At 37.2% G+C, this 72,089-nt stretch overlaps 2 protein-coding genes and 1 pseudogene across 5 annotated transcripts; 2 read left to right on the forward strand and 1 right to left on the reverse strand.

Annotated features, from left to right (window-relative positions):
- Positions 1-10,200: 10,200 nt before the first annotated feature.
- Positions 10,201-40,828, reverse strand: LOC131156582 (alanine--tRNA ligase, chloroplastic/mitochondrial). 4 transcript variants are annotated; one of them, XM_058110389.1, is made up of 13 exons: positions 40,434-40,828; positions 40,237-40,344; positions 39,329-39,537; positions 38,283-38,461; positions 15,589-15,667; positions 14,954-15,088; positions 14,677-14,826; positions 14,369-14,479; positions 13,347-14,264; positions 12,882-13,154; positions 12,549-12,758; positions 11,317-11,474; positions 10,201-10,962 (listed from the first exon to the last, which is right to left on the reverse strand). In XM_058110389.1, exons 1-13 carry the CDS (start codon positions 40,555-40,557, stop codon positions 10,626-10,628), a joined length of 2,991 nt encoding a protein of 996 aa, XP_057966372.1. In that variant the 5' UTR covers positions 40,558-40,828; the 3' UTR covers positions 10,201-10,625. The 4 variants fall into 4 exon arrangements, with proteins under 4 accessions (XP_057966372.1, XP_057966374.1, XP_057966375.1 ...); XM_058110391.1 differs by lacking the exon at positions 15,589-15,667 and having other exon boundaries at positions 38,279-38,461; positions 40,434-40,730; XM_058110392.1 differs by lacking the exon at positions 40,434-40,828 and having other exon boundaries at positions 39,329-39,526; positions 40,237-40,335.
- A 2,683-nt stretch (positions 40,829-43,511) lies between these two features.
- On the forward strand, positions 43,512-44,153 carry LOC131156583 (auxin-responsive protein SAUR64-like). Its single transcript, XM_058110394.1, has one exon. It carries the CDS (start codon positions 43,578-43,580, stop codon positions 44,022-44,024), a length of 447 nt encoding a protein of 148 aa, XP_057966377.1. The 5' UTR covers positions 43,512-43,577; the 3' UTR covers positions 44,025-44,153.
- A 7,346-nt stretch (positions 44,154-51,499) lies between these two features.
- Positions 51,500-51,862, forward strand: LOC131156584 (auxin-responsive protein SAUR64-like; annotated as a pseudogene).
- The last annotated feature ends 20,227 nt before the right edge of the window (positions 51,863-72,089 follow it).

Here is a 72,089-nt window from a genome sequence, read left to right on the forward strand (position 1 = left end):
TACCCCAAAAATCATCCATAAAAATTATAATGAATTGATCCAAGAATGGTTGAATAACTTGATTTATTATATCTATGGAAATGTAAGGTGCATTAATAACCCTCAATTGGTAACACCAAAAACTTATAATGATCTTACTGTGTACTCAATTCTGTCTTTGGGATATATAATTTCCAATTCTTAATTAGTGATAATTTAATTGCAAATAAATCTTCAAAAATTTTAGAATTTATCAATTATTCCATTAATCCCCCAATCCCTGGATGTCGATATCAATTCCTACTATAACGTGATTCAACTTCCAATGATTAATACATAACCTCAACGCCCCATTATGTCTCTTAGCGAATAACACAGGTGCAACCTATAATGATATACTAGGTTAAACAGATTCCTTGTTAAGGAAATCTTCTAGTTGCACCTTAAATTACCTTATTTCAGTTGATGTCATTCTGTAGGAAGCAATTGACATAGGCTCCGCTCCTAGCACCAAATCAATATTAAATTCAATCTCCTTTTGAAGGTTGCCCTAATAAGTCATCTGGAAAGAATATCTAAAAATTTATCATCTATGGGTAAAGAAGTTTGGGATTCGTTAACTCATATATTTCTTTCATTACTATTTCAAACCCCAAACATGTGCCCAAATTCTATCCTTCCCTATGCACTCGAGACGTCAAGTATGAAAGCTTATAAGTTAGAAAGAAAACCCTCACTCCATTTGGATTTCTGAATACTATTTCCTCTAAAAAAAAAAAAAAACAACTAGGTGTATGATCAATAGATGACCACCAATGGTTAGCCTCATCTTTAACCAGAGAACTTGTAATAATGACTCATACTCATCAAGGATCATACTTGTTAGGACATCTCAGACCAGGATGCATAATTATTTGTCTATCAGATCAAATGTATAAAAGCACTTCAATAATCTCATCATAACTTTGTAATTCATTTGAGTAAAAATTATATGAACTCCCAAACATTCCCTAGGATTCTAATCATCCAATTTCTTTTCAATGTCAAACTAATGCACGGACTTACACTTTTAATCAAGGTAAGGTATCATTTTCCTACCAAATTGGTTTCTAGAGCTTTAAATAGTTTAAGGCTCAAATTTTAACCTATGGTGGCACACATTGAATATCAAAACATAGTTGGAAAATATCTTCAATGAAGAACACAGATTGCAATTATGGCAAGTCTAAGTCCTAGTATACTGACTCAAGCCAACCCTGATCTTACTCCAATGGCTGGACAAATATGCAATACACATGTGTCTTGACTTTTCGGTATAAAAATACAATACAAATGAATTTGTTTAGTCAGCTATGATCAGTGATTGGACATTTTCTGGTAGCATAAATCTTGTGTGAAATGGCCCAGGAAGGAAAAGAGTGACATTCATTTGTACTATAGAGTTGCTAATGGTAGAAGGATTAGATTTTGAAGATGGCTTCAAAAGCCATAATCAACTGCAGTTAACTATAGAAGATTTCACATGAAACTGTATACAAGCTAAATCCCAACCAAACCGATGTCTAAGCAGTTAAATTGGTGTCCCATTGCCGAGTAGGGTTCGCACGGATAGAACGAAAAAATAAAATTCCACGTCCTAGCATACATGGTTCTCCTTCTGGATAGAAAATTGTTAAAGATCAGAGTATCATTATGAATTTTCTTCTAGGTAAGTTGATAAAGATGATTCTGTTAGGTGTTATTTGATTCGCAGAATCCTTCAAAAGACTTGGCAATGTGATGCCCATGACATCTTATTCTCAGGTTTGTTTTCAGCCTATGGTGACAGCATCACTTCCCAAGGAATAAAGAATTTCCACAGAATATAGAAGTCAAATTGTTGCCCACTTAGTATCTTATATTTTTATGGGCATCTTAATTTTAGGATTACACTGTCTCCACTATTTTGGCCGGCTTATGGAAATATGAAATTATGTAGCCGACGCACATTCTTATCGACCCATCTTTCTTTTTTACAACTAATACCAAAGCTCCCCACGGTGACACACTGGACCTGATAAACCCCTTATCCAACAGTTCCTGCAACTATTCTTTTAACTCTTTTAATTATGTCGGTGACATTCTGTACAACGGCTTTGAAATCGGCGTTGTCCCCGAAATTAGATAAATAGTAAATTCTACCTCACGTTCAGGAGGTAGTCCAAAAAAATCCTTGGGAAATACATCAGAAAAATCTCTCACTATCAGGATATCCTCTAATCTCAACTCCCCTTTTGGTACCTCCTTCACACAATCCAAAAATCCCTAACAACCCTCCAACAACAACCTCCTCACCTGAATGGCGGATAACAATTGTGGTGGGGCGCGCACACATGGCCCCACAAGTCTATACTTATGTCCTCTTGGAGGTATGAATACTACCTCTTTCTAATAATAGTTAATACTGGCCTAACTGATAGCTAGCCAATCCATTGCCAATATCAAAATAAACCAGTGCCTATAAAGCACTACAAGACCAACAGACAATATCCTTCCCTGAATATCCGTTGGACCATCCTTAAACACCCTTCTACATTTTATCATTATTCCTATTAGTGTGGTTACAAATAATTTGATGTCTAACAACTAAGCTTCCATCTTACACAGTTTGATATATTCCCAAGAAATAAATGAACATATTGCTTCTAAATCACATAAAACAATAACTTTAACTGAAATTATAACTTTACTACCTATCACCATGTCTCCTGCCGTCTCAGTATCTATTGACGTCAGTGCATGAACTTGTCCCATTTCTCTGCGCAGCCTTAATCCTTTCTTGTAGAGTAGGTTGCACCACCAGGTTAGCAATGAATGTCTGGTGATCGCTCTCTACTAATTCCACGTCGAGCTTCTCCAAATCCATCAAGATTGAATGCTGAACAACTACTGCTAGCTGTTATGCATAACCTGATTTATGGCTAAGTGTATCAGCCACCACATTAACTTTTCTTGGGTGATAGCTGATGGTACAGTCGTAATCCTTGATGAGCTTCAACCATTTTCTTTGTCGCATATTCAATTCCTTCTGAGTGAAGAAGTACTTTAAACTTTTATGGTCAGAGAATATCTCACACTTCTCACCCTACAAATAATGCCTCCAAATCTTTAGTGCGTATACCACTACAGCCAATTCAAGATCGTGAGTAGGGTGGTTCTTTTTATATTCTTTCAGCTGCCTGAAAGCATAAACTACGATCCTACCATGTTGCATCAATACACATCCAAGTCCTTTTAAAGACATGTCACTGTAAATTACGTAACCATCACCTTCTGATGGAATCATCAGTATTGGAGTAGTGATGAGCCGCTGCTTTAATTCCTGAAAGCTCTGTTCGCATTTATCATCCCACAAAAAACAGACATTCTTCCTGGTCAATCGCATTAGAGGCCCTGATAAAACTGAAAACTCCTTAACAAATCGACGGTAATAACCTGTCAACCCTAATAAACTCCTGATCTCTTGAACGTTTTTCGGCCTGACCCAATTCACCACAGCATCAATCTTGTTGAGATCCACTGAAATACCATCTCTTAAGATTACATGGCCCAAAAACGCAACCTTCTCAAGCCAAAACTCACACTTACTAAACTTGGCATAGAGCTTCTTCTCCCTAAGTGCCTGCAGTACCTGTCTCAAGTGCGCCTCATGCTCCTCAAAGTTCCTCGGGTAGACCAGTATATCATCAACGAAAATTACAACAAACTGGTCTAAATATTGATGAAAGATTCTATTCATCAAATCCATGAACACAGCTGGAGCATTCGTCGGACCAAAAGACATAACAAGGAATTCAGAATGCCCATACTTGGTCTTGACCCATACCTTGTCTTGAAGGTTGTCTTCGAGACGTCTTTTGCTTTTACCTTTACCTGATGATAGTCCTACCTGAGATCAATTTTGGAATACACCCGCGTACCTTAGAGCTGGTCAAATAAATCATCTATACGGGGTAGAAGATATCTGTTCTTTATCGTCACCTTATTTATTTCTCTATAATCTATACATATCTTTATTATTTTAAAGGCGAAGGTTTTCGGGGATCGAGATGCAATCCTGGCAATTCTTCTGGGAAAACATCTAGAAACTCCTTGACCACTGATGTATTGTCAAGTTTCATTTCATTTTATCATCCTTAATACCAATTTAGAATTCAATCATTCCACTCAAAAACAAGAACTGGTGATAGTATCCATGGTTTTCCTGAAATCATCATCCCAGGAAAAACATAAAAACAACCATAGAACTCTTGCCTCTAAGCCGCAAGATAGAACCCCAAATTCTCAATCTCATCCTCTAAAAATAACTTACTTATATTTCAATCAACCCATCTCCTATTCTCATAAAAAATCCATTCCCAAAACTCTAGTATTGTTTCTATTGCACTATAAAATCTACAAAATCTAACAACCTAGGCTCTAATACCAAACTGTAATGACTTGTCTAATTTTCACTTATATATTTTTTTTTCCACATATTAGCCAACCAATAATCATAGCTACCACATACATAATCCACTCAGACCCGTGGGTGCTGAGAAATAAACCTATCATATAAACTTGACACCCTACCAGCAGAAGGCTACAACATATACATATCAAATAGTTCAACAAACACAATACCAGAGTTATATAAAATTCTATCATATTCAAATACACACATCCCAACATGAACATAAAGTTCCCTAGGATCATTATCCCAAAATCCATTTGACCCTAGTGGAACAATTTACCCTTCTGGCAGGGTAGATCAGAGGACCATTATCGCTGCAGAGCTCTATTCACTCCCCTATTTGGATTTCTTGAAATATTTTTAAATTGAGGTGAGACACCTCTTAGTAAGGGAAATAAACTAATATCAGTGTATAGAAACATAGGTATTTCACGTGTCATAAGCATATACTGTACATAAATCATATATGAGAAATTTTTCTGATAAATACTGAATAAACATATTTGAAAGTAGCATACATGTCATGTTATATATCTATACATGTAAAACATACTATATCACTATATAATACGTGAAAGAAATCCCAAGATGGATAGCTATCTGATGCCATGTATTACCCCTACATGATTGGATTATGTGGCCCGAAGGCGGGACCTAGCATTGGTTGGCCGACCATGTTAGATCAATATAAATCTATAAGTACAATATGCCCGCCCCACCCTGGTCCGAACTGCCAGGGGGATGTCTACAACTCTGCACTGAAGCCACTTCAACTGTAAATCTCCTACAGCCCCTTGTGGCATGTGGTATAACTAATATAATCTGAATACATATATAACTACGGTACCGTGCTGCTGAATTGAACTAAACTAAGCCATTCGGGTACTAATATAATATATTGTATTTTATATGCTGAATATATAGCTACGGTACCGTGCTGCTGAACTGAACTAAACTAAGCCATTCGGGTACTGATATCATATATTGTATTTTATATGCTGAATAATCGTTTCACCATAATATCTAACATAATAATATTTTCATAAAAATAACATTTCTTTCATTACGGCCCTTGCACCGACATTTCATATCATATCATATAAATTAATCGCCCTTACGCCATTTAATATAAAATATGGTCCTTGCACCATTTCACATAAATTACGGCCCTTGCGTAGTTTCATAAATTACAGTCCTTGCGCCGTTTCACATAAATTACAAAAAATATAATTCTTGTACTGTTTTAACCATTTCCCAAAAATAATAATAGCATGAAACTTTTGAAAACATAACATTTTGTCATCACATAAATCATAAGATTTTATACCCATGCTGCACATATTAAACCATTTTTCCTAATAATATATATATATATATATATATATATATATATATATATATATATAAACATTCTTTTTCCAAACATAATTTTATATCATACATAATTTCTGAAATAAAATACTGCAAAATAATAAGTATTTCCATGAAAATTTTGACTTAATTTATTCCCTTACCTGATTTCTTGAATTACGCCAACAAGAATCCCCAACTAATGCCTACGGCGCTCACCCGGACCCTGAATCAAAAATCCTAATTCCATTAAATCAATCCTAAATAAAATACTATTTTAATATTTCCTAAACTCATAAATTCCAAATAAATAATTATACCCTCAAATATAATTAATTTACCTAATTCCCCAAATCTCACTCTCGCTTTAGAGTGGGGTTTAGGAAACCCAAGTTGGAAATTTACTCCTGTCAAAATAACGATGACCACGACTAGGACCCCGTGGTGGTGCCTGATCGTCGATTTAGTGTCAAATTTAAGGAAAAATTAAGAAAATAGGAAAAAGTTACCTTACCCTAGGAATGGTGCTTACGCCGCTCCCACGACAGATCCGCTCCACTAGAAATGTCGATGACGGAGTTAGGAATCCAATGACACCTTCCGTTCTCCGATCAGCCGAATATTCGTTGAGAAATTGAAGAGTGAGAGAGAGAAAGCAACTCTCTCTGTGGATTTGAGAGGAGACATCTCCTTCTGGAAGTATGGAGTTTAAAGTATTTATGTAATATTAAATATATATATATATATATAAGTAATCAATTTATTTATTTAATTGTTATTATCATTAATTAATCAATTTTATTAATTTATTTAATTAATCAATTAACAAATTAATTTTTTTTTTATTTTTAATTATTAATATATTTATTTATGTATTTATTTTTATTTTTTACATTCCCAAGCATAATATTTTTTGGGGCGTTACAGATTATCTACCTAAAGTTTGTTACAAATGAGAGCGGTCAGGGGCCCACAAGATGCAATGCAATTGCATTTTAATATAAAGATTTTAATATGGCCCATTAGACATATATATATATATATATATATATATATATATATGTATATGTATATGTATATATACACACACAGACACATTGTAATCCAAGATTGAAACCTTAAAGTGGTTTTTATTTGATGATAGTAAAAATTGCACAGAGGTTTCATGGATGTAGACATATTATCGAACCACATAAATTTATTGTTTTTCTTTTCTTTTAACTTTTACTATTTTTCGTGTTTGTTTTGTGTATGTGCATAACTTAGCATAATTTCACAATAATAAGAATGTAAAAGAGGCATGAAATAGGACTCGCACTGTATAGTCGAGGCTCAATGTAAGTCTCCAATAATCCAAGCCCAACATGAGCAATTTAAAATTTTCTAAAACCTCTCATTATCTTTTAGAAATAATAAATTAGCTTAAAAATTTGAGACACACACTTACCTACAACAAATAATTTTCTCATCCCAATGGAGCAATGAATGTGGCTCCACCCACTAGCAACAATTTCCAATTACCAAATAGTTTTAATTCTATAAGATTGATGTTAATATATACCCTTTGATATAGAATTATGTAATAATATTCTTAGAGATTTTCTAATATAATTTTTCCCCAATTGCAAATGGTGTGCGGTACTCCTTGTGTGTGTTTGGTGTGGGAGATGCTGTCTTATGTGCATGTTTCCAAGAACAGAAGGAAAAGGAAAGAAAGAAAAGAACATATTTTGGCTTGTCAGTTCGGCGAATTTGATGATTGCTTGCTTCTTGGTGAGTAGAAGGATAAGAACAAGGCCCTCTTGTCAAGTAAGAACAAAGGCCAAAAACAGAACAGCTAGCTTGTGGGGTATGGAATGAATGATTGAGAGAGAGAGAGAGAGACTCATGACTCAACAATGGCTCACCATTGTTGGTTCATTTTAGCAAGGTTATTATTTTTTATAGTCTTTTAGGAGACATTCTAGTGATCAAAGTTTGAGACATTCTTGTTAGAGGTCCCGTGTTCAAATCTTGAGAGAGGTGGGAAGAGATATAGGATAGGAAATGGGTTACCTATCATGTGTAGCCCAAATCCAATATGGACTTCTAATTAATCAAAAAAATCATTTTTGATTGAGATGTGTTTGAAGAATGAATTTCAAATCTCAAATTTAAATTTAAGTAAATTTATACAAATATTACTGTAATTTAATACTATATTTTATTCAAATTCAATACAATTTCAAATCAATGATCTCTATAAACATAGGATGAGGGTAAGTATACTCCATTATTTTTTGGTTTATTTGAATTTCTCAGGATCTCTAAACTGCTTTGGTACTAAATTGAATATAAGTAACACTGTGATACCTAGCTGTCTTAAAATTTTCACACTAAACCTCATCTTGTTTTGCCTTCCAACTGCACCTGGCCCCTATACTACACATATAATAAAAGAAATGTGCATCCAAGGGCAAAGGATATTTAATTCTATTCCAAGTTGTGGGATCTTTTGGGATCCACAGCCCACCTTTCAGGTCAAAACTACACAGCTGCACATTTTTTTATTCTTTTTTCAGTAAAAGGAAACAGACCCATTTCACAGCAAGACCTAGACCCATTTCACATCATGACATTTAGACCCATTTGACATTATGACTTGGAACAATGGGCTCTAGGTGGAAGGCAATACTGGATCCAGCTGCTGCCTGCCTGCCTCATGATGATGATGATGTTACCAATACCAGAGTGTTTTCCAGATTAATATGAAAGTGGGTCATATCATATCTCCAAGTTCAGTGGGAAGGCTCAGAGCTTGGTCTAAATCTATACCTATACATGACTTTGTTGAATTGTTTTGTGTGATTTACATACATATGGGGTGTGGCTAGTGACTAGTCTATGCTAGGATTACCCAAAATGGCAAAAGGAACTATTTTTACAGTACACAACATTGCAGCCTTATTAGAAAATAAAACAAACCTGCTTTGCTAGAGTCATTGTACTATATATATATATATATATAAAATTAATTTTCAATAATGGATGTATCAAACGGGTGTTTGTTTTAGATGGAAAGTAAAAGTAGTTTAAGGGTTAACAAACTAATGTACTTACCAATTTATCAAAAGGTTCAGCCTTATAGATTAAATGAGTTGAATTGAATTTTGTCATGGTCAAATTTATGAGTTGAATTTTTCTGTGGAATAGACTTTAGTATATTAAAAATATTATAGTTACCTTCTAAATATTACCCTTTTATTTATTTACTATTTTGTGCATTGTAGTGTGTGTATGATGCAATTCTATAAAATTAGTGTGATTTTTGACCGGTAAGTATAACACTACTCTTTCCTCGTATTTGAGAACATAGAATTGGAACATTGGATTTGGATTTAAATTTGGGTAATTTGGATAAAAATATGGTACAAAATGGTATTGACTCTTTTCCAAATTTATACAAATCCAAATTTAAGTTCTGAATCTCATGCTCCTAAACGCTACCTTAATATATTTGGTCAAACTTGTTTATCATACAAATACATGAGCTTACAAGCTCTTATTGAACTTACCTACCAAATTTGAACGCAATCTGAACAAGAAGAATAAAATTTGGGGTTTGTTTTAGAGAGCCACGAATGCTTGTTGACAAAGCGACGGCGAATTAGTGTGCACTTTGATGTGCTGGTGTTTTGACACGATGGGATCCCATGGAATGCTTGTGTTTTAAGTCAGATGGTAGCTTCATGATTCCCTATGGATGGACCTGCAGCTCCACCCATAACAGAGGAGGAAAATAGCTAACTAGAGGTGCACTTTGACAAATGATGAGACTTAATTTTCATGAGAGTGCACCTAGATTGCAATCTCAAAAAGTAAAAGAAGAAAGATGATGTGATGAATATGTGTAGCAAAGAGTGCAAGCGTTGGTGGGTTTGATAGGGGAGTACGCAAGTCATGAGAAATTATAATGGCTCGGGGACTACTCATCTCGATTAGTTCAACTCACTAGCTCAACTAGGGTTCATTTGAGTTCCAGTCGAGCTCAAACTGTTTCAAATGTGTTTTTGGTTTGAATCCAACCAGAAAGTACGCAACCAGTTGAGCACAAGTCAAGTTTTGGTGTTGAAAATTTTTAGTCCAATCAAGTTTGGACATTCATCAGAATTGACTTGGCTTAGCTCAAAAAGATCCTCCTAGGCTTTCACACTTTCACCACAAGCTAATCCCTACATGACCCGATAAACAACCCAACCCCAGAATGATGTCAAGAGTTTCAGCCATCTTCGAGCTGCTGTCTAGGATCTCTGTTTTTCAGGGTATTGGAGTCAAGTTCCCTGTTTTTCCTTCCTGTAGTAGTCCCACTTTCCAAACAGGTAAATACGACAAAAGCCAACTGCAAGTGGTAAGCACCCAATGCATCCATGATATCTTGAAATTGTTCATTCTACACAACTTTCTCCTGAATAAATATACATGGATGCCCTGATTCAGAGGGCCAAAAGTTCTTACAAAATGGAGTTCATCTTTTACAAATTTCACCAAAACAAACCTTGTACAAATGAATACAAACTGTAATCTGAAATTTACACAGTTTCACCCCCTCAATGGTCGCAACAGAAGCGGTATTGTCAAGAGTTGTTTGTTCATTGTTTTTTAACAAGAGTTCCTGCCAGGTTTCTAGTCATGAAAAATGGAAGTATGCTATTCCTGAGGACTTTAGAATTAAGAATGCCTCTGTATGAAGCAGAAACTGTCCTGCGTACGCAACCATGCCTAGTTGACATTTCATATTGACAAAGCAGAGAAAAATTTTCAATTTTCATCCTGCCTTCTCAGATAGAACAGAAACAAGTTCTGCTCGAGCTTTTTCAAGGGCACACAATAGATTCTCAGGCTTCCTTCCCCCAGCCTGAGCGAAGTTGGGCCTTCCACCTCCTCCTCCGCCACACAACTTCGCTATAGGCCCTATGACCTTGCCAGCCTGAATTCCCAGACCAACCACCCCTGGAGTAAATGCAGCAACCAAACTTACCTTTCCATCAGCTGGGCAGGAACCCAATATCACAGCTGATGGATCTTCCAGCATATCCATCAGGTATTCAGCTGCACTTTTTAGCGAATCCACATCAGTATCGTCCATGCACTCAACTAGTACCCTGAAACAATTTTTCCCAAAAGAAAAAAAATAACAATCTTCTATTTCTTCCATAACGATGTAAATTTCTTATATTTTTTAGAGTATAAAATTGCCTTCCCCAATTTTTGAAGCGGGACGGTAAGAAATACAAATAAAAAGAAAGATATGTCCAGTGAATGGAGTTCAGTCTCTACATTAAAGATTTCCCAGCTTTATTTAATTAGAACAAGAGTCCTGGAATTTAAATTAAACTGAATAAATCGTCATAGAGAAAATTTTAAAGCTTTATCTTATTTTATTTTTGGGGGGTGGGGAGGAACCACCAAATTAGAATTGTAGGCTGTGAATGCATTCAACAAAAGCAGACAATTACCTGATCTTTTTTGAAGTTCCTACTTGAAATGCTTTGCTTGCAATAACCGATGCTTTGTACACTGCTGCTTTTGCACGCACAGCGGAAACTTCATTTCTTGCAGCTCGTAACTCCTCTAAGAGAGTTTCGACCCTAGCTGTTACTTCTTCAGCTTTCACCTTCACAGAATAGCATGATGACACTTCAAACTCTTGCAAATACAAGAGAATGGGCAGTAAGCACCAACAGCATTTGAAATTGGATTATTGGAAATGAGAGAACAACTAAGCCATCAGTACAACAATGAAAAACAGAGTGGTGCTAAAGAGATGTATGATTACTGTGCTTCTATTAAGAGATGCCATCGGCATTACCAGTTACTGGGGTGGGGGGGGGGGGGGGTGTTCAGTGATAAGCAGAAATACAAATCATAAAACTAGTTTTTAGGGGTGTGTAAAAATTTAGTTTGATTCTTCCAAATCAAACTCATCCTACACCCAGTTCATGAAGCACAAAAATTACATCATCTATTCAGTAAAAATACAAATCATAAAACTAGGTTTTAGGGGTGTGTAAAAATTTAGTTTGATTCTTCTAAATCAAACTCATCCTACACCCAGTTCATGAAGCGCAAAAATTACATCTATTCAGTAAAGTTCACCATGCTCCAAAACAAATTAGAACAATTTTTAGCGAGAAAAGAAGCAAGACAAATTAAAATGGAGCTCAGGTCACATAGTCCAGTATAAGGTTAGGCTGTTCACAAGAATAATACAACTACAATAAGGGGGAAAATGGCAAATAATGCCATGTGCACTTGAGAAAATAGCATCTGTTTCAGCATGCTTGGTAGCTTAATTCCTTTATGGTTCTTTTGAGATGCAGTGGCATAAAAGGAGTACTAGATAACCACTTCATCTAAAAGCTTAAGTTATTAGGTTGTGGGCCGACAATGTATATCAAGCTTTAACACTCCCCCGCATGTGCAGTCCAACAGCATGTGGAGAGATGAGCACACCACAAATAACACCCATGATAGGGAATACAATAATTTTTTAAACATCATGCAATAAATGTGGGCAACAAGACTAGAACCCAAGACTTGGTAACCAGCTCTGATACCATGTTACGTGCCATTTTACCTAAAAGCTTAAGGTATTAGGTTATGGGCCAACAATGTATATCAAGATTTAACAAGGAGAATGACTCAAAACAAGATATCTTTTACGCAACAAGACTCAAAGCAAACATACCTTGAGAGTAGAGCATAGATGTTTCATATAATTATCCCTGCTGGTAACATAGTCGATGAATGTTTCACCAGCAACAGCTTCAATACGTCTAATTCCAGACGCAATCCCCTGCTCTGAAATTGTCTTGAAGCCACGTATTTCAGAAGTATTACTGACATGTGTCCCACCACATAGTTCCATGGATACACCTGGAACCTCAACAACACGAACCTGAAACATGAGAAGAGAAACAAAAAACTCAAACTGCTAAATTGCATGCAGAGATGAGCTTAAATATTTGTATCATTTAACTGTGATGGGCATGGAAGAATTAGTTTTTATTGACATTTGAACCTGTTCTCCATATTTCTCTCCGAACATTGCAATAGCTCCTGCTTGTTTTGCATCAGCGAGAGGCATAACTTTAGTTTGAAGAATTGCCGCATCCCCAATCCATCTATTAATTAATTCTTCAATTTCCATGAGTTCACTGTCCAGTAGTGGTCGGTGGAAGTTGAAATCAAACCTGAGACGATCAAAAGCCACCAGTGAACCAGCTTGGGATGTTTCTTGGCCTATAACCTTTTTTAACGCAGCTTGCAGCAAATGAGTAGCTGTATGATGAACCTGAAAATGACCAATTTACAATTACAAACAGGTCAGGTGAGTTTCAAGAAAGAAAAGTAATTATACATCAGAGAATGCCCACCGACTCTTCCTGAACATAAGCATTTATACAGAGACTTAAGACTCAGCTCATGCATTTGTTATAGTTTCACCAATATGACAAAGAAAGCTGCAAGTTATGCTAGTTTGTACCTTTGCCCGCTGCCTAAGTTTTTCATCTACTGCAGCTACGACTTCTTTGCCGACCTCTATAATTCCCTCCCTGATGGTACCCTTATGAACAAATATGTTACCAAGAGATTTTTGGACATCTTTAATTTCCACAACAGTCTTCTGTTGGTTTGCAGCTTCACTAACATATAGAAAACCATGATCTCCAATTTGACCACCTGATTCTGCATAAAATGGTGTTCTATTTAGCAAAACTTCTACATTACTTCCTTCAGAAACCCGTGCAACTGGATTACCGTTCACTAAGAGGCCTTCCACTATTGCTCTGGCAAAAAGAGTGTCATATCCTAGAAATTCAGTGTCAGGAATGCTCTCTGTAAGATCTGTACTATTTTCAACACTAAGTTTAATAGCATTGTGTGCAGCCTGAGATTGACGTCTTTGGTTGTCCATTTCAATATCAAAACCATTCATATCTATTCTGACACCACGTTCTTCAGCCACCTCTGTTGTTATCTCCACAGGAAACCCATATGTGTCATACAAAAGAAAGGCGTCTTTGCCAGACAAACAAGGAACAGTTCCATTTTCGTGAACATTTAATAATGCATCAGTCAGCATTTGGTCCAGTAGCTTTTCTCCTCTCTCCAGTGTCTGCACAAAACGTAGCTCTTCTCGCTTCAACTCCTCAAGGATGTGTGATGTTCTAGCCTTCACATCGGAATCTATATGAGTACTTAGTTCTATCACTTTTTCTGCAATGCTTGGCAAAAACGCTCCTTCAAGATTTCCTCTACCATCCCCTTTTATACCAAGTAACCTGCCAGTACGAACTGCTCGCCTGATGAGCCGCCGAACTACATAACCCCTTCCAACATTTGATGGCACAACCCCATCTGATATGAGATAAACAATTGCACGCAAATGGTCTCCAATAATCTGGAAAAAATCATTGAAGTGATGCATACTTTCTGAAGAAACAAAAATCAATATTGGTCAAAAGAAGAAATTTAAAGATATGACAGGTGCTTCAGATTACATACTTTAAGTTTTGTTTTGGTAAGATCATCAGATCTTGCGTATAATACATTTGCCAATTCTGAGGCCTTCTCCATTATGGGATATATTAAGTCAGTCTCGTAATTGTTGGCGACCTGTGGGATAAATGTAACTTACGTGGATGGAATTTTCTAAATCAAACTAGATATTGGATACCAAAGTGATACTTTGTTGCATAAAAAGTATCCATAGCTTGCACGAATTCCATTATGATTAAATGTAAAGCATTTTCTTTTGACAGGACTGAAAGGGTATTCCATAATCAACCTGGAAAGCAGGAAAACTATGATACCTTTTGAAGGATGCAAGCCATCCGCTCTAAGCCAAGCCCAGTATCTATATTCTTCTGCTTTAAAGGTTCCAGGGATCCATCATCCCGTTTGTTGTATTGCATGAAAACAAGATTGTAAAACTCTATAAACCTAGAATCATCTCCCAAGTCCTGCATATAACATTCATTCGAATTAAACATTGACGAAAAAGAACAAAAGTGTGAAATAGTTCATGGATTCAATGACAAAAAGAAAAAGTGAACGAGCCCGAGTCCATAGAATTCTTTCAACACGTACAGCATCTGAATAACCCTTCTCAGGAAAGAAATCATAATATATCTCAGAGCATGGACCGCAAGGACCAGTAACTCCACTGGTCCAGAAGTTGTCATCTTCACCCATCCTCTTTATACGCTCCACAGGAACCCCCACCTGGTACAGGAACCAATCCTATAAATTTCAGAGAGTGCTAGTACTGATTTAAGCTTCTTTTTTTCTATTTCATTTCACACTGAAAAATCATCTATAGAATCATTGACGTAGAATTAACACAGTTGACTAAATTGTGCAAGAAATATGAGCCTTAAATGCATACTCTGGACTAGAATTAATGATCATCAAAGGATATGCAAACTGACTATATTCAAGTGGTGGAAAATGAGGCATGATTCAGAGAAGACAGCCTAGCAAATACTTAAATATTAATTTAGATTCAAAGGATTGAGAAGTGTTCTGTTATCTTTTTACCTGCAGAAAATGTACAGCAAACACATTGCAAATTTTTTTTCCAGGAAAAATATTCATAGAAAAATCAAAATCATACATGGAAAAGCATAGTTCTGATAAAAGGAACAGCACAAATGTAGCTAACCAAGAGGAAAATGCAAATATGGCAGGCCATGTAACTAATGACGAAATCTTCTCTCACTTACCTCATCTTGCCATATTGCAAAAGCTTCATTATCTTCTTCATATATGCTGACCCATAATCTGTTGGCAGGCAACCCAAATCTGCTAGTACCATGTAAGTAATAGTCATTTATTTTTTTCTTTTTCAGAGGAACAATGAAGTCATAACTTTGATGCTATTAAATGCGTACACAAATAGAGATCCTCCCTCTTCACATTCTTCCAATATCAAATTGAATGTTAGCAAGAAATCACCTAGATACTTAAAAAGGTAAGTTGTATGGTTTAAGTTTTCTAGGCAAATGAGGATTTATTTTGCAGTTAAAGACCTTGTAATCAAAATTAAGGAGCCCAGATTCTTTACCTTCACTTAATGGAACAAGGTTAGCCATGTTTATAGAAGTTGTAGATGAAATGAGGAGGAGAAGAAGTCAGTTTAAAAGTTTAAACTGTTAATCCTGTGGCGGCATGCCATTCTAGATTTTATTTTTGAAAAAAAAGAAATTCCCTCATGCATTATAATTATGGAATTTATTGTTTATGAATATGGTAAACAAACATAATCTATAGCTTACATTTTAGCCCCTGCTGAGGATGGTGCCATCCCTAGACACATTCTCCTAGGGTATACAATTTTTTCATGACAATCTTGTGCTGCTATATGGCATGATGCTGGGAAATTTTATTTTTGTCACCAACTTAGCATGTTGAAAGGATGTAAATATACACATCCTCATAAAAAAGGTTCTTTAAATTATCATTTGCCACAATATTATTGTGCTACCAATTCCAATCCTAAAGAAAATTGCGCAGCATACTGGTGGTCAAAAAGCATATAATAAAAAATCTACATCAAGTGAGGATCTTGGTCTGGAAAAGTAGCAACAGGACAAAAGACAGAATTAGAATGAATACAACTATGAACATATAAAGGTAAAACTGCCGAAGGCAGCATGGAAGAAAGCTAGTTAAAATGTTTTGAAAAATAAAACATATATGAGGAGACTATATGGTCCTGGGTTAAGGGCGCTGCAACAATGTAAGAAATACTAAAATTATTGTGCGAGAAAGCTGGTTAAAATTTTTTTTTGGATAAACAAAGAATTTGTATTGAAGAAAGAAAAAATATACAAAAAAGGAGGGAAAAAAAATAAAAAGAGAACAAGATGTCCTCCACTTCTCCCTATACAACAAGAAAATGGTAGAGGAACAACAAAAAACAGAAACAACGAACCCAAGGACCAACCCACTCTAAGTCTTCCAAAGAAACATTACAAAAGAAACCATTTTCCAAAACCCACAGTGACGGAAGAAAACACCACTTTACTCCAAAGCAAGTTATTAGAAGCAGCTACACCCTGTGAAATTCTAGCATTCCTCTCAAACCAAATACACCAAATAATAGCCATTACAGTGCATCGTGTCACGGTCTGACTATATTCACACCGTTGTGATGGGTCGTGCGAGGCTAGCTAAAGCACTCTTGTTTAACTAGCCAGCCTATCGTTTACTAACATTCATCCACAAAACACTTTCATTAGCATTCAATCAAATGGTAGCGAAAATAGTAATCAATTCATGAAAGTCGTGGCAAGCAAGCAGTAAACATTGAAGCAAACGTAATTCATTAACAACACCTCCGTTGACATTGTGTGTTTAGCGAGGGAGGCAAGTAAGCTAATTACGTTGACAATAGCTAGTGAGTTTTACAATGACTGATGAACACTCACCCTCCCCTAAAGAAGTTTTTATGTAATTATCATCCTAACACTAGGAAACATCCAAGTGACCGAGGAGTCATACTGCCATATTTGGCATACAAATAAACTACCAGCAGAAGATAACCCTACACTAATATTTACATGATGGAAACTCATCCCAAGCACACGAGATAAGCGGTCACAGGCAAGCATAATGCCCTGAACAAGCTTAACTTATGACATTTGAAACCTAAGGTATAGTTCCAAAAGGGGGGGGGTGAATTGGGTTTAATAAAAATTTATTTGATCCTCTTTATGAGCTCTTGTCTCTTTTTACAATCTCTTAAGGTTTTCTCGTATTTTCGTTAATTAGGCAATACACACTAACTCCTATTTCCTTTTAATCAATTCACAATCAATAAACACAATCAATTAGTTTACCATTCACACACAACAACAACAAAACAAGAAATCAATTTGGAATATTTAAAGGTCCTGCAAATGAATGTTCAATTCTTGCTATTGATTTATGAATTTGAATATTGCAATGACAACCAAACACCTTTTCAATATCAGAACTTAATTAAACCTTCAGCTAACAAGTTTTGGGTGTTAATCAAAAAACGTATTTCCTTTCGTTTTCCGCAAGAGATCGATTAACCAACGTACTCCCTTTCGGTTTCCGCAAACCCAAGAACAAATTAGGCCTTTTTGGGTTTACTAAAATTCTAATAAGTATTACTTTATGATTTCAAGTATTAAAACATTCACGCAAGTTATATTGTTACTGAAATTAAAAGGAGAGTAAGGAGAAGAGAATAACACCACCACTTTTTATGAGGTTCAGCTTACCCCAGCCTACGTCCTCGCCTTAGGTCAACCACCTAAGGAGTTAACTAAATCTTGTTCCTTTCGGGTGGAACAAAAAATCTTACACAATTTACCCTCTTTTTCAAGAAGAGAAAAACCTCTCCAAGCACCAGCCTGTGCTTGGTCCAACGATCCAATCAATCCTTTGAACCGTTCAAAGTACAAGAAGATGGAAAATAAATCTACGTACAAAAAAAATACTTTCAAAATTTAGAGTAGGTTGTACAAATTGAGATCTAAATTGTACTTCTAAAAACTAAAGCAAAATAGAATATATGAAGCTCTAAAGTTTTAGAATATTCCTCTCCAGCAAAAGATGTGAACAAATTGAACAAATTGAATATTCCTCTTGAGCAAAAGATGTGAGCAAATTGAACTAAAGGAGAATTTCTCTCCAACAAAATGATGTGGGCAGATGGAGCTCAAGGAGAATTTCAGCACAAGAAGAGTTTCAGCAAAAGACTTATTAATTTCTCTTCTTTTATATTCTATTTTATGTGTATTTTTCATTACCTAAGATGGTATTTATAGGCTTTTTCAAAGATCAATGTCCCCATCAAGTTAGGTAATATTTGAAAAAAAATGTTGACTTAATTTTGAATTTCAAAACTTTTATTACCCAAGGAGGTATTTATATGTTTTTTCAAAGATCAATGTCCTCATCAAGTTAGATAATATTTGAAAAAAATTGTTAACTTAATTTTAAAATTCAAAATTTTTCATTACTCAAGGAGGTATTTATATGCTTTTTCAAAGATTAATATCCCCATCAACTTAGGTAATATTTAAAAAAAAAAAATTGTTGACTTAATTTTAAAATTCAAAATTTTTCATTACACAAGGAGGTATTTATATGCTTTTTCAAATATCAATATCTCCATCAAGTTAAGTAATATTTGAAACAAAATTGTTAACTTAATTTTAAAATTCAAAATTTTAAAAGAGAACTTCCCGTTTGAGATCTGAAATCTGCTCCGCGTGGCAGTTGTCTGCCACGACATGGCAGTCTTCTGTCATGGTTAAATTTTAAACCCAGAACACTGGCAGTCATCTGCCAGGACACTGTCTTCAGTTTAAAACACTCAAATTATGTCAGTCGTCTATCCATAGACAGACAATCGTCTGTCAGGTGTTTGGCTTCTTTTTATTTTTGAAAACTTTTCTTCCTTTAAGATCTTTGTTGCTTTGATTTTAAAAATATATTTTAAACTCTTTTAACAAGGTGTTTCTTAGTTTCTTTTGATTTATGAGAGCTTCACATATCTAAATGACATTTTGTTTAAAAGTACTTACAACAGTCCTTCTAATTATGATCTCCTTAAATCAGTAGCTCCTTCAGCCTTCTTCAGCCTCTTGAGGTTCACTTTTGACTCTAGGTTTGCTTGCCCTTAACTTCTTCATTTGTCGTTCATTGCCTTTGATATTCTGAGGAGCTTCTACTAGATTAGCATTGAGTTTTTAGTTTATCAACCTGGAGAGTCCTTTTACCTAAAAAACACATTACTTAACACCACATGTTAAAGTATCCTTCATTTTGTTATCATCAAAACAAGACTGAAAAGCCTAGTTAGGCCAACAATCTCCCCCTTTTTGATGATGACAAATAAGAAGCAAAAAAAATATGAATACGCGTTAAAAAAAATCTCCCCCTTACAACTAGCATCATTCTACTCCCCCTTACAATAAGCATTACTTTAACAATTTGTAGATTCAAGACCGATCATGCTTATTGCTCAATGACGCTCAACATGTTCAAATAGTATTTTTGCTCAAATACTACTCCCCCTTTTGACATCAATCAAAAAGGATAAACATTAAAATGTACATATGACCACATACTCCTCACTCATGCCAAGATTCAACATCATATCTCAAACATCCACATATAGCATGCTGCATCTCATTTATCATGAGCCTATGTTTCAAGAAACAAGGACAGCAATTCAAGCTAAGTGTTGCATTATACAACACATCAAAGTACATGCCAAAATAAATTTTGATCACTCAAAAGAGACAAATCCTAAGTGACCCTAGAGACAGTTTATTGATTGTGGATTTTTCTTTAAGCCTTGTTCTTTTAGTTTACTTCTCTACTATGTAGTAGACCAAGTTATCTTCTTATGGTTATAAATCTATCTTCTGAGAGTGGTTTAGTAAAGATATCAGCCCATTGGTCATTTGTATTGATGAATTATAGATTGAAGTCTTCTTTTTGAACATGATCTCTTAGGAAGTGGTGTCTTATGTTTCACACTCGTGTTATCGCACTTAATTGGTACAGTTATGTAGTTTAAATTGAAATCTCTTAATTGTTGTTTCATATAAAGAGTTTGTACACAACAACTACCAGTTGCTACATATTTGGCCTCAACAGTTGACAAAGCCACGGAATTTGTTTTTTAAAAGACCAAGAAACTAAAGATCTTCCTAAGAAGTGGCATGTGTCACTTGTGCTTTTTCTATCTATCTTACAACCGGCATAGTCCGCATCTGAATAACTGATCATTTCAAAACCGGTGTCTTTAGGATACCATAGTCCTATGTCCATTGTGCCTATTAAGTATCTTAGGATTCTTTTAACAGCAATTTGGTGTGATTCCTTAGGTGTTGATTGAAAACGTGCACACATACACACACTAAACATTATATTGGGTCTACTGGCCGTTAGATATAATAGACTTCCAATCATGCCTCTATAGTGCTTTATGTCTATGGATTTTCCCTTTTCATTTTTGTCTAGGCTGATGGAGGTACTCATAGGTGTGCCAATAGGTTTACTATTTTCCATACCAAATTTTTGTATCATATCTTTTATGTATTTTGTTTGACTTATAAAAGTCCCATTTTTTGCTAGTTTAATTTGTAGTCCAAGAAAATAGTTTAATTCCCCCATCATGCTCATTTCAAATTCCCCCATCATATCTTTTATTGTTGGCCTAACTAGACTTTTCAATCTTGTTTTGATGATAACAAAATGAATGATGCTTTAACATGTGATGTTGCGTAATGTGTTTTTTAGGTAAGAGGACTCTCAAGATTGATAAGCTAAAAGCTCAATGCTAATCCAGTGGAAATTCCTCAGAATATCAAAGGCAATGGAAAACAAATGAAGAAGTTAAGGGCAAGCAAACCTAGAGTCAAAAGTGAACCTCAAGAGGCTAAAGAAGGCTGAAGGACCTACTGATTTAAGGAGATCATAATTAGAAGGACTGTTGTAAGTACTTCTAAACAAAATGTCATTTAGATATGTGAAGCTCTCATAAATCAAAAGAAACTAAGAAACACCTTGTTAAAAGAGCTTAAAATATATTTTTAAAATCAAAGCAACAAAAGTCTTAAAGGAAGAAAAGTTTTCAAAAATAAAAAGAAGTCAAACACCTGACAGACGATTGTCTGTCTATGGACAGACGACTGACATAATTTGAGTGTTTTAAACTGAAGACAGTGTCCTAACAGACGACTGCCAGTGTTCTGGGTTTAAAATTTAACCATGACAGAAGACTGCCATGTCGTGGCAGACAACTGCCACGCGGAGCAGATTTCAGATCTCAAACGGGAAGTTCTCTTTTAAAATTTTGAATTTTAAAATTAAGTCAATTTTTTTTCAAATATTACTTAACTTGATGGAGATATTCATCTTTGAAAAAACATATAAATACCTCATTGGGTAATGAAAAATTTTGAATTTTAAAATTAAGTCAACAAATTTTTTTTTAAATATTACCTAACTTGATGGGGATATTGATCTTTGAAAAAACATATAAATACCTCCTTGGGTAATGAAAAATTTTGAATTTTAAAATTAAGTCAACAATTTTTTTCAAATATTACCTAACTTGATGGGGACATTGATCTTTGAAAAAACATATAAATACCTCATTGGGTAATAAAAATTTTGAAATTCCAAATTAAGTCAACATTTTTTTCAAATATTACCTAACTTGATGGGGACATTGATCTTTGAAAAAGCCTATAAATACCACCTTAGGTAATGAAAAATACACATAAGATAGAATACAAAAGAAGAGAGATTAATAAGTCTTTTGCTGAAACTCTTCTTGTGTTGAAATTCTCCTTGAGCTCCATCTGCCCACATCATTTTGTTGGAGAGAAATTCTCCTTTAGTTCAATTTGCTCACATCTTTTGTTCAAGAGGAATTCTACCATTTTGGAAGATTAAAAATATCAAAACTCGGTTCCGAGTTGCAATTCAATTTTTTTTTAGGAACCATCGGTAACTTATAAAACTTTAGAGCTTCATATATTCTATTTTGCTTTAATTTTTAGAAGTACAATTTAGATCTCAATTTGTACAACCTGCTCTAAATTTTGAGAGTATTTTTTCGGTACGCAGATTTATTTTCCATCTTCTTGTACTTTGAACGGTTCAAAGGGTTGATTGGATCGTTGGACCAAGCATAAGCTGGTGCGTGAAGAGGTTTTTCTCTTCCTAAAAAAAAGGGTAAATTGTGTAAGGTTTTTTATTCCACCCAGAAAGAACAAGATTTAGTTAACTCCTTAGGTGGTTGACCTAAGACGAGGACGTAGGCTGGGGTAAGCCGAACCTCGTAAAAAGTGCTAGTGTTATTCTCTTCTCCTTACTCTCCTTTTAATTTCAGTAACAATATAACTTACGTGAATGTTTTAATACTTGAAATCATAAAGTAATACTTATTAGAATTTAAATAAACCCAAAAAGACCTAATTTGTTCTTGGGCTTGCAGAAACCAAAAGGGAGTACGTTGATTAATTGATCTCTTGCAGAAACCGAAAGGAAATACATTGATTGGTTAACACCCAAAACTTGTTAGCTGAAGGTTTAATTAAGTTCTGATATTGAAAAGGTGCTTGGTTGTCATTGCAAAATTCAAATTCATAAATCAACGGCAAGAATTGAACATTCATTTGCAGGACCTTTAAATATTCCAAATTGATTTCTTGTCTTGTGGTTATTGTGTGTGAATGGTAAATTAATTGATTGTGTTTATTGATTGTGAATTGATTAAAAGGAAATAGGACTTAGTGTGTATTGCCTAATTAACGAAAATACGAGAACACCTTAAGAGATTGTAAAAAGAGACAAGAGCTCATAAAGAGGATCAAAGAAATTTTTAATAAACCCAATTCACCCCCCCCCCCCCTTCTTGGAACTCTACCTTAGGTTTCAATTGGTATCAGAGCAAGGTTATAGTAAAACCTAATAAGTAGCTATATAAAGATCTAAATGGCACAAATAGGAGTAGCTCCCTTTGGTGAGGGTTAATCCTCAACTAGGCCATCTATTTTTTGTGGATTAAATTATACCTTCTGGAAGCAACGAATGAGAATTTACCTTCAAACTATGGACTAGAAGGCATGGAACGTTGTAACAAATGGAAATTTAATCCCCACTAAGCTAGTTGATGGAAAAGAAGTACCTAAAGAAGATAAAGAACTAAATGACTCAGATTATAAAATGTTGCAAATTAACTTAACTGCAATAAACGTTTTATACTGTGCACTTGATGCAAATGAGTTCAATAGAGTAATGGCATGTAAAACAGCCAAAGAGATTTGAGATAAATTAGAAGTAACCTATGAAGGCACAGTAGATGTTAGGGAAAGTAAAATCAATATGTTAACCAGTGAATATGAAACCTTTAGGATGAACTCCGATGAAAATATCACAAGCATGTACGCTAGGTTCACCCATATCATAAATTCACTTAATGCCTTAGGAAAAACTTATTCCACCCATGAGATGATCCGTAAAATTCTAAGAGCACTCCCATCTATTTGGGAACCAAAAGCCACAGCCATTACGGAAGGAAGAAATCTTAAAACTACTTCTTTAGATGAACTCATAGGATCTCTTCTAACCTATGAAATGATGTTGAAAGAAAGAAGCACAAAAAACAAAAATAAGAAGTCTATAGCTCTAAAAGCTTTGAAAGAATATTCAAGTGAGAAAGATAATGAATCTAGTGAATTAGAATATGAGGACTTAGCTCTAATAACTAAAAGGCTTGGAAAATTTTTAAGAAGAAACAAAAAAATCACTAGAAAATTTAATGGATCAGAATCTGAAAAAGGAGAAAGCAATAAAAAGGAATACAAAAATAAAAATGATCCTCCCACTTGCTATCACTGTAAAAAGGTCGGGCACATCAAACTAGAATGCCCACAACTCAAGAAGGAAAAGAAGAAAAAGAAGTCTGCAATGAAGGCAACTTGGGATGACACTAGTTCGAGTGAATCGGAAAGTGAGCCAAGTGATCGAGAAGTAACGAACATGTGCTTCATGGCACATAACGAAGAGGTAAACTCTTATTATTCCCTCTCTGAAGATTCATGTAATGAGTCTTGCAGTAATTCATGTGAAAGTATGTCATCTTATAAAGAACTTCAAGCTGAATTACTTTTTCTACATAACAAGTTCATTAAAATCTCGAAGAGTAACACAAACTTGAAAGAACAAAACGAAGCACTTAAAAATCAACTTGAATTTGCAAAACTTGTTGAAGAAGAAAAAGATTTAAAGATTGAAGAACTTGAGAGAAGAAAGTAGATAACTTTTCTCAAAAATTAGCTGAGTCTCAAGTGAATGAAGATAGCAAGATTATGCAAGAAATAAATAATCTCAAAAATTAAAATTCAAGAGAAAGAAAAGGTCATCTATAACTTTTCCAAAGGTAAGGATAACTTTGAAAAGATGGTAGGACAACAAAGGATGACAAACAATAAAGAAGGAATTGGTTATAATGGAGCCTCAAACAAAAGAAAGAAAAACTTGTATATGGGATATTTTGTAAATCAATCTAAATATTATGCAAGTACTTCATCAACAAATATTCATGAGCACACCACATGCTACATGTGCAAAAAGAAAGGACACATAATGTTTAATTGTCCACTTAAGAAAAAGTATACAAAAGTAAAAGATGAGTGGAAGATAAATGCTAAAAATAAGCAAAATCTAAAGAAAATTAAGAAGGTTTGGATTCCAAAAGTAACAACTTGAATCCTTTCTTGTAGGTTTGCTTTAGGACCACTCCATCTAAGGATAAATGGTACTTGGACAGCGGAAGTTCAAGACATATGACGGGAGATAAATCTAAATTCACCTCTCTCACTCCAAAGGATGGAGGATTTGTAACCTTCGGTGACAATGCAAAAGGCAAGATCATCAGAATAGGTCAAATAGGTAAAGACTCCTCACTTTCTATAGATGATGTCTTGTTAGTAGATGGTCTAAAGCATAATCTACTAAGTATTAGTCAACTTAGCGATAAAGGATGTGAAATAATGTTTAAGAGAGACAAATGCATAATACGAGATTCTAAGAATCAAAATACATTATTCACTGCACTTAGAATGAACAATGTTTATTGCATAAATCTTAATAGTTTAATCCCTCAAGACATAACTTGCCTAGCAGCCATGAGTGAAAATAGTTGGCTTTGGGATAGGAGGTTAGGACATGCTAGCATGGATATTATATCCAAACTCTCCAAAAAGAATTTAGTTAAAGGCTTGCCTAAAACAAAATTTGTCAAAGATAAAGTGTGTAATGCTTGTCAATTAGGAAAACAAACCAAGAAAAGTTTCAAAAAGAAGAAACATATATCAACTAGTAGACGCCTAGAACTTATACACTTAGACTTGTTTGGTCCTACTAGAACCCAAAGTTTAGGAGGAAAACAATACGCCTTTGTAATTATTGATGATTACTCAAGATACACATGGGTGTTGTTCCTAACTAACAAAGAAGAAGCTTGCAACTCATTGATCACTTTATGTAAGAAACTTCAAAAAGAGAAAGGGTATAATGTCTCAAATATTAGAAGTGACCAAGGAAGAGAATTTAAGAATCAAAATGTTGAAAATTTTTGTAATGAACATGGCATAAATCACAACTTTTCAGCACCTAGAACCCCACAACAAAATGGAGTTGTGGAAAGGAAAAATAGAACCCTCCAAGAAATGGCAAGAACCATGCTTAATGAAAATGATCTACCCAAATATTTTTGGGCTGAAGCTGTAAATACAGCTAGCTATATAGTTAATAGGGTCTCCATTAGATCAAACCTAAACAAGACACCCTATGAATTGTGGAAAGGAAGAAGACCTAATATAAATTACTTTCATGTCTTTGGGTGTAAGTGTTTCGCTCTAAATAACAAAGACAACTTAGGAAAATTTGACACTAAATCGGATGAAGGCATTTTCCTAGGATACTCCACAAATAGGAAAGCCTATAGAGTCTACAATAAAAGAACACTCACCATAGTTAAATCAATTCACGTAGACTTTGATGAATCTAGCTCTTTTTCAAGAGAAGTTAAAAATGAAGAAAAAGATGATATGTTCAAAAAGGAGGATGAGATAGAAATCAAAGAGGAAAATGAAATAAACGAAGAAAAGTCAAAAGATGAACTCATAGAAAATATGGAATTACCAAAAGAATGGAAATATAAGAAAGATCATCCTCAAGAACAAATTATTGGTGAACCATCTAGAGGAGTGACCACTAGATCTTCACTAAAGAACATTTGCAATCATTATGCATTCCTATCCCAAAATGAACCTAAAGATATTGAAGAAGTCCTTAAGGATGAATCTTGGATAGTTGCAATGCAAGAAGAATTAAACCAATTTGAAAGAAGTCAAGTATGGAAATTAGTACCCAAACCGGAAAATCATTTGATCATAAGAACTAAATGTGTATTTAGGAATAAAAAGATGAAAATGGTATAATCACTCGAAACAAAGCTAGACTTGTAGCAAAGGGGTACAATCAAGAAGAAAGAATAGATTACGATGAAACCTTTGCCCCCGTAGCTAGAATGGAAGCTATTAGAATGTTGTTAGCTTATGCTTCCTACAAAGAATTTAAGTTATATCAAATGGATGTCAAAAGTGCATTCTTGAATGGGTATATTAATGAAGAGGTATATGTTGAACAACATTCTCCCCCACTTATGCAGTCGACGTCCTCGTAGACTTTGGCGCTAGGTACATTTTAACTTTGTCCATGAACGGCTTCAAATCTTATGCAGAAATCTAGCTTATTTCTTTGTCATCAAGGCATTTCCACTTCACTAGGAACTTCTGCCACTTCTTCCTTGAGGATATGAACTTTCTATCTGCAAGGATCTCTTCAACGTCATGTCTTTCAGGTTGCACTGTCTTCAACTCTACTCTATTGGACTAACTTCTGCTTAGGTCATTGGTGTCAGCGCTGAACAGCCTGAGGCAGCTGACATGAAACTGCAGTTTTCTCCCCTGATCTGCCCACTTCTTCATCTGATTAGAAGCTTTCCCCAGATAGTCTCGTGCAAACTTTGCATTCTGTCTCCATTCTCTGGTGAAGATGTACACCCTGAGACTCTTTCATCTGTACGGCTCGCCCATTGTGTGAGGTAACAATGGCTGCTAGCCTGTAACAAGCTCAAAAGGGCTCTTATTGGTTGTTGAGCTCCTTTGGGCATTGCCACAGAACGGAGCCACATCAAGTAATTGCACGCCATTCTCCTGGTTGTCGTTGACAAAATGACGCAAGTACTCATCTAGCAGCTCTCTGAATCTCTTCATCTGTCCGTCTGTCTGTTGGTGATAACTCGAAGAGATGTCAAGATGCGACCTAAATATCCTAAAAAATTCTATCAAGAAGTTGTCAGTGAACATTAAGTCTCGGTCACAAACAATAACTTGGGGAGCACCCCAATATCTCACAATTGTCACAAGGAACAATTGTGTCGTCTCCTCTGCCGAACAGTACTTTGGTGTGGCCATGAAAGTACCATACTTCTTTCGCTCCCCCTTGTCTTGTTGGCAAATGAGACAAGTTCTGGTATAATCAACCACATCATCCCGCATGTGCAGCCAATAATACCTCCCCAGTAGTCCTGTCATTGGAGTCATTCTCTACGAATACCCCTCAACAAACTTCCAGCAATATCAAGTAAGGCCAAGAAAGGAACGCAACTCCTTCACTGTCGTGGGGATCTTCCATTCTTGAATCATCCTTACCCTCTCCATACCCCTCCGGATACGACCTTGTTCAACCACATAACCAAGGAATTTGTTACTCCACTGAGCGAAAGAGAACTTCTCTTTCTTCACATCTAGACTGTTTCCCTTCAGCCTGTCGAACACCTTCCGCAGATGCTTTTCATGTTTCTTCTAAAACAACGCCGATGCTCCCAACGGTGTTTTGGAAGGGCGAACACATCCTGCTTCCACTTCATCAAGCTGTTTCCCCAACTCTACTATCTCTGGAGGCGCCATCCGACATGGCCCTTTAGCAGGTGGTCTCACTCCTAATAACAAGTTGATCTCATGCTCCACAGTCCGTCGTGAAGGAAAATTGTGAGGCAACTTATCCGGCAACACCTCCTTGTACTCATCCAACACCACTTGGATGGTCATAAGCTCCAACTTTTGGCCTACTTCTTTGTCTACCACCACCGTGGCTAGACGTGTCTACTCACCCTAACCCAATCCCTCATTGAGTTGTATGGCTGAAAGGGACTTCCCGTCATCTCCTTTCGTTGCAACAACTTGCACCATGCACGAGTGATCTCTCATCAAACACAGGGAACCAGCCGAAGGCATCAGCACTGCCCTCGTCCCCCTTAGGAACTCCATTCCTAGAATGACTGGAAAGTCATCCAATGGCACCGCTGTGAAATTCGCATGACCTTCCCACTATCCAAACTTTACAGCCACTTGCTTGGCTACTCCCGAAGTAGGTTGAGCCACAGAGTTAACTGCTTTCATGCGTCCTGTATCCTTCTCTAAGGATAAGTTGAGTCTTCATGCTTCCAACTGCAAAACAAAATTGTGAGTAGCCCCCGTATCCACCATAGCGCGGGTACTCTTCCCATTGATCCTCAAGTCCACAAACATTAACCCTTTTGCTCATGTAACTTTTGTTGCTTTTGCCTGCTTTTCCAATGTGCTCACCAACCGCACTAAACCCACCCTCGGAGCATTATCCTCTTCCTCCTCGCTTTCCAACTCTTTTCTCGAAGTGGAAGCTTGTAAAGCATTGAGTAATCCCCTGTGTTGACACTCACTCACTCTATGAGGTCCACCACACAAGTAGCACGAAATTTTACTCTTCCCCTTTCCATTGGGTGTGTTGAACCCTTGAAACGACAAAGCTTCCTTTGAGGTTGATGATTTAGAGTCGGCTCCCCCACTCTTGGGTTTGCCTTTCTTGAAAGACTTTCCACCGTTTCCCTCTCCACCAAACCATTTGGACGAAGCGGTATCATCACCAGCGTAGTCAGTCAAGCATTCTGCAGCATCTTGTGAAGTTGACAAGTCTTGAACCCTTTGCCTATGAAGTTCAGTTTTTGCCCATGGTTTCATCCCCTCCAGAAAATAGAACAACTTGTCCTTCTCCAACATATCCCGAATATCCAACATCAAAGCATAAAATTGTTTCACATATTCCCTAATTGACCCCGTATGCTTGAGATCTCTTAGTTTTCTTCTCGCATTATACTCAACATTCTCAAGAAAGAATTGGGCCTTGAGCACTCTTTTCAAGTCTGCCCAACTATAAACTACACAGCGTCTAGTTTCAATCTCTTGGTACTTGGTACGCCACCATAGTTGGCATCACCAACCAGTACATGGTCGTATTATTCACCTTTGCCTGTTCTGAGGCCATCCTCACAACGTGAAAGTACTGCTCCACATCAAACAAGAAGTTCTCTAAACTCCTTGGCATCTCGAGCACCCCCATACGTCCTGGATTATGGTACCTTGGTCTTGCTAACTCCCGGAGTGTTGGAGTTCCCCATAGCAAGAATCATCAGATTCACTTTTGCATCCAGATCAACCATCCGCGATTGCAAAGTTTCAACTGTATAGTGAAAGTCCTCTGACATGTCGCCTATCAAACCTACTTGATGCTTTTGTGATCCCATCACTTCATCAACAAGTTCTCTCATCTGGGCCACCTCCATGGCCACAGTGTTGGCTGTTGTCTCAACTTGTGCTTCCAACACGCTGATCCTCTCAGCATTGTTTGGTGTCATGGTCACTTATCAAAGCTTTCCAAATCCCACAACGAAGGCAATTAAATTCACGTAACAGCTCAACCTTGGGCTCTATTAACAAGTGTCACGGCCCGACTATTTTCACACCGTTGTGATGGGCCGTGCGGCGTTAGCTAAAGCCCTCTTGTTTAACTAGCCAACCTATCGTTTACCAACATTCATCCACGAAACACTTTCATTAGCATTCAATCAAATGGCAGCGGAAACAGTAATTAATTCATGAAAGTCGTGGCAAGCAAGCAGTAAACATTGAAGCAAACGTAATTCATTAACAACACCTCCGTTAACATTGTGTGTTTAGCGAAGGAGGCAAGTAGGCTAAACACATTGACAATAGCTAGTGAGTTTTATAATGACTGATGAACGCTCACCCTCCCCTAAAGAGATTTTTATGTAATTATCATCCTGACACTAGGAAACATCAAAGTGACCGAGGAGTCATACTATCATATTTGGCATACAAATAAACTACTAGCAGAAAATAACCCTACACTAGTATTTACATGATGGAAACCCATCCCAAGCACACGAGATAAGCGGTCATAGGCAAGCATGATGCCCTGAACAAGCTTAGCTCATGACACATCACCACAAAGCTTTCTTATCCTTTCCCTTCCCAAACCCCCTAAACATAATAGTACCAAAAAAAAAGCCTTCAATCTGGAGGGTCAAACTGAGTTTTCACCAAAAATTTTAAATAAAATATTCTGAACAGCCAAACTTAAGGGATACTGACATACTATAGAAATAGATGTGAACATGTCTCCCCACTTTTCAAACAAAGGACACAAACATTAGGTTCTTATTAGGTCTTGACTTCTAAAGCAAATCATTGGTATTGATTTTCTCAAGGATTGCAATCCAAGTAAAATGTATTACTTTTAAGGAACTTCATCTTTGCAAATCTAGGAGTACAGGGAAAATGGAGGAAGCATTAGGATTATAAGGGAAGAATGCGTGGATCATAATCAAACAAAAATAGAGCATGTCTAGCCTAAAATCATGTCACATATTTTGTCATTAACTCTATATTTGTAACTGATTCTAAGTTTGAATTCTATAGCTGTACATTGTAACAGTAGTATAGATTTAGCTTCAACGTTTGTATAATTCCTAAATTAGCTCCTCAACTATAGTGTATATAAGATAGAATTGTTATCAATGAAATGTGTGGAAAATAATTCATTGAAACTACGGCAACATCTGTTTCTTTACATGGTATCAGAGCATAATCTCTAACGAGCCAACGATCCAAGTCTCCACAATGTCTTCCTCCTCCGATCAAAATCCAACCTTCAACCTCCACACCCAACCTTCTTCCACAATAGATAAACCACTCATTGCTCTCAATATCACTGCCCAAATCAATGAAAAATTAACTCACTCCACCTTTCCTCAATGGCGTGCTCAATTTGAAGCACTCCTCATTGGTTACGATTCACAGACTATGTCGAAGGCACCCTTCAATGCCCCTATTCCGCTGGTGTACCGCTGCTGATGAGCTACGCAAGACCCACTGGGTCCGATAGGATAAACTTATCCTAAGTGCCATTCTAGTCTCCACATCTCCTTCAATCACACCACTCATTGCTATGGCAAAGACCTCTCATGAAGCTTGGAAAAAGCTAAAAACCCTATATGCTAGCCGATCAAAAACAAGTGCTATGCAGTTAAAGGAGGAGCTCACCTTAATCCAGTGCAGCAATCAGTCGATCACAGACTATCTCCATGCTGTGAAGGCCTTGGCTGATCAAATAGCCATTATTGATCATTCAATTTCGGATCATGACCTAACCCTTTATGTGTTGAATGGTTTAGGTCCAGACTTTCGAGAGATTGTAGTGCCAATTCGAGCCAGGGAGTCATCACTGGTCTTTGAGGAGCTACACGATCTTTTTGGTTGGACATAAGGCGTATCTGAGGCGCCTGGAAGCTGCAACGCAACACATGGTTGCCTTTGCAAACTACACGAAAACGAAGCAGTCCACACACGGTGGGAGTCACCAGTGATCTTCCAAGCATCATGGGCCAACTACTCAACATGGGTCTCAAGGCTCCAGCCCAGGCTGAAACTCAAGTGGAGCCCAACGTGATGGATGCCGCTTCAACAACAACTCTAGCAAGCCCAACAATTCAAATCGGCGTTATCAGCCCAAATGTCAAATTTGTGACCAATTGGGTCACATTGCCAAGTCCTATCCTCAATTCAATTCACAGAACGTCTCCATCAATTGTGCTACAACCTCTATCGGACAAGACAAAAATTGGTTACTTGATTTGGCCTCTACTCATAATATCACGGGTGATCTTTCAAGTTTATCCTTTCATTCGGAATATGATGGAACTGACGAAGTAATTCTCGGTGATGGTTCAGGTTTGGCAGTCTCACACATTCGTTCTTTGGCTTTGCACTCTCCTCACCGTACTTTTACATTGTGTGATACTCTTTGTGTTCCAAACCTTTGCAAAAATTTAATTTCAGTTCATCATCTCACCAAACAAAATAATGTGTTTGTTGAATTTCATCCTTTTCATTTTCCTGTGAAGGACAAGATCACAGGGGCGATCCTACTAAGAGGAGCATGTAACAATGGCATCTATACCTTCCCAGAATCAACGGTGGTGTCCTCATCCAATAAGGTTGCTAATGTGCGTGAACGGACTTCAATTGATGGATGGCACAAGCGTCTTGAGCATCCTTCTCTTAAAATAGTCCATCATTTGTCAAGAATTTTTCTCTTCCTATTTCATCGAATATAAATTTGTCTTCACTGTGTCGTTCATGTTCTATTAATAAAGCACATCAACAACCATTTTGTGTCACTAGTCTCCAAAGTCATGAGCCACTTGAAATTATTTACACTAATGTGTGGGGTCCCGCTAGTTATACAGGAATTGATGGATCACAATATTACCTTATTTTTGTTGATCATTATACAAAATATACATGGTTTTATCCAATGGTCACTAAATCCAGTGTTTCTAGTATTTTCTCTCACTTCAAAAAGTTTGTTGAAACCCGTTTTCAAAAAATCATCAAAACACTACTCCAACAATGGTGGTGAGTTCATTGCTTTAAAATCATATCTATTGCTTCATGGCATAACTCACTATACCACTGCTCCACACACCCCGCAACAAAATGGTGTTTCCGAATGTCGTCACCATCATCTAGTTGAAACAGGCCTTAAACTTCTTCATGATGCAAATCTTGATTTCTCGTATTGGCCCTATGCTTTTCAAACAGCATTTTACCTCATAAACAGACAACCAACATCTCTTCTCCAAGGAAAGTCACCTTTTGAAGCTCTCTTTGGTCAAATACCAAATTATTTGAAATTCAAAAAATTTGGGTGTATTTGCTACCCTCTCACACGACCCTATAACTCCAATAAAATGCAGCCCAAATCCAAAGCATGCATTTTTCTTGGCTATTCCCCAACCCAAAATGCATACAGTGTTTTGAACCTCAAACCAAAAAATTCTTTATTTCACAACACGTGTTGTTTGATGAAAATCAACACCACTTCAGCTTGTCCAAACCCGTGCCTTTCGTGACAAACCATAAAACTCAAGACAATCACAAATATCTTCCTCTCTTCTTCGATGCTCAGCTGCCTGCAGTGCCACCACCAATGTTGTCTGGCGCGCTGTAAAGAAACAGATGCTGCCGTAGTTTCAATGAATAATTTTCCACACATTTCATTGATAACAATTCTATCTCATATACACAATAGTTGAAGAGCTAATTTAGGAATTATACATACGCTGAAGCTAAATCTATGCTACTGTTACAATTTACAGCTATAGAATTCAAACTTAGAATCAGTTACAAATATAGAATTAATGACAGAATATGTGACATGATTTTAGGCTAGACATGCTCTGTTTTGGTTTGATTATGATCCACGCATTCTTCCCTTATACGCTCCCGCAAGATTGAGCTTCCATCGGCAAGACCAATCTTGTTGCGGAGTATTTCCGTGCGCTGTTTTGACAAGGGCTTCATTAACAGATCAGCTAGTTGATCTTGAGTATGTACATGTTGACTTGGAGGCTTCGGTTTTGCACTAAGTCACACACAAAATGAATATCGATTTGAATGTGCTTTATGTGCGAATGATTGACTGGGTTATAACTGAGATGTGTAGCTCCGAGATTATCACATAACAGCTGAGGGGAATCTTTGACTGGAAATGCTAGTTCTTTATAAAGACTGGACAGCCACATTGTCTCGGAAGCCGCATTTGTTAGTGCCCGGTATTCAGCCTCTGTTGTGGATCGTGCAACTGCTCTTTGTTTCTTTGAGCTCCAAGAAATGGGATTAGATCCTAAAAAGCTGATATATGCAGAGGTTGACATGCGGTCATCAATATTTCCAGCCCAATCAGCGTCAGAGTATGTCCTTAATAATTACGGGAAATAATTCAAACTTTGTGGCCTCTGTTATTAAGCAGCTGGGTGACATGTTTTCTCTCAAAAATATGGGTTCCCTTCATTTTTTCTTAAGGATTGAAGTGATCCCTACCCGGGCAGGATTATTCCTATCACAACATAAATATGTTTGTGAACTTTTGGCCAACACAAGTATGAGTGGTGCAAAAGATGTCTCAACACCTCTCTCTACAACTCAATCTCTTCAATTAGTTGATGGCACTGCTGCTGTGGACAGCTCAGAATTCCGTAGAATCATTGGTAGCCTTCAATACCTTTCCCTGATGCGTCCAGATGTCTCATTTGCAGTCAACAAACTCTCTCAATTCATGCACAAACCGACTAGAAATCACTGGACAGCAACCAAGAGGCTCCTCCGCTATTTAAAACAAACCATTTTTCATGGTATTCAGATCACCAAAGCTGGAACTCCAGTATTAAGGACATACTCCGATGCTGATTGGGCTGGAAATATTGATGACCACATGTCAACCTATATATCAGCTTTTTAGGATCTAATCCCATTTCTTGGAGCTCAAAGAAACAAAGAGCAGTTGCACGATCCACAACAGAGGCTGAATACCGGGCACTAGCAAATGCGGCTTCCGAGACAATGTGGCTGTCCACTCTTTTCAAAGAACTAGCATTTACAGTCAAAGACTCCCCTCAGCTGTTATGTGATAATCTTGGAGCCACACATCACAGTTATAACCCAGTCAATCATTCCCACATAAAACACATTCAAATCGATATTCATTTTGTGCGTGACTTAGTGCAAAACCAAAGCCTCCAAGTCAGACATGTACATGCTCAAGATCAACTAGCTGATCTGTTAACGAAGCCCTTGTCAAAACAGCACACGGAAATACTCTGCAACAAGATTGGTCTTGCCAATGGAAGCTCAATCTTGCGGGGGCGTATAAGGGAAGAATGCGTGGATCATAATCAAACCAAAACAGAGCATGTCTAGCCTAAAATCATGTCTTATATTCTGTCATTAATTCTATATTTGTAACAGATTCTAAGTATGAATTTATAGCTGTAAGCATAGATTTAGCTTCAATGTTTGTATAATTCCTAAATTAGCTCCTCAACTATTGTGTATATAAGATAGAATTGTTATCAATGAAATGTGTGGAAAATTATTCATTGAAACTACGGAAGCATCTGTTTCTTTACAAGGATCCCAAGTCAAAAACGGAAAAAAAAAAGGACTTGCCAAAGAATTCCCTAGAAGAATCTAAGCTCCAAACCCTTCTATTGCTCCCCAAATTTACATGAAAGAGTACAGCAAATTCGTCAAGAGTGCCAACTTGTTAATCTCTATCATTGAGGTTTCTCCAAAAATAGAAATCCCAAGAATGCTCATCCTCTTGCAAAAAGAGAAAAAAAGAAAAAAAAGAAATAGGGGATTCATGAAGATATAACAGAAAAAAGATGAGGATACACAAAGGCTAAAGGCACCTTCCCCACCCAATGATCCTTCCAAAAATGAATTCTCACTCCATTACCAACTTTGTACGTGGACACTAGGAAAAAAATGAATGATAAATCAGGGACACAGTTCAAGGACTCCAATAAGTGATATTCACTCCCACTTTAGCATCCCACCCAATTTGATGATAAATCAGGGACACAGTTCAAGGACTCCAATGAGTGATGTTAACTCCCACTTCAGCATTCCACCCAATTTGTAGAAGATCAAATTTCAATGTCTGTTTAAAATGTTTTGAAAATGATAACATTGTTGAGGAGACTACATCATACTGGGTTAAAGGTGTGCTGGAAGGATGAAAGAACTAAACTAACTGTAGCTAGGTAGAGCAAAAAGACATGATGGCCTTGATTTAACGGATAATAAGACCCAGGTTTAATAAAATGGAAAAACATTGTTAGTTCTGCAAGCCTCATACTTTATTTTGTCAAATGGAATATCCAAAAGCTACTACTGAAATCAGATAGAAATGGTTCTGCCATTGAACAAATTTATGTGCATGCATGATCAAAAATTTTAAAAATGCATTCAAGTCATTAAAATTAATATGGCTACAATTCAAGCAGTCCTCATAACACACAGGCCTAAACCTATTGGAATGTCTGCAGGCTGAAGATGTATAATATGGGTTGGAAAATGTTGAACTTCCCCTGAACTTAAAATATTTGGAATGTGGCTCCCACTCTTATTGGACAACAGTGGGTTACCGCTAGATCTGTTGGAGGGAAGCTCTAGGCTAGGAGAGGGATTCAAGCAACAGAAGAAAAGAGAAGGCTTTGTCTTTCATTCCCTTTGCAATTTACTGATGCATTTGGAAAGAAAGGAATAGAAGAGTTTTCAAAAATTGAATCTCAACGCTTCAGTTCAGCAAAGAGCAGTGGTTTACTGCTGTCACTTGTCAGCATAGTGGCCCATGGCAAATGACTTTAATGTGATTTTCAATTTTTTGACACCCTTCCAGGTGATTGATTTCCTATGCTTCGGGTTGGCATCCCCTGGATGCCCTTTAATATATACTGTCTTTTAGAAAAAAGGCACATAAGCATCATAGTAGAATAACTATGATGTGAATAATAACTTTGGGGAGGGGAGAAAGGGTGTAGAGTTGGCAGTGACTAATCAATGAAGAAATAGATTATTACCTATTCGTATGGAGGAGGTTAGTGCACAGGGTGTTGGTATGAAAAAGATTCTAGATGTGTGGGATTGTGGATGGTTGATCCTGGAGGGAATGAAGTTTGATTGGATGGGGTTAAAAGAAAAGCAACTGAAAGTCAGCAAGAACCAGTAAGATTACTGAGCTCTATCAATTATGAAGCAAAGGCCTTGAAGAGGGGTTGTCTTAATTCGGGTTTGTTTAGTTTTTTATTTCCTTTTTTGGTGTTCTTCTCATTTTATTTTGTTTTTTCTGCTATGAGAATCTTTTGTCCTCTCCAAGGTTGTAATTCTCTCCTTACGATTGAAAAAAGATAGCAATAAGAACAATAATTTTTATGTGAATAATAGTGAAAAACTTTTGGAAAGTGAAAATATTGTTGAGGCACAGGAATAGAAAACTAAACTTATAGTCTTATAGTGATGAAAACATTGATTGAGCACCTGAATGGATGAAGCTTTATGTCTGTTAAGGCTTGATAGCATTATTGGCCACAACCTATCAGCTTGACAGCTTAAGCTTGTTGCCCACATTTGTCGTAAGCTTGTTAAAAAACTATCATATTCCCAACATGGGTGTTAATCATTGTTTATCTCCCCACATGGAATTGGGCTGCATGTGCTGAGGAGTGTTAAGGCTAGATTTACATTGTTGCCCTACAACCAACAGCTTAAGCTTTTAGGTAATGTGGTAATCTACAATATTGATCTTCTGCAATTAATATGTCTGAAACTCCCCTTTCTTAGCCATACAGTATAACTCATTATTAACTCATGCAGACATGCCACTTAAAAAGTTAAAGAACAACATTCTAGCTATTGATGATAGCTGTCTCTGAAAGAGAAACAAGGATACAGTGAAATACAAAAAAACAAAGAATCACTACGCTCAAGTATTAGTTCATGCATAATTTGAATAGATAGAAACTTCCATAATTCCAAAAATAATTTGCATGAAATTTCAATCTCGAGATTAATTACCCATGATCAATTAAAATGTTCATACATACTCCATGGTTGAAAGCTCCCATGCCCATCTAATTGCTTCTTTCTTGAAATAATCTCCAAAGCTAAAGTTTCCAAGCATCTCGAAAAATGTATGATGTCGAGCTGTTTGACCTACATTCTCCACATCATTTGTACGTATGCACCTTTGGGCAGTTGTGGCACAAGGTACTTGTCTAGGTACCTGAAGGGGATGTGCCAATAATGTCAAATAGGTTCAAAACTCTACAAAAGTGAATGGATGGTACCAACTCCAAATTTCCATGATTGATGGTAGATAGTTCTTGGCAGCAGTATGAGCCAATGCAAAATAAAAAGGAGCAATTAAAAATTTGTGTATGGGTGGGTGTGTGGGCTCTCTCCCTCACACGTCAATCCATAAATATGCATGGTTAATTAGTTGTGTCCAGGCCACAAAAACTATGCTTGAGCTGGAACACAATACAGGAAACCTTCCAATTCAGATAATCGCAATCATTTAATTGATCTATGGCCAGGGATACCAATTCTTGCACGGTTCAAGCTCCTAAGATAACTTTCACCTAATGCCAACAGGCTAGTTGGCTTCTTATGGTTTAGATACCAATCCATGGCATACACCAGTCATGCAGTCTAGATTTATTATCAGAGAGAATGCCTATTGTCACAGTCCCACATCAAATGTGTACTAGGGAAATCTTGTGCTTATAAGGATGGTTTGGGCTCCAACTACACGAGGCACCTGTTATAGGACAAAACTGCGAGGCCAGTGGACCAAAGCGGATAATACCTCACTGGAGTTAGGCCTAAGACTGACACCTAACCACTAGCCAACCAGAGCACAGGGTTGAGGGCACCCATCAAAGCCTGAGGAGTCCAATCATAGTAACATAGCATTTTGTGACTGGATTTTATGGCTTTCTTAGAGTATGTCTTTTGTATGATTAAAGTTAACATTGCTTAAACATTCTAAGTTCTCTCATCATCTGTGTTTGAGTTGAAACTACTTTAGCTCACCTTATCTTCAAGTAGCTTTTTAATTTCTATATGAATGAAGACTGCTAAAATGTACCTTTCCGAGGAAAATAGGCTTGAATTGAAGCATTCCCGCAATTGTCAATAGAACTGTGGGATCATCTGGCACAAGTGAAGCACTGGGAAGTACCTTGTGGCCCCGAGAAGCATAAAATTCAAGAAATCTTCGGCGTATGGAATCCCCACTCACAGTAAGATTCTTTGGTTTATCCTCCACCAATTCCTCAGTTGCAGGCTGTGTTGATGCTGAAATGTGACATAGTAAGGCTCTGTTTGCAACTTGAAAAATATGAATGAATGAAAGGAAAACATAAGCGAATCCATTTTTTCTAGTTTGGCTATAAAGGAAAATGAAGAATAAAATAAAATAAGAAGTAAGCCAATAGACAAGTTTTTCATTTTACATCCCATTAACCTTTAATTTTCAATCATAATTGAATAAGTCTTAATTCTAAATAGTATTTCAGACAGAGAGAATGCAATAGAAAATTAATTTCATTCTTCTTTTCTGTCCTTTTTCATTTCTCTCAAAAAATCCTTCATCCAATAAAAGAAAAGGAGGAATGAACCTACTTTTTCTTGTTTGGTAATTAAAGAAAATGGAATATATATATATATATATATACAGAACAGTGTAGTTATTTTGCATGCCATTAACCTTCAATTTTTCCTAATTTTCAATCACATCAGACTAAGTTTTCGAATTTCATTCTTCAGCATATTTGAGAAAGGCAAAAAAATACAACGGAAATTTGATTTCTATCTTATTTTCTTTCCATTCCTTTTCTCTCACAAAATTCTCAATCCAAACAAAGCTTAAAAAAAAATTAAAAAAAAATTTTAAAAAAATTAAAAAAAAATTAAAAAAAAAATACAAAAACAAAATGAAGGTGATAAACAGTCGACGCGCTCTTGGAACAAATATGCAAAATTAATATAACAAACCTGACGAGCTTCTTGTGGTAAACCCCACTTCCCTTGCCCCCTTTGAGTTTGAAACCACACCAGGCAAATTGCAACTAGAGATTATACCTAGGGTTCTTATTAGAGAACCTGCACCATTCATGCTTAAACTCAATACACATAATAAAATTGAGCAGGAAAACTCTCCTACGCAAAACTAAGAAAGTTTGCAGAATTACCGGCGGAAAGGGAAAGTTTGCATCTGGGTCGGTTTCTGGGAACAAAACTTGAAGTGGGAATTGGAGTAAGAGTTCTTCCGCCATAGCTAGCGTGCAGAGAGCATGGCAGCTTCAAACCTTCCATGGCCCTCCAAAAACAAGAGACCCCTTATCACATTCTTATCTATATTTTTTCAAATTGGCTTTATAAATGTTGGCGTTAGAAAAACAGGGTAAGAGAGAAAATTAAGAAGAAATGAAGATGTCCACATGTTTGTGCTAGGGTAATAACAGAGGGCTGAGTGACTGTCATTAGAATGCAAAAGTATGACCGTATGAAAGAAGGGATTAGAGGATTTGTTTACAGTTTGGTCTTGTCAGGTCGAGAAGTGGAGAAAAAAATAAAATAAAATAACAAGAAGAAACCTTAAGCCCTCGTAGAATGGATAGGTTACATGAATTCTTTTACGCTTATTTACTTTAATGAGAACATTTCCTCTATTGGATTAAGAATTATTAAAACTTTTTTACTATTTTATTTCAAGTTATTTTATGTTTATTTTTACATCTTTTCATGCCATAAAACTAACTCACTTCCCCTAATCACACTCCAAATGGTCAAACAATTTAAAGTGCTTCTCCCTTATCAATAATATTTTTGTTTTTATTTTTTTGACGCTCTTTTCTATTTTATACCTTATTTAAACTAATTTTCTTTCATTCTGAATTCTCACAAGATTTTTCCAAATTTAAGTATTTTTTATATGTGAATTTCATATAATATAACCTTTTTAAAATCGTAATTTTTAGAAATTTATTTTGATGTATTTTAAGTATTAAATCTAATAAAACCGAGAATGGTTTGATGGGCATTCTAAATAAGTGAGAATTATAAAGAATAGGAATACAAAAAAAAAAAAATAGAAAAAAATTACTCGAAAAGAATAAGATATCCGTGAGCACTTTAAAAAGTGGTAAAATTAAGTATATATTTGTAAATAAAAGTTTTTTTTTTTTCTTCACTAACTGGATTTCTTAAAACTTGTACTGTATTTGGAACATAAAGTCTAAATTTTGTTTTAAAGTTGTGCAAATTTGGATAAAATGTAGTTGAAAATTATGTTACTTTTCTTTCACTCTCTCACTCTCATATTTATGAACAAATTGCATTAGTGCAGGGAAGGTTCTGTCTGCTTGTTCCTTCAATAATGTGCACTGGATCCTGTGTTCACACACACAAGCAAAGCTGGTGGCCAAGGTGATTGGACCCATATGTCATTAAACCCAATGGCACAAATTTTGGTCATGCTTCAACTTCACAGTTCACTGCTGACCAAAAGAAGTCCAGGAGGTCCAATTTGTCCAGCCACCACATGGTTTTGCGTCCATGATGAATTGAATCCATGTGCTTTCTGAAACAACTTGCTTCAATTATGTATTATTGAAGTAGGTGAGAACTTCACATATTTTCATCATCTTCCTCTGTGAGCTAATACCAGCGAACCGTACTCACATTGTCAATATCATTACGGCAAACATCTAACGATAGAGAAGGCATATGCACGACTCCTGAAATATTTTCACATGTGTCTATCAACAACTCAACTTAACCAAAAGGATAACATAACACTCTTTGCCCCCCTATCGATGTGTAATTGTTCAAAACTACTAAACATTCTCAGCTTGGAGGTCATTTTGTTATTTACATTACAAATAGGATTCGCTTTGTGATTCCCTTAGCTTACCTCAATAATATCGTCTTCCAGGAACTACTTAGAATGTCTGAGGAGGAGTTTGGATTGCCGAGTAATGGACACATTACATTGCCATTTGGTGCAGCACTTACGGAGTACATAGTGTCCCTCATTAAACAAGGCATAACCAAAGAATTAGAGAAAGCATTGCTTATTTCGGTTGATGCAAGTCACTGCTCATTATCTTCTTTCCATCAAGGACAACGATTACTAGTATGTGGCTAGCTACCAAGCAAATAAACGTTGGATTTTGTAAATGATCCACACTATTATAGTGTAATACATTCTTGGATTTTTTTTTGCTTTCTTGTTTGAAGCTTTGCCCTTAGAAAGTCTAAATTATCTTCTGTTTAGGAAGGAAAATTTTCATTACAATTTTGTTTTCCTTAGAAACATATATGGTGAAACATAGCTGCAACACTAGCTGTTGTGGCTGTTGTCGTTGCATCATCCTTGTTTCCATTTTAGACAAACCAATCAATTTTCATGATGCCAAGGCAAACAAGCCCTTCTAATACTGCATTTGAGAATTTGTCCCAAACCTACTTTGAAAATTGGCATTTCTTAAGATAGATGTGCCACGTATTCATCATTTTGATGGCAAGCAAACACTTAGAACAGAAATTAGAATAGAAAAAATTTAGAATGAATATACAAAGGAATGATAACCAATCATCAATGACTTACAACCTGCATAAGGTAGTGTTTGGGAGCATGCCTTTTGAGCCTTGAATTTGGATTTGTGTGGATTGGGAGGAAACTCAATATAATTTTGTACTGTGCACGTTTTGTCTGAATCCACATGAATCCAAATCCAAGGCCTGAGATCCAAACTCTCAAACTTAGTGTAAGCATAAAACATAACTGATAGAAATCAAAACCCTATCTATTATAGTTTTAACACATACATTTCTAACTTGTTTTATAGGCATTTGGGTTCAACAAGTTTCATCACACCACATACAGTTGTATGATCAAAGATGCCTAATTGTGCATATTTTTTCCCACCAAGTTGCCGAACACGCCTTCATCGATGTACGTAAAACAGCAATATCCGTAACACTGGATTCAGATTCATGTGATCCAGCTTATCTTTGTTTTGTGGTCTGCAAATTTGTGGGGCTACAGACCACATGCTTTGGACCCGCCATGTTGTTAAACCAAAAAAGACATAAATGAAGAGACCAAAAAAAGACCAATTTCTCTTCTAACAAACACATGGCTCTGCCTCGCCATTGAATCCTTTACCCTGCATTACACAACAACATTTATTGCATTGTTCCTAGCTTTGTGACTATATAACCCACTTTCCTTGCCTTGCATTCATCAACACAATACCATTTCAGCATTCTAGTATCCCGGTTCCTCCGAACTTTTCTTCATCAAAATCTTCCCAGTACTAGAAAACACCATGATAAGTTCTAAGAAACTTATCAAAATGGTAAGGAAGTGGCAGAAGCTAACTATCACCAGACGAAGAAGACTCCTGTTGCCAAGAATAATCATGGGTGTGGAAGTAGATGCCTTCAACACATCAATGGCTTATCAGGGTCACTTTACTGTGTACACTGTTGATCAGAAACGCTTCGTGATTCCCTTGCCATATCTTAACAATGACATCTTCAGAGAGCTTTTTAATATGGCAGAAGAGGAGTTTGGACTGCCCACTGATGGGCCTATAACACTGCCATGTGATGCGTGGTTCATAGAGTATGCAGTTGCTTTGATCCAAATGCATGCAGCTAAAGATCTCGAAGCATTACTTCTGTCGATACTGACAACGAACCGCTGCTTATCATCTTCTTCATACAGTCAACAAGAACAAACAAATCAACAAGCACTAATATGTACTTTCTAAAGAAAACCGTGTTTTGATCTTGTATATTCTTAAACACAATTCTAGCTTATTCACCCAATGAAAAGCTTCCAGAATTTCTTGCACCTTTGATTGTTCTTTTCTAATAGAAAAGTAGTACTTATGAGCTCATTCTGAAGTCTTACTTCTTTGGAAAACAAGATGTTTGTTTCATTGAGGATCAATTTCTCATTTTTGTTTGAAAAATGAAGAACCGACCAATCTATTCAATTGGGCTAGTTTGAGTCACACCTTGTATATTTCCTGCTTGTAATCTTCTCACACAGGACCACCCTACATGACCTCTCAGACACATGCCCAACTCTGTTGGGTTTCCCTCCTTGTGGGGCTCAATGCCTTGAAAAGTCTTTCTTTTATTTTATTGGTTGGCTTCTCAAGATCAATATGTCTGCGCATGCCCAGTTTTTTTCAAGTTAGCTTCTCCAGTCGGTGCATTGGGCAGCCCACAGCAGCACAGTCCCTTTCACTTTAACTTTTTTCGCTTTTAGCAGCAAGCAGCCGGCCTCCCCTTTTTTTTCTCTTTATTCGGATTTTTCCCACATAGCAAGTTCACCACCTGCAGTAAATCCACACAGAAGCAAGCTGAACTCCAGAGTCTTTCCTCCATTCTGATCTTCCAGACAACACCTCATCGTGCCGGTCATCTTCTACAGCAACCTTTTGCCGCTCTTTCTCTTCGTGCGACTCCGGTGTACTTTATTATCATCATTTTTGGGAGCTTCTGGTTGTGATCTTTGATAGGTTATTTTTGGAAACTTTGTCCACAACATTGGTGAGATCTTTTCATCTTGCTTCATTTGTTATATACTTTTATATATTTGTAAGGCTTATGCTTTTGTATTCATTTTGTATAAATTTGGTTATAGTGGATTTGGATCACGTGTCCCATGGACGTAAGTCAACACTTGAGGGAATTAAATTTCTTGTGTTTCATTTTATTTATTATCATTTTATTTGTTATTTGTATTACCCCATTGATTTACTTGTAAAATTGTTCGTATATAATTTTTTTTACCAACAAACTCCCCAGAACCAGTTGGCAGAGGATCTGTACGCTTCACATATATAAATATGTCCAACTAGCACATGCTTTGCACCCATTAATCTTGTCAAAGAAAGGTGCATTCAAGAACTAGAGAAAGCCTTGAATGTTTTTCATACTAGAAAAATTTGAGGTGTATGTCCTTAAAAAATGTCTGAACTATCTTCGGTTTAGGAAGGAAAAGTTTAGGTAAACATTCTGCTTTCCTGTATAAGCATAACCAGTAGCAGCAATGCTAGCTGCTGTGACTCTTGTCACTGGCTCACTGCATCGTCCTTGGTCCCATTAAAGATAAACCAATTAATTGCCAAGGTGCCAAGGTGCCAATGCTAACAAACCCTCTTAAACTGAATTCGCAAATTTGTTTCCAAACCCACTTTGAAAATTGGCATTTCTTAAGATAGGCAAAGTAATTATTTATTGTGCTGGCAGAACATATAGAAATTCAAGAAACTTAAGGAGCGGAAAAATATTAGATTATAAGAAAATATAATCAATCAAGTTCTGACACGTAAATATTATGAAAGGAATGACAACCAGCCATCGCTGACCTCTGTTAAGAACCTGTGAGTATCCAAATCAAAGTGACATCAAAGATTTAACGTGATTCGGTCAATATCGACCTACGTCCACGGAGTACACATCAAATATTCACTATCGTCAGAAAAATTACAATTCTCTCTCTCTCTCTCTCTCTCTCTCTCTCTCTCTCTCTCTCTTCTTCCTCTTTGCTCTCTCTGAGCTTCTCACTCTATTTGCACATACAATTACAACTTCCACAGCCCTCTATTTATAGGGCTTGGAATTTAAATCATAATTAAAATAAAATCAATCATGAATGGAAGTTACAACGGAGAGGTTAATGGTGGATAAATGCACCGCGTTTCTGACTCAGCTCCTAGCTTGCAACGCGTCTCCAGTTGTGTCTCTTGGCTCCATCTTTAATAATCTCCCACTTGGAGACAGAGACGCCTCCTCAACTATTATCATGAATAAATGATATGCTCAAAACATATGTCTTCAGGCATGAAGACCAACTGAAGTTGAACACAACTTCAACTTTTCTGTAGTTACCACATTCTTGTCTACTCGATTCCTGCGGACTAATCTGATGGCTGTCAGCTTCACAACTGGTGTAAAGATGCCGATGTAGTCAATCCCTTCCTTCTGCTCGAAGTCTTTGACTACTAACCGAGGCTTGTACCTTTTGGAGCGGTCATGCTCCTCTTCAATTTTGTACACTCACTTGTTGTGAAGGCCTTTGGGCAACTTCCATATTCTGTTGGAGGTGACGGATTTCATCTCATCCTTCATCGCAAGCTCCCACTTGCTCATATTTGCCAGCTTACATGCTTCATCATAGCATTCAGGCTCTCCTCCATCTGTAGGAAGTAAGTAATCAATATAACTTATGTTTGGTATATAGGACCGAATATATCTCCTAAAGTCCGAAGCTGGAGTAGGAGACGGTGGTTCGACGATCTGCTCCACTGGTTCTTCTACCTGAGGATTCTCGGTATTCTGCTGTTGTGTCCCGACACATTCTAAGTGGACCAATTCTAGTCCCTTCTACTTTGGGGCATAGGTGTTTATTTGGAAACTAACCCTTTTCTGTTTGCCGACTATGCAATCCTCACACATGTCAATCTGTACTGAAATAGACATGGAGGCATTTGAGGTTAGAAAAAGTGTCCTGATTTTCTTTCCTCGCGCAATCATTAGTACACCCTTTGAAACTTTCCATTCATCGCCAATGAATTTCGTCGTGTATCCCTCATCTGCCAGCTGACCAACTGAGATCAAATTCTTTCTCAAGTTTGAAATATACCTAACATCCTTCAGCTTCCATACTGACCCGTTTATATTGATTTTCGCAACTCCTTTGCCGGTTTCGTCGCAAGGTTGATCGTTGTCAAGGTACACCTTACCAAAATTACCTGGTGTGTACTCCTCTAGGCAATTTCTGCAGCATGTGGCATAAAATGAGGCTCCAGAGTCTAAGACCCAAGACTCCTGCTTGCTCTCCAAAGAGCAGATCAACATCTCATCATTCTCAGAAGCAATATTTGCTTCTGTCTTTGCCCTCGTCTCGAATTCTTTCTTCTGACTCCTACACTGGTTCTTGTAATGACCAGTCTTTTCACAATTCTAGCACTCAATAACTTTTGTGCTCTGGGAACCTATGTCCTAAGTACCTTTGGGATTTCCAGATTTAAACCGTCTGGGCCTAGATCTGCCGCAGTTGTTTGATCGTCCATGCCTGTTTCTTCTGCCTCGACTCTCCATGTTCAAGGCTAAACTCGAAGTAGAGCCATGGTTCGACTGCATTCTTATTTCTTCCGTAAAAATCATGTTGATGACCTCATCATATACAAGCTTCGATTTTCCTACGGAGCTAGTGATGGCAGTAACGACACCATTCCAACTTTCAGGCAACTGATTGAGAATCAGTAGGGTCCGAATCTCATTATCAAACGTTATCCTAACTGAGACGAATTGATCAGACAACTCATTGAAGTTATTCAAATGTCTGCTGAAACTTTCACCTGGAGACATGTTCATCGTAAATAGTCTTTTTATGAGATGTACCTTGTTTGCGGCTGAAGGCTGCTCGTACATATTTGAGAGCTCATCCATCAGAGACTTGGTGGATGTTATATATTTGATATTGAATGCCACAGATTTCAACAACGTCATTCTGATGGTTCCGAGGGCTTTTCGATCAAGCAACTCCCACTCATCCTCGTTCTTGGATGTTGGCTTACCCTTCAACGGTAAGTGCAATTCCTTCCTAAACAAATAATATTCTATCTACATCTTCCAAAAATCAAAATTGTTTCCGTTAAATATTTCGATTTTTGAGCTATTTTCATTCGACATCTAGATTTGCTGATCTAAAGATGGAATTAGCTCAAATGGATAGCTCGGTTAGATCTGGAATGATCGAAAACCTTAGAAATGGTTCAAGTCGCTCAAAAAATGGACCCAAAACGACTCCGAAAAGCTCAATCAAAGTTTGGTCAAACCTGGTCAAACTTGCTGACGTGGCAGGCTAACATGGCGTGCTGACGTGGCACTGGTGTGACAATGTGGGCCACTGATGATGTGGCAATGACCTGCTAATGTGGCACCATTGCTGCCGTGACCCCTCCAGTTGACGTGGCACTCACCCGCTGACGTGGCCCGACTGGCGTGGCAGCTGACTCGGCAGTGCTGACGTGGCCGGTTCTGAGACGGCGGGTTGGGTCCGGGTTGGGGACCGAATCTTGGGTTGATCCAGGTCTAAGTGACCTGCCGGGTCGGGTTGAGGCTGTCCGGGTGAGGAAGACACATGCATAGGGCGCGTGAGGCTTCTATTGAACTCCTTTCAAGCTTCGGTTTGCACGATTCTCTTCGTCTCAGCGAGCTAAATGCAATGGTGGCCTCAAAACTTAGTTTTGATTTACTGGACAGAGCTCTGATTTGGGGATCACTTTCGATCTGGCTTTTCTGCTCCAACCGAGCTCTGATACCACTTGTTAGGAACCTGTGAGCATCCATATCAAAGTAACACCAAATATTTAATGTGGTTTGGTCAATATCGACCTACATCCACGGAGCACACACCAAATATTCACTATCACCAAAAAAATTACAATTCCCTCTCTCTCTCTCTCTTCCTCCCTTCTTCCTCTCTGCTCTCTCTGATCTTCTCACTTTATCTGCACACACAATTACAACTTCCACAACCCTCTATTTATAGGGCTTGGAATTTAAATCACAATTAAAATAAAATCAATCATGAATGGAAGTTACAACGGAGAGGTTAATGGTGGATAAATGCACCGCGTTTCTGACTCAGCTCCTAGCTTGCAACGTGTCTTCAGTTGTGTCTCCTGGCTCCATCTCTAACAACCCCAACCTGCATTGAACAGTGAACAATGGTAAAATACTTCCGGCTGGGCCTCTGCAGAAGTTCTGTTGTTGAGATTCTTCAAAGTCCATATAGGATAGAATTTGAGACATAAGCATAAAACGTTGCTAACAAAAATCAAAGTCCAAGCTGTGATGTCTTTGGAACACATATCTATAACTTGTAAGTTCTAGTTAGAAATCGTAAATCTTGTTGAAGTATGATTGTTTGGGCCACAAATATCTTACTTCTTGTTAGACAGTTCATAGGCATTTTGGGTTTAATAAGTTTCTTCACAGTTCACACAATATATAACTAGACAATCTAAAAGGGCTAATTGTGCATAACCTTTTTTTCCCACCAAACTTCCAAACACGGCTTCATCGATGTACATATACTGGGTTATTTTAACATCTATTGAGTATGGGCTTTGCAATGTGTAGAAGCCCAATACTAAGTTAATTCAGGACTAATGGGCTTCTAAAATTAACCTAGTATATAAAGAAAAGATAATAGGGTTATGGTCCCTTAGTCAAATTAGAAACAGTTTCACGTTCTTTCTTTTCCCCATCTAAAGAGAAGAACACAAGTGTGGCACTTAGGGATTTGACTGTGGAAAATCAAAACTCTTCGCTGAGGCCACCACGACGTTCTTGGCGGAGTTCTCTTCAAGTCTGCCGGAGCGGATCATCGGTGGGACGAAGTTGGAATTCATCCCAAATCCAAGGTAAGGTCTTTTATTCAGTTTTTGGCCTTCTGGAAATTGTAAGAAATGATGTAGGTAAAGAAATATTGATATTTTGTTCTGAAATTTATGATTTTCAGGGTGTTGAGTGGAGAACCCTGCAGGTGTAGGAGCCGTCTCAGTAGGGGGAATTTTAGCAGGAGAAAAGTAAGGGAAGTATGCTATGCTAGGCAATTTTACTATGTTTCAATATAAACTATACGTTTTTATCAGAAGATTATTCACAATAGAAATTTATACAATTTATCATTTATGTATAATATGTTTAAAATTTTTGTGTGGCTTGAGAATATGGGTATAGTAAAGAAACATGTTTTACAGTATTTTTAGAATATGATTTACAGAATATACAGCCAGTGGTTATGTTTTATAGTAATTATAGAATGCCATGATTAAACAGTTTTCAGTACCATGATTATACAGTTTCTAGTACCATGACTTACAGATTATAGTTCAGTTCAAAAACACGGTTAACACAGTTACAGTTTATTTCATTGTCATGGTAAATACAGTTATTTCAGAATCATGGTAAATCAGATAGTTATATATAGAGACGTATTATATAATATCAGACCCTTTTGGACCATACAGTTACAGAGCATGGTACCGTAGTTACAAATATTTCAGTTCAAAGTGCAACCACCTATTTAGATAATACGTGGTAGTAGGTCGATCGTGCCCAGATGTGGACAGGCTCCCCATCATATATGGGTTGAGGAGTGGCTGATCTGACTGAGGGAGTATAGTGATTTATCCTGGTCGGTCAGCCAGGGTGGATACCGCCTACGGGGCGAACAACCATGTTATGAGGGGTTAAATCATGACACACAGTTATCCACAAGGAAGTTTTCAGTTATTATTATGTATATACAAATTTACAAAGACAGAGAATATATATATGTACATTAGAAGTATTTTAAATAGTAACCTAAAATATTGATATGTTAAGCAACATGGAAATGGTGGTGGTTTCTATTACTTATACTGTATTCACAGATCTAATTATACATGATTATATAGCAACAGATTTTCCTAATATAGTAACTCAATAGCCACACACTAGCAATAGGATATTTTGTCTTACTGAGCATTGGCTTATCCCAATTACTTTAATATTTTTTAGGTGATTCAGGTAGACGAGCAGATCAGGCTCGCAGATAGAGGGGCCTCGGTATTGCCCCGATATTAGAGTGAGTATTTTTGGGAGTATTTTTATATAACCCTAGTCAGTTGAGGATATTTCTGGGGAACAGTTATATATATATATATATATATATATATATATATATATATATATTTTGGGAAACAATTTAGCACTCTGATATTATATATAATTACATATGGTTATGTTTATTTGATTTTTGCTTCTCGCTACTTAAGTTGATGATTGGGTTTAATCTAGTATGGTATCAAAGCATGTTAAATGTCATTGTATAAAATTTTTTTAAAAAAAAAAACCATTTAAATAGCAAGTTGTTACAATTCAAGCAAGCAACATTTATTGTAGTGTTCCTAACTTTGGGACTCTATATATAACATACTTTCCTTGCCTTCCATCCATCACAAATTCACAGCATTACCATTTCTAAGATCTCAGTTTCTTCCACCTTCTATTCATCAAAATATTGCCACCACTTCTACCAAAAAACACCATGATAAGTCCTAGGAAGCTTATCAACATAGTCAATAAATGGCAGGGGCTAACTACTGTTAGGCAGAAATGAATCTTATTACCGAGGAGCAATGGGGGTGAGGATGCAAATGCATGCAACGCATCAATGGCTAATAAGGGTCACTTTGTTGTGTACACCACTGATTGAAAACGTTTCGTGATTCCCTTGGCATATATTAGCAATGACATCTTTAGTGAGCTCTTTAAAATGGCAGAAGAGGAGTTTAGACTACCCATTATGGGCTGATAACACTGCCATGTGATGCAGAGTTCATGGAGTATGCAGTTAGTTTGATCCTAAGGAATGCAGCTAAAGATCTTGAAGCATTACTCCTATCCATAACGACGACAAGTTGCTGCTTATCATCTTCTTCTTACCTCCATCAAGAGAAATCAACAGGCACTAATATGTGCTTTCTAAAGAAAACCATGTCTTGATCTTGTATATTCTTATCACAATTATAGCTCATTTAGCACACAATGAAAATTTTCAAGAATTTCTTGACCCTTTGTTTGGATATGTCTTGAATTTGGAGTTGTATTGGATTTAGATAAAATTGTATTGAAATTTATCCAAATCCACCCCAAATCTAAAACCAAGGTCCGAAATTCATGCTTCCAAACGTAGCCTGAATGTTTGATTGTTTTTTCTAATAGCAAAGTAGTACTTATGACCTATGAGCTCATTCTAAAATCTGAATTCTCTTGATTAGTTGAATTGAAGCAGTAGAACTAACTAGGTAGTTACGGCTTCAGTAAAACTAGTAGATGCTATTCTGGGTAAGGGCATTCTCTGCTGCCAGTTGAGAGCTGCCTTTGCTGGACACACTTGCTTTTTAGATCCGTTTGGATTGTCGAAAATTGAATCAAAGATTTGTCAAAAATGCTTTGTTTGAGAGCTCACATCTTATTACGAGGAAATGGGAAAACTAAGATGTTTGTTTCAATGAGGGTAAGTTTTTCATTTTTTTTGTTCTGAAAAATGAAAAATTGAAACACAAAGAACAATGATATTTTTATTCCAATACTGAGCTGTGAACACTACATACTATAGAGATGATACAAGCATGGGTATTTATAGGGGATGAATGATACAGTTGTAGTATTATGAATTTCAAAAATTCGGCTCCTTGAAGATTGGAATCAAATCTTCAATAAGTGTGTAGTAACGATTTGAATGTTAATTGATTTTTTCATGTGGGTGGAATTGAAGTGTCTTCATGGGTGGAATTGATTTCTTCATGAGTTGATGAAGTGTTTTCATGGGTGGAATTGATGTCTTTATTGATGGAATTGATTGAAGGGAGTGTGTTGCTAATATCAACCAAACACACAGTGGATAATTCCTACTTATTTGGTAGCTCCTCCACAAGAAATTATTAGGTAGACATATTGGGTCTACCACGTTATTTATAAACTAACTCAATAAAACGATGACAACTCTCATACACTAGACCAATGAGTAAATCATAATTAAATTCTTTTCAAAATAACTTAAAAAAATTTATGAATTATCATCATTTTATAAGTTAGTCTATGAATGATGTGATAGACCAGCCAACTCAATATTTTTTCCCCATCCACACTCAGTATGTCTTCTTATATATATATATCTGTTTGTATTTGTGTGTGTGAGTTCATGTATGTCTATATATATCTGTTTGTGTTTGTGTGTGTGAGTTCATGTATGTCTGTGTGCCCATGAGCAAAGCCCAGCCCAAATAGAGTTATGAATGTGGTTGGCCCATTCTAACAAATGAAATGAGCCCAGCCCAAATAGAGTTATTAATGTGGTTAGCCCATGCTGATAAATGAAATGAGCCCAACCCAAATAAAGTACCAGAGAGGGCTTGCAAGGGAGCAAGAGTTCAAATAGACATAGGTCACTGTCACAGGCATGAAGTAATGAAGTTGACCCTAATGTCTATGAGGGCTGGTACAAGGGTAGTGCCCATTCACTTGCTCCAACGAAAGGGACCCCTGCCCTATGGCAAGGCTTTCATTTATATATGTGCATATGCGCGGCTGACTAAGGAGGACCACTACTGCAATTCCAAGCACTACTGCAACCACATTTCATTTTTGTGCTTTCCTTCCATCAAATTGTCAAGCAATGTTGTTTTCTCCACCATTCCATTTGGAATCTCAATATTATGTATATGTGTGTATTTTTAAAGTTATTTAATCCTATATAATATATTTTATATATTATATATATAGAAAAATTACGTGTATTTATATATATATTTATATATATATATTAAATTAGTTAATAGATTTAACCAAAATTTGGTTCGGTCGGTTTTAGGTTTGGCTAATATGGAATTTCAGTTCAATTTGGTTAATGAGATTTTTTAATCAATAATTTTTTATTAATTCAGTTAATTGACCGAATTAATCGTATTGACCGAATGTTCACTCCTACTACCAAATGCAATGTAACAATATTTTTACGAACCTTCCCTTTATGTTTAGAGGCATTGTTTTCTTGACTTAGAATTGAGACTCTTCGAGTTTGAGTATAACACTTATATTGTAGAGTTAAGGATTGCTGCTCAATCAAGGAAGTTCCTATAAGTTTTACTTTTAAAAAAAAAAATACAATCTTTATTAATATGCTCTCACTTTTGGCGGAGGAATACCGTGGTTACAAGATAAGCATTGAGAGATTACAAATAAAGAAATAAAAGTCCTCACAAAAACTACACTAACGGTGATATCCCATGAAAGAAAGGCTTAAAAAGGATTGATGTTACTACTCATATCAACAAGGTGCATCTTTCTTTTTGAGAACCTTTACATAAGAATTCCACGGTTAAGCGTGTTTGGCTTGGAGTAATCTTGGGATGTGTGACATTCTGTGAAGTTTTCTCAGGAAATGTGTGAGTGGGGACAAAACACACTAAAAAAGATACATGTTGATTTGTGGGACCAATCATTAGTTTGATAAGGTCCGCCCCCTGTTGTCTGGTCCAGGTGGAAGAGGAGAGAGGCAGTGCTCCCTGACAGACCCAGGTTGGGGTGTTACACCAACAACTAACCAAACCAGGACTACAAATCTAAACAATGCTAAATAAGAAGCAAATCTAAATAGGTCTATCAAAAAAATAATAATAAAATCAAATCAAATCAAAAAATCAAAAAATCTAAACTCACAAACAAAAATTGAGAGGTTGAACTAATGATGAAAGGAAGTAAGACTCAATCTATCCATCTGAAGGATACCTTTCAGAGAAAGTAGTAAAAGATATTGTTCTTCGTAGATGACATCGTTTCTCATTTCTCCTTCTCTAGCGAGAAAATTAGCTGCACTATTGTCTTCCCTATATTGGTGGATCACCATGAAGTTCATTCCTTCTAACTCTGGCACGAGGTCCTCTCAAAAATCTCAAAGATACCATAAGGTACATCTACCTTTTCAAAACCAATCAACAACAATTCACGAGTCACTTTCAATAATCACATTAAAATAATGAAATCGTTTGCATAAATGAATTCCCTTCAGAATTTCTTTTAATTCTGCACTATTGTTCGTACAATTGCCAAAATAGTTTGAAAAAGCCGCTTTCACCATACCATGACAGTCCTGAATAATTCTACAACCTCCTGAAGTACCCGGATTGCCCCCGCAGCTCCCATCACAATTAAGTTTTATTCACCCTATTGAGGGTTTAACCCATGAAATAAATTTTCTAAGCTTGGCGCAAACTCCTTGATGCTAAATTTGAAACTCCTTCAAAATCGTAATGTTCGACATCTTCAATTTTTGAATAGAATTAGAGCTCTCAACTAAAGAACTAACCCAGTATCAAACACTTCTCCACGTATGATTCGCACTTTGATAACTCCTTACATTCTCACTTTACATTTTCGATTCCAGAGGTACCGTGTAATCAAACACGGAATCAGTCTGATTAAAATACCTTTAATAGACGATTTTTGAGCATAGTGGAACCAGTTTGCAATTTTGTTTTTCTAGGGAAGGAACCGTTGGAAAGAAATCCCCAACACCACACTAGCCCGACGCCAAACCTCAGAAGCCCCCTCGCCTAAAGAAAAAATGTGATCAGTGTTTTCCTGTCTTCTCTGCACGCAGCAATCACAAGTTGAAACCATCGATATTCCTTTGGCCTGAATTCTATAATCTACTGCCAAGCATTTGAACCAGACTTTCCATAAACACATTGAGATTCTTCTAGGCAATAAAGAATGCCAAAACCAGTCATTTCACTCAAAATTATCACTTCTGTTCCTCACTGCCTCCCATGCCATTTTGTAGAGAAATTACCGTCAATGGCAGGGTTCCAGATGAATATATCCTGACCACTTTTACCAACTGGTACATTATGCAAGATTTCCATTGTTCTGTCAGCCCCAACCAATTCTAGTAATAAATCAGAGTTCCAGTTGTTATTTAGGCAGCAATCCTTAATACACAGTTTTTTGTTTGAAATATTCTTAGTGTGCACAACTAACGGGCCTGATGCAAACCACCTATTGAACCAAAGAGAAGAGTTCCCTCCTCTCACCAAAATTTTAACATTATCCATAACTTCCCGAATGGTGGCGATCATTGATCTCCAGAACCGAAAGTCATTTAGTCTCCCATTTCTTATTAATAAATGATCATTTCTGCAATATTTAGTCCTGAAAAAACCTGACCATAGATTGTTAGACGTGAGCAATCTGAAGGCAAATTTCATGAGAAGATATTTTTGGACTTCTTTAAGATCTCTCAAGCCCATACCCCCTTTCAAGGTAGGTTTACAAATTTTCCCCCAAGAACGCCAATGACTCTTCCTTTCACCTTCCACCTCTCCCCACAAAAAATTAGTAAGAATATAGTTGATGCGAGAAAATGTGACCTGCAAGACATTAATAACCGACATCAAATGTATAGGCATGTTAGACAACACATGTCTTAATAAAATCAATCTTCCACCTTGTGAGAGCAACTTAAATTTCTACCCTACAATTTTCTTCCTTATCTTCTCCACAATAGGATCCAAGATCCTAGAAGACAATTTTTCAGAAACCAAAGCCGCACCTAAGTACGTAATTGGGAATTTACCTTCCATAAAATTCGTGATTCTCAATAAATCACGTTTCCGAACAAGAGTAATGTATTTTGAAAGGAATAACACCGACTTTGTCTTACTGATTTTTGTACTCAACCACTTCTCATACATCTCCAAAGTGTAAACCAAATTTCTAATAGACCTTTTCCCACTATTTGCAAAAATAAGAATATCATTAGCATAAAGCAAATGCGAAACCAAATGTTCTCCAATCGGATGATTAAATTGTCTAATATAACTTGTCTCATATTTTTTTCCTAAGCAACCTTGTCAAAACCTACTCCATTATGATGAATAAATAAGGATAAAGTGGATCCCCTTGCTGCAAGTGACTCACTCTAAAAATGAGCACCGCGAAAGCTATCCTAAGTATAGGAGTTTAGTCATGTAATAATGAGCCCAAGGTCCAGATTGTCTCCTCAAAGAATGCAGTTTAATTCCAAACTTTGTGTAATTCTAAAAGAAGATAAGAAAAGAAAGGTTCACTGAACATAGTTCAGATTCGGTTTCCTGGGATTTTTGAGATTTTGTGACGAAATTAAAATAATGTGAAATTTAATTTATGAACCTAACACGCAATAAATTAATGACAAGAACCAGAAACAAGTACAATAAAATAGATGATAACAAATTTAATTTTGGAAAATAATCATATGTTTAACCATTCAAACAAGAAATAAGACTTATGTTAAAATTTTCGAACAAATGCCTAAAAAAACGAAAAATTTATCACGTAACTGAAACATGCAATTCTAAAATCATCAATCAAATACAAAAAAAAAAACTAAACTTTAACACAATCAAGAATTTAAGTGATGATTAGACCAGATCCAACAAAAGAAACAAACTCGACTCTTTAACAATTTAAATAATAAACTAAAACACAATAAAAAATTAGACTTTAAATAAACTGAACTTAAGATAAATAGAACCTGACAAAATTTAAATCCTAAAGAAGATTTTTTAAGAGATCAACTCGAACTTTAACAATGAAAAATAATTCAACCAAAATTAACTCTAATAATGATATTAAATAAGAAGACGAGATAAAGTGAATTTAATAATATAATCAACCCAACAGATTCAAATTTAACAAAGATTTTTAAATAAATCTGGAAGTAAATAATAATATCTTAAATAATTATTTAAATGTGCAAGAAAAAGAAAGAGTAAAGAGAGAAGGAGAGAGAGAGAGAGAGAGAGAGCAGCTCTCACGCATAACCCAAAATTAGGATAAAGGGGTTATTGAGGGGCTAATTATTATTTAACTGAAATTAGGAATAGCTTCCCAAGAGGGGGGGTGAATTGGTTTTTTTAAAAACTTTCTCTTTAGTTCTTTTAAAAACCTTAACTTCTTTTCCAATTCTTTGACTTGTTTATTTATTTTGTCAATCAAACAAGAACTTGATTTCTTTTGAACAATCAATCAATCAACACAATTAAACACAATTAAACATTCAATCTTCAACAACACTTTGAAAGTAAAAACAATTAAACAATTAATCACAATTTCTAAACCAACACAACCACAATTTATTTACCAACTATAAGTTCACTGCAGCACTATTAGATTGATGAAATCAATCAAGATTTAAGACTCTTGGAATATAAAAAAAAATATTTATACCATCCAATCACAATCAATATATGTAACTTTTAGCTTTTGATGTTTTCAGCCCTATGGTGAATGTGATTTTGAACAAAGCCCTGTATATATGAAATTTCTTCTTCAATATGATATTCAATATAAAATCCAATTACTCTTTCCAAACTTCTGAATTCAAATAAACTCTTAAGTTAATTTATCTTTGGGATGTTTAACCAAGTAACGTACTCCTGTATGGTTCCGCAAAGAATGGTTCAACCAATGTACTCCCTTTCGGTTTCCGCAACCCAAATCAAAATTAAATTTTAAGGTTTACTTGATTTCTAAATATACGTAGCTTATATGATTTTAAATTTAAAACATCCACGCAATTGTATATGTACTAAAAGTAAAGAATAGGGAAAGAGAGAGTGACACTGGGATTTTTACGAAGTTCGGCTTCAACACAGCCTACGTCCTCGCCTTTGGCAAAACCACCAAAGAATTCACTAAAACCTGTTATGTTAACGGGTGGAACAAACCTTTACACACTCCTTTGTTAAGGTTAGAGCCCGCCTTCTCCAAGCGATGTCCCCTCACTCGATCACTCCTTCAAATAGGTTAGAGCCTGCCTCTCCAAGCAATATACCCTTACTTGGTCACTCCTTAACTACGCTAGAGTCTGCCTCTCTAAGCAATATCCCCTTGCTTAACCAATGATCCGAACACCTCAAACCGTCCAAGAACTACAAAAATAAGAAGAAAACACTGCATACAAAGCACTTTCAAAATAGAGTAGATTAGTACAATTTCAGCTCTATGTACTTCAATAATTTAAATACCACTAAGAAATAGAATTGAAACTCAAGAGTAGAATTCACCAAGGTTTCCTTTATGATTTGAAAAATTCAGTATGAGAACCTTTGGTAGATATTTCAGCAGAAATTCAGATGTTCTCTTTCTAGTAAGAGTTTGAGCAATTCAGAACTTTGAAAGAGATTGAGAGATATGATGCAAGTATGCTTGTGTGATTTCTTGTTTTTTTAATTCTTGGGTTCAAAGAGGTATTTATAGGCATTCTAGGATTAGTTTCCTTGTTCCCCAAGTCACTTTGAGTGTTTCCAAAGTTTTTATAACGTTCATATTTTGAAAAACCAATTTTTTGAAATTTGCCAGTTAGAGTTTAAAAAACGAAAACCCGTGGAGTCGGTCGGTTGGACAGGCGACTGGGTAGTTCAAAAATCAAAGGGTCAGTCGGCTAGACAAGAGACTGACACCATTCTGTCTCTTAAAAATTATTTCAAGAAATTGTCAGTCGGCTGGCAAAACAAAGTTCATTTTGAGTCAGTCGGCTGACTGTCAGCCGACTAGGAAATTTTGCCTTGGTTAAGTCAATCGGTCTGGGTAGACAAAATACTGGTTTGTCTTTTTGATTTTTCCATTTCAGCTTTACACTTATAATTTGATTTTTCATAAAATATTTCAGGGATTTAAAAATGAGTTTCCTAAGTTCATATTGGTCCTTTAAAGAGCTTCAACAATATTCCAAAGGATATTTAAATATTAAAGCACTTACATAAAGACTTCTAAGCTTTTTGCCATTCTTGAACACTTCAAGTCTTCATGCTTTTGTTCTTCAAGCTTTGAGATACTTTAAGATACTGAGATTTTCATTGAGTTTCTCTTTATCTTCAAGCTTTAGTCTTTTGATACTTGATTTATTTGAGAAGCTTTCTCTTGATGTGGCTTTGATTTATAGCTTCTTTCTCTTGTGTTGAGAAATGTATTCCTGAAACAAAATCACTCAACAACACATGTTAAACCATCTACGTTTTTTATCATCAAAACAAGATTGAAAAACCTAATTAGGCCAACATTAACTAATGTAGATTTAGAAATGCTAGAATATTGGGTATTTTGAGGTTGAATTTGGGTTATTGAATTCAGGGCTCGGGTAAGCGTCGTGGGTGTAATTTTGGGACCCTGCAAGCATAGTTCAGAAAACCAGGTAAGAGTCTTAAATATTAGTTTAAATGTTAATTTGGAGTATATCCTCTAGGGAAGGTTATATGGGTATTATTTTGGGAAATGAGTTAATTAATTTGGAAAAATACGAATCGTAGGATTTGAGTTTCGGGCACCGGGGGCGTAGGGTCTGAGTTCTAACGAGACTCTCAGTAAGTCAGGTAAGGGGAATAAATTATTACAGTCGATTTGAGAAATACTGATTGAGTTGTTATGTGAAAATGATATTATGATATTTTACTTGAAATTTATTATAATATGAGTATCAGATGAAATTTGTATGACATATGATTTTTATTGAAATATGTTTAAAACTAGATTAAATGATTTACCCTAAGAATTATGAGATTATGAAATGCGCATTGAAATATATGTTTTTTGAATGTGGTAAATGATGGAAGTGATAAGTATTGGAAAATATTTCTTTTGGGAAATGATGAAACATGAATTATGGAAATATTTATTGAGAAAGATTGAATAACGTGAAATGAAATATGTATGCGTTATTATGAGATGAAATGAATATTGAATTGGTGTAATGTTATTGAAATGATGAGATGAGTTGTGAATGCTGAACTGAAAATACATTGCAATGTTAATGCTACAATGAACATGGAAATATGAATATTGAAATGAGTGTATTGAAATGTGAATATGAAAAAATAAATGCTGGGTTGAGAATGAGAAAAATGAGAATATTGCAACGTAAATAACGCAATATGGAAATTGAAATGTAATGATTGAAATGAGAATATTGATTGTGAATACTGGGGAAATGTGAACATTGCAAAGTGCGAAAGCTGCAATGTGATCATTGAAATGTGATTGATGAAATGTCAATACCGCATAATGATTGTGGGTATGTGATAATGATTAACCCTGATGGACAAATATGGAAACTCTAATGATGGGTTGTGATATTGAGTACGATACCGTTGCTAGTGGTGTTAGTGCAACCACACGAACTCATGGAGCGTGTGGCCTGACAGTCGACTGAGCTGTATAGTAAAGTTATTGAGCCCTCTGAATCTAGATCAGGGCTATAGGCCGACCAGTCGTACTACAAACACGGGATATATGATATGATATTTTGTTCTAACCAGGTCGGCCAACCGCGGTTAGATCTAGCTTTCGGGCCGCACAACCTCGACCATAAGGGGAAGCATGGCATAGCGAATATCCTCGGGGTAGTCATGAGTTACAGACATGCATATAATGGTTACCGGGGACACTCATGAGCTAGATGGAAATGGAAAGGAAATGAAAATGGAAATGAAATGATACGGAAATGAAAACGAAAATAAGAAATGAAATTGCGTGAGTTAATAATATAAATAATTAAAGCGAAGTAAAACACACCGCCTGAGGGCTTACTGAGTAACGTGAGTGCTCTAATAAGTATCAGTTATGGCCGAACCCGAGTCATTTGGGTTAGAATATAAATGATGTCAGGGTAGAGGGAAACTACTTGTATGGGTGGGTAAGCTTCCCTATTCTCAGGAACTTCGTTGGAAAACATGAGCTATGTACGAATGGTTTTGGAGACGAAATTAAAAGCTTTTGAAAGCTTATGTTGTATATCTATATGACTATATATATGGAATGGTGTATTTTCTCAGAAGATACCATCGCTGATATGTTTATATATTATGATATAAGAAAACTCATACTACCACATACTGTAAATAATTTATTTTGTTTTACTGAGATGTGTCTCACTCAAATTATCTAAACTCTTCAGGGAACAGAGATAGGCCAGGTGAAAGAGCTCCAAGACAGTAGGGAGCTGAGGCCCTGATACACAGGGAGAGTTCTTAGACTAGGGACGTGTAATTTCCCTAGGGTTGTGTTGTTTTTGGGTATGAGATGGTAATGTATATATATGTGTGTTGATACTCTAGGTATTGTATTCTAGTTATTATGTATATACTGTCTTTCACTTTGAGGTCGTATAAATGAAATGACTATTTACTTGGTATTTAATGCGGGTCGGGTAATATGGGTGGTAAGAGGGTTGTTGACATGGCCGATTTGTGAGTATTGTTAATGACGTATGAATATTTATTATTGTTTGTATAAAAAAAATTAGTACGAAAATTGGGGCATCACAGTTTGGTATTAGAGCTTAGGTTGCTAGGTTCTGCAGACTTTAGTAGACAACGAAATACAATATCAGAGTATAAGAATGAATTTCAAGGAAAATAGGAGATAGGTAGATTGAAATGTGAGTTAGTGATGGTTAGAGGATGAGGTGAGAATCTAGGGTTCTCTCTTGCGGCCTAAAGACAGGAGTACTGAGGTTGTTTCTATATTTTTCCTAGGGTGACGATTTCAAAAAAACCATGGATACTATTGTTGGGTCTTATTTACGAGTGATAGGACTGGCTCTTAAATGGGGATTAAGGATGTGGAGATAAATGATCATAGAAGAGTAATTTATGAATTATAGCAGTGTATTGGTTGTGTGACAGTAATTGTACGCTGAGACTTTGCTCCCTTTGTAGGATGGATCCGGGGAACAGTAACAAGAGTGCGCGAGGTGATGGAGCAAGACCTTCCAGTATGGGTGGTGGAGACCCTGACACAGTATTGCATAGCGTCACCCAGCAAGTGATGGTTGAGATGGCTAGGAGCTCGAGAGAGCGGTGCTACACGATCGAGCAGTTTAGTGTATGTGACCCCCATCTTTTGCTGGAGGAGGGGACCCACTAGTAGTCGAGAACTAGGTCCATGACATAGAGGACATACTGGCAGTTCTCTCATGTACAGACAAGTAGAGGGTGTTATTTGCTAAATTTAAATTGATTGGGGAAGCAAAACGCTGGTAGAGGTCGGTGAGACTATCGGAGGAGCAGAGGCCTGACCTTGTAGCGATGATGTGGAGTCGCTTCAAGGAGATTTTATTTGAGCGACATTTTCCCACTACTATTAGGAGTGCAAAGGCATCAGAGTTTCTGCATTTGACATAGGGGCCTTTGACGGTGCAGCAGTATGTAGCGAGATTCATTGAGATGTCCCGATTTGCCCCTTATCTAGTGCTAGATAAGAAGAGGAAGGCAAGGAAGTTTGAGGAGGGCCTAAGGCAGAATCTGTATGAGCAGGTGGTAGGCTTCCGGGTTCAGACCTTCTCAGAGATAGTAGATAGAGTTGCAGTGATTGAGAGCGGCATACAAAGAGGCGCAGTAGCCTAGAGGTAGGGAAAGAGGTCCGTGCCTCTCGATTTTCAGGTAGGGTCTAGTCGAGGGACGTGGAGGAGATATGATAGCGGAGAGGGATGATGATAAGGAGGAGGAGATCGGGTAGTACAGGGTAGACAGATGCCCCCTCCTTGTCCTAGATGTTTTAGGAGGCACCCGGGAAAGTGCCGAGTGAAGGAGGTTATCTGTTATCAGTGCCACTAGCCTGGATATATCGCGAGAAACTGTCAGGCACTACCAGCGATAATGACTGCTCCTCAACTGTATAGAGGAGGCTATTAGGCACCTCGAGGCGGACAACAGAAGAATTGTGATACCGCGTGGAAGAAAGGCTTAAAAGGATTAGATGTTACTACCCATATCAACAAGATATACCTTTCTTTTTTAGAGCCTTCCCATAAGAACTCCACAGGTAAGCGTGCTTAGCTTGGAGTAATCTTGGGATGGGTGACCTTCTGGGAAGTTTTCTCAAGAAGTGTGTGAGTGAGGACAAAACATACTGAAAATGACATGTGTTGGTTTTTGGGGCCAATCATTAGTCCGATAAAGCCCACCCCCATGCTGTCTGGTCTAGGTGGAGGATTAGAGATTCGGTGCTCCCTGGCAGACCTAGGTTGGGGTGTTACAAATGGTATTAGAGCAATTACCCAGCTAAAAGTGTGATGAGATTCACAAATCTGGGTTTGGAAATGTGGGTTCGCAATGAGGACATTGCGTTCTGTAAATGGGGGAGAATGTGATACCCCATGGAAGAAAAACTTAAAAGGATTAGATGTTACTACCGATATCAACAAGGTGCATTTTTCTTTTCGGGAGCCTTCCCATAAGAACTCCACGGTTAAGCGTGCTTAGCTTGGAGTAATCTTGGGATGGGTGACCTTTTGGGAAGTTTTCTCAGGGAGTGTGTGAGTGAGGACAAAACATACTGAAAATGACATGTGTTGGTCTGTGGGGCCAGTCATTAGTCCGATAATAAGGCCCGCCCCCTGTTGTCTGGTCTAGGTGGAGGATGAGAGATTCAGTGCTCCCTGGTAGACCCAAGTTGGGGCGTTATAAGAATATTGCTCCGGTGCGAGTTTATGCACTGACGCCGGGAGATGCTAAGGCGGCAGGAGATGTGGTGACAGGTATTGTTTCAATACTGTCATTTAAAGCTACTGCCTTATTTGATTTAGGGGCGACTCATTCTTTCATCGCCCGGGAATATGTTAAGTTTTGTGGGTTTCAACCTTAGCAGTTAGATATTAGTTTGTCTGTTGCTACGTCGACTAGAGCTATAGGGATATGCAGAAAGGTACTTAGGGACTATCTAGTGGGTACTTAGGGGAGGTCTTTGTCAGCTAATCTAGTGGTTTTAAAGATGTATGGGTTTGAGGTAATCTTGGGGATGGACTGGCTAGCTACCCACTATGTCAGCATTGACTACCATTAGAGAGAGGTAGTGTTCAGACCTCCAGAGGGACAGGAGTACAGATTCGTGGGATCATGTGTGCGCACCCCACCTCAATTACTATCCACCATTTAGGCGAGGAGATTGCTACTAGAAGGCTGTCATGGATTCTTGGCCTATGTGAAGGTCGTATCAGAAGGGGAGCTGAGGGTAAAGGATATCCCAATGGTGAGGGATTTTCCTGATGTATTCCCTGAGGATTTTCCGAGACTACCTCCTGATCATGAGGTAAAGTTTGTTATTGATCTAGTTCTGGGGGCAGCGCCGATTTCGAAGGTGCCGTACAGAATGACATCGATAGAGCTGAAAGAATTGAAGGTGCAGTTGTAGGAACTGTTAGATAAGGGGTTTATTCGGCCCAATGTGTCGCCCTAGGGAGCATTGATTTTTTTGTGAGGAAAAAGGATGGATCAATGAGGTTGTGCATTGACTATAGGGAAATAAATAAAGTAACTATCAAGAATAAATACGACTCACGAGGAAGAACTTAAAGTTTGAATGGACTGATGAGTGCGAGCAAAGTTTTCAAGAACTGAAGCAGCGGCTGGTAACTGCTCCAGTTCTGACCATTCCGTTAGGGGATGGTGGATTTTTTTATCTACAATGACGCCTCTAAGAAGGGTCTCGGGTGTGTTCTAATGCAATAGGGAAAGGTAATTGCTTATGCTTCTCGTCAACTCAAAGAGTACGAGAAGAACTACCCAACACATGAACGGAATTAGTAGCGGTAGTGTAAGCATTGAAGACTAGTCTAGCTCAAGACATCAGCCACCATATTAGCCTTTCCCGGGTGGTAACTAATGGTGTAGTCGTAATCTTTTATCAATTCCAACCATATCCTCTACCTCGTATTTAATTCTTTTTGCGTGAAAAAGTATTTTAAACTCTTATGGTTAGTAAAAATCTCACACCTACCCCCATAAAGATAATGTCTCCAAGTTTTTAGTGCATATACCACTGTTGCTAACTCCAGATCATGGGTAAGGTAATTCTCTCATATTCTTTCAACTGTCGAGAGGCATATGCTGCAACAACCCGAATTTTTAAATGAAATTTAACTAATAAAGAAAGGGGAATGGAAACAAAAATAAAGAAGGAAGCTGCCAAGCTTCATCGATGAATACAGGGTTTCGTCGACGAAGGCTTAAAGGATTTCGTTGACGAACACAGGGCTTCATCGACGAAGAAATACCGAGAGGGGTTTGGAGCTGACTGAATTTCGTCGACAAGGAGTGGATTTCGTCATTGAAATTTGTGAAGAACTCGTCGACAAAGGTCAGGCTCGTCGACGAATTCTGCCGTCTATAAATATCAAATATCTGATTTTTTATTCATTTTTCACGCTCCTCTGTCTCTCTCCTCTTCGGCTCTCTCACTCTCTCTCTTCGATTTTGGGCTGGTTTTACGCCGGATCGAAGATCTGAGGCTACCATGATGCTCCTGCTGAAGTTCCCTGCAAGTTTGCCGGAGCGGATCATCGGGAAAACGAAGTTGGAAATCATCCCAAAGTTGAGGTAAGGCTTTTTAAGCCAAATTAGACTTCATGGTAGTTATAGAAATTGACGTACGCATGAAAATGCTGATGTTTAATACTGGGAGTTTTAAGTTTCAGGGTGTTAATCAGGAACCCATACGGGGGTTAGCCTAGGATATTTTGGGGGCTTTCTCAGTAGCCAGGTAAGGGAGTAAACTAAAGCCGTTATTTTTCATGCAAATTATTATTGATTATGAGTAAATTTATTTTCAGAAAAGCATATGATATACCTGTATATTATAGATGAAATGTACGTTTGGGAAATACTGCTATTATGATGAAACGTATATGTATGTATAAGACGATAGAAAAACACGATTTTAGAATATGAAATATGACGTTTAACAGAGCATGTGTGGCATGAATATTATTTTACGTGAAATGAGATATGATATGTATGCTTTTACGTGTAAAACACATTTTCAGGTATTTTGGAAAGACGAGTTATGCTATATTGAGTTTGACGAATATATGATAAAAGAGTTAGTTTTTTTAATATAAATACCTGAAACGGTTCGGCGTAAGGCCGTATTGATGTTATCGGCGCAAGGCCGTATTTATTATGCAATCAATGCGAGGCCGTATTTATTATGCTATCGGCGCGAGGCCGTATTATTATGCTATCGACCCGAGGCCGTATTATTATGTTATCGGCACGAGGCCGTATTTATGTAAGTGGCGCGAGGCCATATATATATATTTACTATGATTTTGGCACGAGGCCATACGTATGGTTTCGGCGCGAGGCCGTCTCTATGTTTTTGGCACGAGGCCGTGTTGATGTTACGTATGTTCATGTATTATATGTTATTGCAACCAGGATGTAGTTTAGTTCAGACCAGGAGCTCGGTACCATAGCTATGGGTTGATTTTGGCACGAGGCCTTATTAGTGCTACGTCCCACGAGGGGATAGGAGATGGATAGTCGATGAGGCTTTCAATAGAGTGTAGACGTCCACCTGGCAGTCCGAACCAGGGTGCGGCGGGCCCATCGTACTTACAGACATATTTGATTCGGCAGTGGTCTACCAGCCATTGTCGGGTCCCGCCTTCGGGCTGCACAACCCGTCATGGGGGGTAATACATGACATTAGCTAGCTATTCATCCTGGGTTGATTTACAGTATTACGAGTTATAACAGATATTTATGTATGTTGTGATTTATTAAAGAATATGAAAGTACATGATTATCCAGTATGATATTATGATTATTTCCACAGTTATGAAATGTATTATACTTGTATAAGCACTCTAAATATTCATGTTGCCACACAACTGTATTTAGTTTACTTTCCCTTACCGAGAAGTGTCTCACCCCCATCATTATTAAATTTTTCATGAGCTCCTGAGAGACCGGCGGGTCAGGGCCACCGTTGAGTTAGAAAGATTATCCCGTGAGGAGGGTAAGATTTTTGTACTAGGGTTAGAGTTATTTTGTGTGACCCTAGAGATATTTTGATGTATATAGATATGTACAAGAGTACAGTATTATAATGTTATAAAAGCTTTGGTATTATGTTTTATGGATGGATGTATGGATTTTTATGTTTACTGCTGCGTAGGTTTCCCGCTGTGTATGACAGGAGTCCCCATTACCCACAGGTTCAGGTTGACTATTTGTTTGTTATGTTGTATTTTATTGAGGGATGTTACATATGCTATCACTTTCCCTTACTACATCAAAACACAACCAAGCCCTTTATGTGATGCATCACTATAAATCACGAAACCCTCTTCACTTGAACAAATCGTCAACGCCAGTGCAGTGATGAGCCGCTGCTTCAACTCCTGGAAGCTCTGCTCACATTCATCGGACCACTCAAACTTCACTCCTTTCCTAGTCAATCTAGTCAACAGACCCGATAATTTGGAAAAACCATCAACAAACCTGTGCTAGTACCCAGCCAATCCCAAGAAACTTCTAATTTTCTACACATTCTTTGGTCATACCCAATCCACTACCGCCTCAATCTTGTTTGGATCTACTGAAGTACCACCATTGGAGATCACATGTCCAAGTAAGATAACCTACTCTAGCTAGAACTCGCACTTCTTAAATTTTGCATACAATCTTCTTTCTCTTAGCACCTGTAGTACTATCCTCAAATGTTCCTAATGCTCCTTTGGGCTCTTTGAATACACCAGCATGTTGTTAACAAATACCACCAAAAACTGATCTAAATACTGGTGGAATACCCAATTCATCAAATCTATAAAAACTAGAGGAGCATTTGTCAGTCCAAACGGCATAACCAAGAATTCGTAGTGGCTATACAGAGTCCCGAATGCCATCTTTGAAACATCATTTGCTATGACCTTTACTTGATGATACCCAGATCATAAATCTATCTTCGAGAAAACTTGTGCCCCTGTAGGTTATTAAATAAATCATCGATGCGGAGAAGCAGGTATTTATTCTTGATAGTCACTTTGTTGATTTCTCGGTAGTCGATGCACATTTTCATCGACCCATCTTTATTTTTCACAAATAATATCGGCGCTCCCCATGGTGACACATTGAGTTGAATGATACCCTTATCTAATAGTTCCAGCAACTAACTCTTCAATTCTTTCAACTCTGTCGGTGTCATTCTGTATGGCGCTTTCGAAATCGGTGTTGTCCTCGATACTAGATCAACAGAAAACTCTACCTCACAATAAAGAGGTAGTCCCAGAAAATCCTCTTGAAAAAAGTCAAGAAAATACTTCATTATCGGGATATCCTCTAATCTCAACTCTCTTTTTGATGTCTCCTTTTACAGAGGCCACATAACCCTGACAACCCTCTAGCAGCAACCGCCTCGCCTGAATGGCGGATAACAACTGTGGTGGGGTATGCACACAAGACCCCACAAACTTATACTCCTATTACCCTGGAGGTCTGAATACTACCTCTCTCTGATGACACTCTATACTGGCATAGTGAGCAGCCAGTCCATACCCAGTATCACCTCAAACCCATGTATATCCAAGACCACCAGATCAGCTAATAAAATCCTTCCCTGAATGCATATCGGACGATTGCTAAGTACTTTATCACATATCCCCACAGTCCCTGTTGGCGTAGCCCCTAATAAACTTACACCCAATTGCTGTGTTTCTAACCTAAAAAAATTTAAAAAATTTCCCGGGCGATAAAAGAATGAGTCACCCCTGAATCAAATAAAGCAGTAGCTGTAAATGATAGCATTGAAGTTGTACCTATCACAACATCCCCAGCTGCCTCTACATCCCTTGGTGTCAGCGCGTAGACTCGAGTTGGGGCAAAATTCCTTTGTTGTTCGCCTCGAGGTGCCTAATGACCTCCTCGGTATGGCCTAGGTACAGGCGGGGCAACTAGCGGTGCATAACAGTCCCTCGCCATATGCCTAGACTGATAGCACCGATAACACACAATCTCCCTAACCCAGCACTCTCCCAAGTGTCTCTTGTAGCATAAGGGACAAGAAGGGGGCGTCTGACTACCTTGTACAACCCGATCTCTCACTACCTATCTCTATTCTCCCCTACTATCCTGCCTCCTCCAAGGCCCTCGAATGGACCTTGCCTTAACATCCGGAGGTGCGGACCTCTTTCCCTAGCTCTATGCTGCAGCGCCTCTTTGAAGGCCACCCTCAATCACCGTAGCTCTATCCACTACCTTTGTAAATATCTAGGCCTAAAAGCCCATAACTTGCTCAAACAGACTCTGCCTCAAGTCTTACTCGAACTTCCTTGCTTTTTTTTCCTTATCCGGTACCAAATATGGAGCAAATCAAGATAGTGCAATGAATCTAGTTGTATACCACTGTACTATCATCGGTCCCTGCGTCAGATGTAGAAACTTCGCCACCTTCGCACTCCTGACCATAGTGGGAAAGTATCTCTCAAAAAAGATCTCCCTGAAGCAGCTCCACATCACCGCTACAGGATCAGGTCTCTGCTCCTCCAACAATCTCACTGATCTCCACCAGTGCTTACCTCCCTTGTCAGCTTAAATGTCACAAATAAAACTTTCTGCTCATCCGTACACGGAAGAACAACCATCATATCCTCTATATCCTAGAACCAGTTCTCAGCCATAAGTGGGTTAGCTACTCCAGAGAATGATGGGGGCCTCATACGCATGAACTACTCAATCGTGCAGCTTTGCTCCCTTGAACCTTTAGCCATCTCAGCCATCACCTGCTTGGTGACACTACGCAGTACAGCATCAGGATCTCCTCCACCCATACTAGAAGGCCCTACATCATCCCCTCCAACCTGTGCACTGCTACTCCTTGGATCCATCCTGCAAAGGGTATAAAACCATTTTAGAACTCTATCATCATAACTCACTAACATACCCAGCATACTAAAATCCACAAAATATTCTGCTACAAACATTTCTCTTATCATACTCAATCCCCATTTAACATTCAATCCTACCACTTAGAAACATGATTCGACGATAGTATCTATGGTTCTCTAAAAGTTGTCACCCCAGGAAAAACACTAAAACAACAACAAAACTCATGCTTCTAAGTTGCAAGACAAAATCCTAAATTATAATCTCATCCTCTAACAACAACTAATTGATATCTCGTCAATATTCATTCCTATACTCTCGTATTGTATTTCGCTGTTTACTAAGTCTATAGAACCTAGCAACCTAGGCTCTGATACCAAACTGTAACTGTGATGCCCTGATTTTTAAAATCATTTTTTTTTGTAAATCAACGATATTCAAATAACATCGACCACATCAACCTTTGATACCACAATACATAACCCGACCCGAAAGCGAGTACTGGGTATACAATCATACTCCTATACATAATTGTAATGACCTTGAGAATAATGGTATTTAAATAATAAAGAGGGAGGAAAATGGAAACAGAAACAGAAGGAGGTAGCAGACTTCGTTCGTCGATGACATTCCACTTTGGATTTAATAACCCAATAATTTTCCTAGGGCCTCGTCAATGAGGAAGCATTTCGTCGATGAGAAAATACCGAGCGGCTTTTTTTTGAATTCTAAATTTCCTCGATGAGGAGATGGTATTCATCAATGAACCACCTTTTGGACCTCGTCGACGAGATGATGTGGCTCGTCGACGAAGGCCACAGTATAAATAGTGCAAAACCTCAGATTAATGCAGAAATTCAGCATTGTTCTCTTTTCTTTCTCTCTCCTACGATTCCTCTCCCTTCTCTCTTCAATTTTAGCTTTGTCGTTCGCCGGATCGACGATCTAAGGTCATCACGACGCTCCTGGGGAAGTTCTCTCCAAGTCTGCTGGAGCGAATCGTTGGTGGGACGAAGTTGGATTTCATCCCAAATTCAGGGTAATGTCTTTTAAGAAAAATTTGGCTTTCCAACAGTTTTAGAAAATGTAGTAGACGTAGAAATAATAATGTTTTGTTCTGGGATATATGGTTTTCAGGGTGTTGAATGGAGAACCCAGTGGGTGTAAGACCCGTTACCATGAGGGGTTTTTAGCAGGAATTAGGTAAGGGAAATATGCTATGCTAGGTTATACGAGTATGATTTCAGTACAAAATTATATATATTCTACCATATTATTATTCACAACAGAAATTTATATAGTTTATCAAGTATGTTTAATATGTTTTAAATTTACTGTGTGGCTTGAGAATATAGATATAGTACAGAAACGTGTTTTACAGTATTTTCCTAAGTTATGGTTTACAGAATATACAAACAGTGGATATGTTTTATAATAATTACAAAATACCATGATTATATAGTTGATACAGATATAGTTTATCACAGCGTCATGGTTTATTCAGTTATTATAGAATCATGGTAAAACAGATAGTTGTATATAGAGATGTATTATATAGTA

The sequence above is a fragment of the Malania oleifera genome, chromosome 5, assembly GCF_029873635.1.
Source record: "Malania oleifera isolate guangnan ecotype guangnan chromosome 5, ASM2987363v1, whole genome shotgun sequence".
Lineage (NCBI taxonomy): Eukaryota > Viridiplantae > Streptophyta > Magnoliopsida > Santalales > Ximeniaceae > Malania > Malania oleifera.

Coding starts and splice junctions, on each gene's coding strand:
- LOC131156582 (XM_058110389.1), bottom strand. CDS start 40,557: ATGGAAGGTTTGAAGCTGCCATGCTCTCTGCACGCTAGCTATGGCGGA. Junction 14,265..14,368: donor TTACCAAAACAAAACTTAAA/GTATGTAATCTG, acceptor GATTTTTTCCAG/ATTATTGGAGACCATTTGCG. Junction 10,963..11,316: donor GGAACTTCAAAAAAGATCAG/GTAATTGTCTGC, acceptor AAATTGTTTCAG/GGTACTAGTTGAGTGCATGG.
- LOC131156583 (XM_058110394.1), top strand. CDS start 43,578: ATGATAAGTTCTAAGAAACTTATCAAAATGGTAAGGAAGTGGCAGAAG.